This window comes from Pecten maximus, chromosome 17 (assembly GCF_902652985.1).
Source record: "Pecten maximus chromosome 17, xPecMax1.1, whole genome shotgun sequence".
NCBI classification, from domain to species: Eukaryota; Metazoa; Mollusca; class Bivalvia; order Pectinida; family Pectinidae; genus Pecten; species Pecten maximus.
The window spans coordinates 22,706,237-22,778,325 of NC_047031.1; the positions used below are offsets into that span (position 1 = coordinate 22,706,237).

At 36.1% G+C, this 72,089-nt stretch overlaps 2 protein-coding genes across 2 annotated transcripts; both read left to right on the plus strand.

The window, feature by feature from the left end:
* The first annotated feature begins 40,356 nt into the window (after nucleotides 1-40,356).
* LOC117315224 (mucin-12-like) lies at nucleotides 40,357-50,421 on the plus strand. The gene has a single exon (XM_033869369.1). The coding sequence runs from the start codon at nucleotides 40,357-40,359 to the stop codon at nucleotides 50,419-50,421; it is 10,065 nt and encodes a 3,354-aa protein (XP_033725260.1).
* Nucleotides 50,422-51,136: 715 nt separating this feature from the next.
* LOC117315225 (mucin-5AC-like) lies at nucleotides 51,137-59,733 on the plus strand. Its single transcript, XM_033869370.1, has 3 exons — nucleotides 51,137-51,777; nucleotides 51,969-52,181; nucleotides 52,321-59,733. The coding sequence occupies exons 1-3, from the start codon at nucleotides 51,137-51,139 to the stop codon at nucleotides 58,970-58,972; spliced, it is 7,506 nt and encodes a 2,501-aa protein (XP_033725261.1). The 3' UTR covers nucleotides 58,973-59,733.
* Nucleotides 59,734-72,089: the final 12,356 nt, after the last annotated feature.

Here is a 72,089-nt window from a genome sequence, read left to right on the forward strand (position 1 = left end):
CCTGAACTGACCTGGCACTGCACGTGCCACAGGTACCTCAAGTACCGCCACCTGGCGGTCAGACTGGCAGAGAAAGTAATTTCCCGCTAATTCCAGTGTCAACCGCGGGAAATATGATTGGTATTTTGGGGTTATGATAATACAAATTGAATATGTAAATGTCGTCTACGTTGAAGACACCAGGCCCCCGGTTCATCAATTTAATGATGCTTTCCCATGGACAGTTTTAAGTTGATGAAACCGGGCCATGTTGCTGGGGATCTGATCCCAGGGCTCCTCAACCCTCGCTGCCTCACCAATCAATTCGTTGAGGGAAGTAAAGTATTTTGGTACCTTAAACATTATATCTTATCTTTATTATCCTTATCATAGATTTAATATGCCCACAATATTATCACGTTAGTATACCATATTGGCCCGCATACCGCCATTTAGAGATATGAACATTGTGAGGTGTCTGAGAAAATATTACAAATCTCCTCTTCTTCATAAGCATTAGCCCAGATTTTGAAATAAGTACATTGTATCAATGGGATAGTTCAATATCTGACTGAAGAAGATAGAAGTTACGTATTTTTTTGTTTCTCGCTGTGTATTCCATGGTGCCAATGGAAAGTACATTACCGGATATGCTTTTATTTTGGATTTTTAGATTTTCTAGTGTTATAAGCTAAAGCAGTATATGTTTAATTGTGGTGTTATGCTCCATATCAGATATACATCGCTATGATTTTTATGTCATTCAAAATTTTATAATTATTTTATCGACAAGGATACATATTTCATAATAATAGGGGATAATTCTACACGTTTTGAAATTGGCAGGTTCCTCGTCATGACGTCGCCAGACTACTGTAAACGTACTTATTTTAGCGCAGCCAAATTTTAGCGCAAACACGGAAAATTGTAAAATATGATTTATTAGCGTGGACGTGAATTAGCGCAGTCGTCCCGACTACGCTAAAAAAAATCTGGAAAATATTTCAGTTCTAAAATTAGGCACCGACAAAACAGGCAAGCACTGACAGACGACCCGTGTTCTAAAATTAGACATCGACTAAACATGCGACCACTGACAGATGTATGAATAGACGACCCGTGTTCTACAGGTAAGTCACTAGGGAACTGTTTTCATTAAAATTACATGTGAGTTGTAGTTGTTATGTTATTTATTAACTTCCCAAAGCCGATTTCAGTATTCTTACAATAATTGTCATATGATACCCGCTCAAAAATTTTGTTTCTAATTTGTAAATGTAAATTTAGACCTCATTAAAACAATAGCTGAAACAGGCCTATTTACATATATTTAATCTAATTATATCAAATAATTATAATGGCTATGTTCATGTTTATTGAAATATTATAAACTATTATATCAGAATTTGATTAATTATTTACCTTCTAGTATGTTGATATTTTGCGGTTGCATTAATTAAAATATTCATCTTGTTTTAGATTATGTACAACGTTAGTTTATCAATTTAAAAGTCAATTAAATGTTTTCCAGCTTATTTATTTATTTGTTTATTTATTATTATTTATTTATTTATTTATTAGCTAAACGAATTTGCAAATGAACATGGTCGTGTCTAAGATACGCTCGAAACGAAATATTTAAATGAGATATGAAATATTTTGTGTTTCTCTATAGGAAACAGACACAGCTGTTCTCAAGTCTAAAATCCAAAATACACTGTCCAAAGAGTGGTACAACCCGAGGATAATTATATCGAAATTAAATCAATGTAGGATACAGAGCCTGAGGTCGTTTTGCATAAAACCAAGAGATGTGTTCCCTTATTGTATACGGTAATACACTTGCCTTTCATCTAAGCGGTCGGAGTTCGATTCCCTAACCAGAAGTTAGAAGGCATGACTTCACCTGACCGGTCACGTAGCCTTTCATCGGTTCCAGTAAGAACCTTCGCTTGTGCCCATCTGAACCAACTAGAGTGATTTGAATAGGTTGGTGAAAATGATTACAATTGTTTTAAACTGAAATTTACATATTCAGATATATCTAACTGATTATATAATAACAGCCAGTGTATTGTTTATTAAAATATTATTCATGTATAATGATAAAATTTTCATAGGACAATATACACCTGAACAATCATTTGTAGAATTCTTAATCCATTGACATATCAAACTTCGTTGTCATTTTAAATCTAAATGCGCAATTGGTCCTAGTAGATGAATTTTAAAGGAAATAACGCGACTTTTAATAAAAATAAATTCAAAGGATGGGCAACAATGAGTCGCCCGACATGCCAGTTTTCGACAATGTATGACCTTGAATTTTAAAGAAATCCATACATGCAAATTCATTTAAATTGTAAAACGTCAGATAAGTGCTATTGTTCTTTTTTGATAATTAATCACTAGGATTTTCATCATTTTCCTTCATATAAGATTACAATCAATCATTCGATTTAAATTAAACATGCATTTAAGTTCTCTAAAATCCCATTAGGCCAATAGATTGCCTTTGTATTAAATATATATCACCGTGAATAATGCTATCTCATTAACAAAGTTATGACATCGTTACATATTACAAAACAGCAGTCTAATTAACATTTATCATATCAATTAATCTAGAAGGCTCAGATCTAAGGTTATCGCACAATGTTAAAGATAAGTCGATTAATACTGATCAATTAGTTTAATTGAAATTCGATGCATACACTATATCCATATATGCAACGTTGTACCGAGAACTGGAACAATTCGGTACGTGTCAACGGGAATAAACTACATTGTACGTACCTACAGGCGTTTTAAATACTGTGTGAAAACTGATCACTACGTCTCATCTTTTATGACTTTTAAATAAAGACAGGCAAAATTGCGATGTGGAAACCTGAAATTAAAAATTGAAACGGGTCGGTATTCCCGTACACCGCTAGAGGAACGACTATGTACAATATGTATAATAATGTGATGAGAATGCAATCGAAGATGAGACGGGTATCGGTTCGTAATATGTACCGATTTTACTGTACTCTTTTATAAATAATTCTTTAATGATGTAAACACATACAGTTTTATATAATATGCCATGAACTTTGATACGTGACACTATAATAAAACAAATTGTATTGTATTGTGTTGAATTGTCTTGTATAATTGTCCCCCTAAAATCCCATTAGGCCAATAGACTGCCTTTATATTAAATATATATCACCGTGAATAATGCTAACTCATTAACACAGTTATGGCATCGTTACATATTACAAAACAGCAGTCTACTTCAAATTTATCATATTAATTAATCTACAAGGCTCAGATCTAAGGCCATTGCACAATGTTGAATATCCCGCATATACTATTAAAACACTTGTACTGACATCATTTAATCTAAATATATTCATACCATGTACAGCGGCATAGACTTTCTTTAATTCACTCCATGTGTACCAATGGCAAAACAAATGTATACCGCATTTACAATGTATAAGACTAAGCTCAAAATAAGAGTAGTACGGTGATTTTAATTAGTGACAGTAACATGTCTGATATCAACTTCAACGTTTAAAAAAAATTACTTATGAAGATGAGTTAATTAATATTAATCAATTAATTTAATTGAAATGTGATGCATACACACTATACATATATTCAAAACAATATATCTATTCCATTAGCGGCGTCGAAATAAATGTTCTGTAGAGCTTATATTGCTTGTTAACCTTGTAAACGACGATAAATAAAGGTTATTTTCATTTTTTAAATATTTATGTGTATTCTCTATGTTGTGGTTTGCACACAATTTCTAGTTTACCATCATATCTTATGGGCAAATTCCGTGTAATAAATCTGTGTTTTATATTAATGGTGAAATAGATGAATAGATAAATTGGTTGATATTAAATATTGAAATATATGGAAATCGAAAGAAGCTTATGCGTTGTTTTTGTTTAGACAGTATTTGCTACCAAAATATTTTCAATACATGTGTAAATATATACAACAATTAAATGATAGGATTTGGCAACAAGAGTTCTCTCATGTTTTATTTCTCCCTGCAGTAAAAGATTTGAAATTGTACCATACAAATTAGTTAGGCTATTACATAAAAATACAATAAACATTAAGATCATATTACAAGACCGACTCGAATCATTATGGTAATATTGATATGTCTAATTAAAGAGAGAGAAATTGATATTTGTAGTTAAAGAGAGAAAAAGTATTTCATTCATAAAGATACGTATTAATTCCAAAGTCATAGTCTTCCATAACATTACAGTCTCACATATCACATGTGTTATGTGACACCCATATAGACTGTGACCTTGTTGCCTTCAAACATCACTTTAAATCAACTTTTTTTTTTTTAAAGCAATATAACAGCGTGTCCAACAAACAGCTTTCATGTTAAACATATTCACCAAGCTCTGTTAAAATAGAGGTTTACTCACCTTGAAAACTACATTTGGTAGTAATTCAACCTTTGAAACTTAGCAGGTTCTATAATCATGATTTGTATTTTGCATCCGTGGCAATTTTATTAGCTAATTTTGCGAAAGATGTTTCCTTCCTTTATTTCGCTGTTGAAGTCGTTTTACAAAAAATGCCCCAACAAGTTTTGGACTGATACTTTTTTTCATATTTAACAGTGTTTCGTCACATTGATATTAAGATGATCACGTAAATTTGGTAGGTAATACTGTAAATACACTTTAAATTAAAAGTTTATTGTCAATGTGTTAAACTATTAAGTTATGTGTCAGATCATTTTTTTTATTCTACAATGCTCTGATTTGTCCATCCCGTCAATGATGTGTATATATGTTCATGTAAATTGTCATGACTTTTAATAGGGGAGAAGGGTTTGAAATAAGTTTTGGGCTTATTTCCTTATTATCAATACACTGTACATGTATTACATGACTGCAGTGTGTAAATGAGGTATTGTTTAAAAACAGTATCTAAGTTCCGACCAAATCAGATTATGTTGTCATTGTGATAGTTTTGGAAATAACTAATATGTCAAATTATATGCTTTGTTAATTTACATCATTTGACCAAAGATGAATAAAATCCGCCTAAAACAGTTGCATGCACATCTACACATGGTCCTTATATTTGTACGTGAAGATTCAATGGAATCGGATCACCAATGAAGGGGTAGTGGTCCGGACATTTTTTACTACGGACAGACAGAGAGACAGACATCTAAACAGACAGACGGACAAGCTGATTCCAGTACACCCCAACTTCGTTGCCCACTGGGTTGATGAAATAAGAATTTATCAGGAAAATGCGTGTTTTGCTGAAATTTAAAGATTGAATGTTGCTTTGGTCGATTTCATGGGATGGTGAATTGAGGTGCTCTGGAGACAAAATTCAACATGAAGATCGGAAACCGAAGTAGCATTCAATCCTTTTAATTAAATGACCAAAGTAGTGAGTATAGTTTTATCGTGATGACCGATCTGTGTGACCACTGTAGGGTCCATTAACATATGCACATCTTCTTCAGACGATTCTATTTGTTATAGCTACATATATTAGCGAGTGATGGAAGGGAAGTAACACATACATTAGTATGTAATGCATACAGCTATACATAAAGCACTAATACCAATATCATATCAGTGTCTACATGTAAATATTTTTTTACATGTTTTTCATGGTAACAAATCATTAAGATTGAAGAAAAACATTGTTCGAACATTTCTTTAAAAAGTTTTTTTCTACGTGTATCTCTATTCGAAGACACGTTGTACTATGCATATATGTATTGCTATTTTAAAGTAAATGGAATTCCACATGCATTTCGTGTTAATAAATCATTAAGATTGAAAAAGCAATAAGTTAATATGAATATGTATACGTATACATTGATATTTTTTCGTATAAATTAGAAGTTGAAATTTTAATTGATTTTTTTTCATAACAGGCTGTTTTCCTAAAAGAGATTTTTCAATAAAACACACAGCACGATAGAAAATATAGTTCGACAGTTATCTCCCCTGAACTGTAAAATTATCAAAGAAAATCAAACAAAAAAACAACAACAAACAAACAAACAAAATCAAAATATTAAAAACAAAAACATTAAAATATTGTATTAAGAGGAAATATTATACCACTACTGTGTGTTTGTAACAAGAACTGCGGTACATGTACATGTATTAATACTGTACATAATCATAAACGTTCACGTCTTGTGTTATATAGTTCTCACATAAACCGGTCAATTCTTCAAACTCCGTTTTCTCTAACATGTATAAGAATACCAAACATTCCAAATGACCTTAAAACCTCGGCATAACGATTGATGTAAGGAGGAATCCTCTAATTATCAAGAAACATCTAAACAGTATTTCAGAATTATATTAATCTTTTTTTTTTTTTTTTTGCGAAAATGGGCGAGACCTATGGCACCTGAACAAAGTATGAACTTTTGGAAGTCTACTTAAAAGTACAATTTATTATATATCATGCAGATACCTGAAAGCCTTTATCCAACAACATATCACCAACATCATTGCTTACGCGATTCATGGAATATGTCCAGAAGCCAATGTTGTTATGATCTCATGAATGTTGAAAAAATAAATTTCATTCCTTAAATATATGAGTCAGTTCAATCTCTCCCAGAATTCATTGCGGTCATCTGTCAACGGCTCACAAATGTACGCCAAATCGTGACGTTATGTATTAAATCTTGCATTATGACGTCATATAACATGACGGAGAGCTATAGGCAAATCTTAATTTTCCCAATTGTCGTTTGTAAGCAGTGCTATTTGATTGGTCAAATCAGAAAAAAATGAAATTTTTTACTAGTGAAAAACATCTCAAATTTTCACTAGTGAAAATATCAGAAATAGTTAAAATTTCAATGGCGAAAAATATCCCTGTTATAGAATGAATATTTTCTATATTTCACCGGAAAAAATGTAACAAAGAGGCATACTAATCCCAGTGAAAGAATTATATACCTTTGTCTTTCCGAGATTAACCTGAGTCCTTGACCAATCAAAAGCTGTAGATGTATGACGGAGGTCACATTGGCAGCGCAATGGCCTGAAGGGCCAATTAAAAAGACAGTTGATTAGCATTTGACTTTTAAAGATTTATGATAAGTTATAATGATAAATTAGAAAAAAAATATGAGAACCATAATGATACAACATGTCTATTAATGGACTTGTTTATCTGGATGCAATGTTGATAATCCTTAGCGTAAACATCACATACATGACTGTCTTAGGCCCGTAAACAACCAGAACAGGACAGTAACTCTCACGCATAAATCAGCCAATAAATCAATGAAGTATTAATCAATCAATTAATCAATCAATCAATTGGTTGATCAACCAATTATCAATCGATTTATCAATTAAATAATCAATTATTAAATCAACATGTCATAATCACAGACACAAACGTGTTATTTTATTTTGATCGGTTGCATATTAATTATCATCGTTTCCCTGATAAAATTACGAAGGAATGTCAAAATCAATTAGTTTATTATCTTTAATGGGGGATATAAATTACAGGGTTGATTTATTCATTGTATGTATTTCTTCCTGATCGCCATATCACTTCCAAATATCCGGCTTAAGTCGACGCACTGTACACGTCACAGGTAAAGTCATGCATGTAGGCATCGATTACAGGACGTCGTCACTGTCACTCACATAGTGCTGTTGTGATGACGAGCTAATGAGTTAAAGATCCAATTAAATCTGGGGGTTACACTGTGGTTGATTAACCTGCGTAAATATAATAAATATCTAGCAATAAATAGACTTCATTTAGATTATGTAAATCAGGTCTGGTGCCCCATCTAGAAAAAAAAGAAAGAAAGAAAACAGTGATAAAAAATATGAACAACATCCAGTCACAAATCACACATACAGACTTTCACATTTTAAGATTACCAACAACTATAGCATTTAGATAATATCATGTTGATATTATAGATGCTTATAAACATTACTTTTAGTTAATATGAGTAAGTCACATGGTCGGTTCTGGTAGATATAACAAATCAAGTTCAAACACTCGAGGTCATGACCATGAAATGTAAGAAAAGACTAAGAACAGCTTCCTATTGAATACAGCTATTACAGATACCTTTGAAAGTAAGTTTAAGCATGGAGTTCATGAACAGTTTAAGCACAAAACATCATTTTAAAGAGAAATAAAAGCTTTTATGATGAAGTACATTGTTTTCTGACTGACAGTCAATGGATAGTAAATAATATAGATAATCAAGAATGTAATCGGAATACATCAGTATGACCGTCTGTGTTCGCGTACTCCGTTCTCCGTTACCTTGTGTTATTGGAGACGCGATAGCTCCGGGAGTTTGGTTTGTTTTTGTTTAACGTCCTATTAACAGCCAGGGTCATTTAAGGACGTGCCAGGTTTTGGAGATGGAGGAAAGCCGGAGTACCCGGAGAAAAATCACCAGTACCTGGCAACTGCCCCACGTAGGTTTCGAATTCGCAACCCAGAGGTGAAGGGCTAGTGATAAAGTGTCGGGACATCTTAACCACTCGACCACCGCGGCCCCCGGGAGAATATAAACTGCTTTAAAATGGCATTCTTGGTATAGAAGCATAGCTTATTAACACCAACAGATATACACGTCCTAAAATGCTTTTATTTATTTATTTATTTGTGCAAACAAATTTTAACCTATTTTATGCATTTCTACAATACACATTTGCAACACTTTTTATGCATTTTCATCCACTTTGTTGCATTTTTACCCATTTTATGCATCTACACACTTACGAGAAACAACTCAACAGCTGTATTGAATTAATAAGGCCACCCTCACAGAGTGTGACAAAACATTTAAGTTGTTTTTTTTTTTTATAAAAGTTTGACACTCAAAAGCTGATACCAATTTTAAAGATGGCTGTCTAATGATGAGGATTAATGCGGGGTATTGGGATCCACTTAGGACAATTGACCAATTCGTGTGTCGTAAAAATCCTACAAAAAACTCATTTGTGTGAGAGTTTTGTATAACAAATGGGTTGAAACACATTTGTCAATAGGACAACCCATGATTGCCTTTGTTTTTCAATGTCATGAAACGCCATATCTCCTTGATCATCTTAAATTGATTGTCTTTGTGTTGTTTAACGTTCTGTCAACAGTAATGGTCTCTTAAGAACGACATTTCTTGTGTGCACATTTATGTATTGTGTGTTTGTGTGATTTCTGAGGCTGCGTTATGCTCGTGCCTTACTCCTTTTGATATCACGGAACTGATGTACACTTTATAGTGCTACAACAGGGAACCAAACTACCAAATGGCTGACCAATCGTACCACACCAAGACATGATGTGCGCTAAGGATATGTACCGGCCTTAACAACTATTCAATAGTGCTTTAGTTTGATTTATCGTCGCTGACGTTCTATCAACAACTACGGTAATTTAATGAAGGCCTCCCATGCATTCGACATGCTTGAGTACATTTGTTTTGGAAGTCTCGTGAATGCTTGTGTTAAGTCTCTTTCAGACAGTCAACTTTTACCGATTCGCAGTGCTATCTCACTGAAGAGAGCCAGCAGAACGCCCCACCCAGTCATATTATACTAACAACGGGCGAACGAGTCGTCCAACTCCTAATACGTTGAGCGCTTAGCAAGAGAAGCGATTGTCATCTTTATAGACTCTGACATGTCTCGACTTTGTGACAAAACCCAAAAGCCTTCCACATGGGGGCGAGTGTTCAACTATAGTCAATGTCAAGGGAAACATAAGGAAGAAGAAAGTGGTTTAGAGATATAAGATTCCACATTAAGTCGCCTCTTACGATCATGCAATCGGGGCAGCAAATAAGAATCTTACAATCTACCTGTAGAGAACTATTCAAGAACGATTGTTATTGTAAACTATGATAGTATACCACCTATGATGCTAGCGATAGGTGTTTATGACTTGCTTAAATTAATTTTAATTATATCTATTCTTTAACCACAGACAGAAAAGTTTATTTTGCATATGCTCGTCAACGTCCAAATGTGCTTATCGGCAGAGGTGGCAAAATTGATATATCAGGCGAGTCTTCCAAATATATCTTTCCTTCCCTGTGAACCATTGTAAAATCAATAAAGATCATTTCTTAATCACATTAATGTCACAAATCACTGCGCCTCACCCTTGTCAAAACAATCTGTACAAATAACTGCACATCAGCACGCCCTAAATAATGATTGATCAGGAAAATTTTACTTAATTTGATTTCTGCCACTTTATTAAATTTCACACATTATGCAATCGACTTTAAATAAAAACACCTGACAAAGCCACATACGCCGGTTCTTATTCCCAGTACACTCGTACTCCCGCGGTTTACCTGCTACACATTGGTTAGATTCTGAATTTTCGAGGACATTTTGACGATTAAGTAAAAGAAGAGACGCTAGCAATTCCAGAACAAAATTGTTCTAATCATTCGGACACTTTTCTGCCTTTCCAAGGTTTTTGTGTAAATAAGTCTTTGTTTTAGTTTGTTCGTTAATATTTTCTTCACAACAGTTAATGTAACTGTCCATTTGTTTTATCAATCTCCATTAAAAAAACAATTTTGTTTTACATGTATATACTTGATATTATTTCTTAAATACAATTTTATTTATCATATGAAGATCATTTAATTTTGGGGCTAGTTTGATACCGATTTATATAATTCCTTTTTTCTACTATGCACAGGAATTATAAGACTACATGCAGTATTTCTCTATTCATTGCTTTGTGCAGTGTACCAAGTTACCTCCCCTAATTTTGGAGTTATCCCCCTTTGCACAGTATATCCGGTAGATATATTTGGAAAGAAAAGCTACTGAGAAAGGCAAATCCTCACCCTCCCTCCCCATTTTTACACCTTTTCTGCTTTTGGTTTCTCTGTTGTATATTGCAGGCACGTTCTCCAATTCGTCAAGACTTCGACCACGACATGCATAGGTGCTGGCGGTATTTTCTGGTAGACGACATATTTCTCTGCTTTTTTGAAAGTCTATATCGTTTTACATCACATTATAGTATCGGCTTTTGAGTCTGGCCAAAATAAAAGACATCAGTAGTGAAGAAATGCTATCTTTGTTGTTTGTTCAGAGTGTCTTCTATCTGATAATAATTATTTTCTTACTGGTATAGTTTTCAATGTCAAATGTAAAACTCTTACTCTTTTAATTTAAACACCTGTTAAATACATATAAAGTCAATATAACCAGCAATACCTATACAGCGGTGTGATGCCTTTCTACCGTGTACAGGTATATCATTTCAGTGTGATTACACTATAAAAGCGGCCGACAGTGGCAATTATTTTAACATACTAGCGATTCACACCTGTTCATAGGATTCTATAAACAAATTTAAAGGAAAGAAGTTTTTATGCCATGATTGTGATTATGACATATATATCAATTGAAGACAGGTTCGAATCACACCGCCTGTGCATTGTTTTTAGATAGATGATGATGCATTATATTCTTTTAAAAAAATTTAATTTCAGATGACACAACATTATGCATGACTGATTTAATTCAGACGGATTACATAGCTTATGATGGATATATAGTTTTTGTTTCATTTTATTGCCATTACATTCGGCTTTAGTTGACGAAATGATATATTATTTGAAAAAATGAAAATCGGCTGAATGTATTTAACATAAATAAAAACTGTTTGATCAGCATTATCACTAATTAATTCCTGTCCGCATTGACAGTAGAATATTGAATAAAATCTAATCCTAAAACGTTAGTTTGGTTTGGCCTCGATTTTAATGTTTGTTCGTTGTTTATGTATAACATACTGTTCTGAGAAAACACTACAGCAATTCCTTACAAGTCCTAGAGTTATAATTGATTTTGTTTTGTATAGCATCGTATCAACAGCTAAGACCATGTAAGTACTAACTGCGCGAGTGATGCATGTGTGTCATGCGTGTATATGTGTTTTGGGAGGATGTGTTATGTCCGTGTTTTCCTACTTGCGATAGCTTGGAACTGATGCCGACACTATATAGTGCTACCTCAATGAAGTAACCTGCCGAAGACATCTAGCTGGATACCCCAACCTGTCACACTATAATGACAAACAAGCCGTCCCACTCAATAACTACCTGTTTTATGGATCCCTGGTATGTCCCGGCAAAGGGACAGAAGCCAAGGCCTTTTTCACATGGGTGAACCCTCAACTGACGACAAGAACTGAGGAAGTGCCAGTGCAATTTTGAGGAAGAATGTTTTAGACAGAAGATAAAAGATAAGAAAACAAATTTTGATCATGTAATGGAGGTAGCCGAAATCATTTTCTCTACGCCGTTCCTGCAGGGCATCATTTTATTTATTAAACAGAGATTCGCAAGATGTTCATGAAATAGTAAATATAACTAAAATCGATTAAATGACAGCAAAAATGAACGAAATAATTATTTAAACGGAGACAATAAACACTGCAAACAATAAATATCCAAATGCTAAGCAACTGCGCCTGTATACGAGCCTCTTTCTCACAGCCTTTATTTGCTACCAAATTAATTTACAAGATCGACCAAAAGCATACAAATTAAAGAATGTAGGAACTCGTATTTGTGAAAGAAATGAAAACAAACAAAAAAACAAAAACAAAAACAAAATACGTTTTGCGTAAATAAGCAATTATTTAAGTAATCAGAAAAAAAACATGTTTAAATGAAACCTTCTTGCAGTAAATCATTGTCGATTTTTCATTTGTAATTCTTTTAGCCAAGAAACAATATTAACTGAAGCATAGCTTCTTTGATGCTCGAGAATCCGGGTCTCTAGCGTATTCCTTCAATATAAAAATAGAGAGTTGAATGACAGATCGTTGTAAGCAGTATATACTAGCTACACCTACCTTTTCCTATTTACAATATGTACAAATTTGCCTTAACCTTTAACCTTGTCCGAGGTCTATTTCCAGGTAATGACATATCAGACCTTGTACACATACCAGTGTTGACAGGTTATGACCAATGTCAGTTTTACCTGATGATTGACATCTGGAGCTTGTTAGATAGCATCCAGGCGACGTATTCATTATAATATTCATATATTACTGGGCTCAAAAGGCATCAACTTAAAAGTAAGCAACACCTACAGGACGATAAATTCTGATCGAAGGTCCGGGTATACATGCTATCTGAAAAAGGACGTTAATCCTCATTAATCAATTAATTAGTCAATCTATAATTACAAAATTGTCTTTTAATGATCGAATATATTAAAAAAAAAAAATCATATTTGACGAGAAACTTAAATAAACCGAATAATTTTTTTTATAAATGTTTCATATCGTGATCATGTTGATCATGATAGTTCATTTTATCAAAATGAAAGAAAATACCATAAAACAACTCTCAAAATTAATTAAGATATGATATTACTGATATAAGTCCAGTGTGTATTTATTCATTCTATATATTGTTCCTGGTCGTGATAGCGATGAAACATCCGGCTTCAATCGACACACTGTACCAGTCACAGGTAAAGGCATGCATGTAGGCAAAAACATCGATCACAGGCCGCCAGCACTGACACTTACATAGTCTCGTTGTGAAGGCGAGTTTATGACCAATCAAATTACTATGGATTTAATTGTGGTTCATTTCCCTTCGTGAATCTCGTAATGAAAACAATGTAATTATTTTGAACGCTGCGCTTGAATAGCTTTCTAACGTTATTAATTTTAATTTTCCATCTGATCATTATTTATTTCTAAAGAGATTTATAAAACATAATGCACTGTCCACAGCATATCAATACAAAAGTGCCAAAAGATATACACTTGTTATAGAGATATATCATTAACACCTACATGTGAGACACTTTCTACGAAATGTAATGAACTATAAATCATTTTTTAAAGCCTATATGACACTGGTTCATACAAGGAGGTTAACTATTGTAATCATCTCAAGAGTATTGTTTTTTCCACTTTTCAGAAAAAACCATCATCCACCGGCTTGATCTACATTACTGTTAAAGCTCTTTAAGATCATACAATTAGGAATATTATCTTGTATTTCTTAAACACCCGTTAAAGGGGTTTTCTTACGTTCAGGCCCTGCTTGGTTTTTATTTTAAAATATCAAATTAGTCTCTATGACGTGACCAATTCTACCAAAGTTAGGCTTTAATTGCTATGGTATGTTGGTTAATAGGAAACCTTACCAGGAAATATATTCTCCATATCAAAAATACAAATGGGAAAGGCAAACATGCATTCTACACAATATCACTTTAATGAATTATTATGTAATATCGTTAATTATTAACGGAAGTGAAAGCCTCTGTAGTAGATCCCTGAATATTCATTGCCATTACGTCAGACATATTTAACTGTAAATACGCATTGTTATTATATGTTTATGTTATTAACACATTCCTCTAGCTTAGTCAGCTTAATTCAAAATTATATGTTATCAACAGATTACTTTAGCATAGTCAGCTTAATTCAAAACTCATTGTGTTATTAACAGATACCTCTAGCTCAGTTAGCTTAATTCAAATCTAATTATGTTATTAACAGACCTCTAGCTAAGCTTAATTCAAAACTATATATGTTGATAACATATCCCACTAGCTTTGACACCTAAATTCAAAACTACACATGTTATTAACAGACCCTCTAACGTAGACAGCTTAATTCAAAACGGAAAAAAATAACGAAACACAAGCATACACTGTATACATAGATTTTTTACCTGCATGAATCGTCATTTTTTTGGTGTTCCCCTTAAATTGTTTGATTTGGTGACGTTTAACGTTCTATTCACAGTTATGGTGCATTTAGGACCACCTCACCTGTGTTCGAGATACAGATTCGTTTTTTGAAGGGCTGCGTCATGCTCGTGGTTGTCTCCTTGTAATACCGTTGAACTGTTACCGACTTTATAGTAATACCACTCTGAATCAAACTCGAAATCAGTAGTCCAATTTCGCAGAATGCTGAGTGCTAAGCAGCAGTACCTACCCGGTCAACTATGAAAGTCTAATTAAACATTGAACTGCTATCAGTTGACAGTTATGAGCTGATAATGCCAACCGGATAAAGGAAACTTTAATGAGGTGCGCAAGCGCTTCATGTTAAATTTGCCTTCGTCCACGTCGCAGTATCAGCCCATAACTGTCAACTGAAGGCAGTTCTATGCTTATTTTTACCACTTAAAAAAATCACTATAATTAACGGAATTCAAGTTTCCACGCCATTCTTAGTTGTAAACATGTTGATAGCTCTACCGTATTCTTCCGCGTAAAAAATTGTCCGTAAGATAATAGAAAACCACAAAAGAATAATACATGTAGTAATAATGTTTAATACATATAAACATGAGAATAATAGATATTACACCTGTTAAATTTAATTTTCTACTACACAATGTTTATTTTCCATTCTTTTATATTGTCGGGGCCGCAGATGTGTTAATGTTATATTCATATGCCAGCTGCCAGTTATGAGCTAGTGACACCCACCTACAGGTTGTAACATCATATATAATACATTAAGTTTCAAGAACGATACATACACATGTAGATACAGTAAAACGGTATATTACTTAACCCATGATGTTAGTCATCGTGCTTATGAATTGTTTAAAGTACATTTGAGTTGAATATATTCTACAAGCACAGATAGAAATCATTTTTGCATATTCTCATCAAAATTTAATCCTGTTCATGAGTACAGGTAACAAAGTAACAATATATATTAGACGAGTCTTCAAAATAGCCTCTTCCCTTTCCTGTGATCTATTGTTATATCAATGACAATTTAATCATTTCTAAATCAAATTGATAGCGCTATTCATTATGCCACACATTTGTCAATCTTCATACATATATTATATATAACTGCACTTCTTCTATACGTCCCTTGATAATGATTGATCAGGAAAATTTGACTTTCATTCCATTTAACCACTTTATTTTTGACACATTGTGCAATCGACTTTGATAAAAACGTGACAACGCTATATACAATGAAGTTATAATTCACAGTACATGATTATTACCGCAGTTTACCTTCTATCGAGATATTGGTTAAAGTAAACCCGATTGATTTTTGTGGTGACTTTTTGACGAAGAAAAAATAGAGATGCTTACAATTCCCGACCAAAAATGCTGCGTGTAATTTTTTATTTTTATTTTTTTATTTGTTACTCAGATTTTTCTTTACCACCTTATCAACAGCTATTGTTGTTATTTAAGAACGGCAACTAGGTGTGCGACAGCATGACGAGTGTGTTTTGGGTGGCTGCGGTGTATTCGTGTTTGCTTCCTTGTGATAGCATGGAACTGACTCCGACATAATAGTGCTACCTCACTGAAGTGTACAGCCAAAGACACCAAGCTGGACAACCCAGCCTGTCACATTGTATTGACAACGTGCAAACAAGAGTCACAATCAAAAACTGCCTGTTTTATAGACTCTGGTTGCTCGGCTAAGGGCCAGAAGTCAAAGCTGTCATCACAGTGGCAAACCCTCGACTAAAACCAAAAATATGGCAATGTTACGGGAGATATTATGAAACAAAAAGTGGAAAAAGAGAGGATTTCAAACTATGTCATCTTCTGAGAACCCGCGTTTGGGTGTAGCAGGTACAATTATTACGTCCTACTTCTCAGAGCATCATAGTCTTGATTAAATATTGATTAGCAAGATTAAAACGAAATAGTACATGTGTAAATATAGTTAAAATCGATCAAAGGACATTATAATATTAAGAAAATACATATTTAAACGGAGACAAACGTCGCAAATAATGAGTTTTTAAATGCTGAGTAACTGCGCATGCGTGCTCGCCTTTTTGGCACAGCCTTTAGTTGCTGTCATATTGATTTGCGAAATGGACAAAGGTATACGTATACAGTACGCAGATCTTACGGAAGAAGTGAAATTATTGTGTTAAACGATTATTACGTATTATTTAAGTTACCTGAAAAGAAATATCTAAATGAACATTTTTATTCAACCTTATGCGATTTTACAATTTTTAAATCTTTCAGGTTAGAACCAATATTACTGAATAATAACTGCCGTGTTGCTCGACAAGAATCGAATCGAGATCTCTGGCTTATTTAGGAGAAACAGGCTCTGTCAGTTGAGTAACAGACTGTATTAAACTCAATACAATAGCTGAATCTTTCTGCTCCTATTTACAATATGTACGAACCTTTAAACTTGTCCGTGGTCGATTCCCGATAAATGACGTATCAGACCTTGTATACATACCAGTGCAACGAGGTTATGACCACTGTTAGTTTTACCTGATGATATTGATATCTGGAGCGTGTTACTCCAAGCGGCGACGCATTCATTATAGAAAAGTATTCATATATTACCGGGTTCATAAAGTATCATAAAGTATAAAGCAACACCTCCAGGGATTTTAGTTCTGATCTTAGGTCCGGATATACGTGTAATCGGAATATGGACATTAATCCTGATCACTCAATCAATCATTCCAAAATGGTATGTTAATGATGGAATAAAGAAAAAAAGTACATAGAGGACGAGAAACTCGAATACGTCGAATTAATGTTTGCATATGTTGCATGCAGTGAACATCTTGATACTGAAAGTTCATTTTATAAAAACATAAACCAAGAACACAAGTGTCAAAATTGATTAAGATGTTATATTAATTGAGAACATTAATCAGGTGTTTATTTATTCAGTCTATATATTGTTTCCTTATCGCCATATCACTCCGAAATCTCGGGCTTCAATCGACACACTGTACACGTCACAGGTAGAGACATGCAAGTAGACAAAAACATCGATCACAGACCGCCATCACTGACACTTACATAGTTCTGTTGGGAAGGTGAGTTAATTAGATTACGATCCAATCAAATTCCTATGGATTTCCTTGTGGGTGATTTTCCTTCGTAAATATCGCAGTTACAACAATGTTATGGTTTTGAGCGCCGCTTACCGTGTCAGCTTTTAAGTACAGTCAAACCTGCTCTAACGGCCACCTTGAATAAGCGGCCGTCTCCGTTAGGCGGCCAGTCTGTGGCCCGCCCGATGGAAAACACTATATAATGAACCTTGAACAAGTGGTCACCTGTCTTACGCGGCCAACGGCCACACAAATCTGTCCCAAGTCGTTGTATCGTCCTGTATTCAGCGGTCATTTTGTCCGGGAGTAGACATCCGCGATGATCACATGACTAGATATTTTTATCAAATGCATCAAAACTTTTATCTTTGTTGGTATTCATTTCAAAATACACTGTACATGGTATATTGTTATCAAAATCAATAAGTGCATTCTAATATGATAACTTCTATAAATTTTTGAAAAAGAATTTGGCAACAGGCGGTTTCTGGCCAACCTGGTTTAAGCGGCCACCTGTCTTAACCAATATCTGTCGGTCCCTTGGGTGGCCGCTTAATACAGGTTTGACTGTATTATCAAAGATACCAAAACTCTTACAGGGTATACATTTCTTCTCACAAAAATGCGGAAAGTGACACTCTCGGCATATAGAAATATGTCTCGTCAACGCATACAACTGAGAAAATTTCTACGGGAGGTAAATAATTATCTACCGAACATATGAAAGGTAAAACAAAAGCTCATATAACACTAGCCCATAACTGGAGGTTTAACCCGGTCAAACGATCACACTTAACTAATTATACTGAATATTGCTATCCTCAAAAATGCTCCTACTTTTCAGAAATAGCACCATCCACCTGTTAAATCAACAATATAATATATACATTATACATAAGAAGTTCTAGATCGCGTGATAGTGATTTCCCATTTTTATATTTTTAATCATTCTTTTTTTATTTCGTCGATTTTCTTTACCCAAAATGGTATGGTTCAAACTCCATAAAAATCAAACAGTTAGAAATGTGTTCTTTTCTTTCCTAAAACCTGTGATAAGGGCAATAGTAGGTACAAACACTGCTTGAATTTATCTTTAAATATCATATCTGTTTTCTATAATATGTCTACTTCCACAAAACAAGGATTTTATTGTCTGTGTATGTTGTTTAATAGGGAAACTTACCAGGAAATGTATTTGACATATCAATAGAACATGTTCTCATCTTCACTGTGATAAATTGTTATGTATTTTTGATAATTATTTACCGCAGGAAAAGACTCTGTATCAGATTCCTTAATATTTATGTCCAGTACGTCAGGCATTTGGCATATGTAACTGCAATTTTGCGCTATGATTATGTAATTGTATAGGTTATAAGCAAAGTTCTCTAGCTAAGTCGGCTTAATCAAAACAACAGATATTATAAAAGTATTTAATTAAAGTTATATATATGCTTAATTGACCAATTTCAACATTTTTTTGTCATAAAACATATATCATAAGGCTAGCGTCGATACATCAATGTTTAGCATTGAATATTTTACCCAGGATAGAACATAATGATTCATTATTATGCTCATAAGTCTGGGTACAGGAACACTTAAACAGATTTAACCATAATATCAACCTTAGAAAAATCCTCGACAAATCTCTCGGCAATATAATTTACATTTTTTCCTGATCAGAGAAACAGTCTATGCCAGATGTTTAGACTAAAGAAACTGTTTAAAAAAAGTTGTTTCGGCTAATTTACAAAAGAATTTTCCTATTGGCTACTAAGTGTTAAATACTATCTGTTAGTCCTTTGCAATCCATCTGTGTTAGTTTTCAAAGGTCACCAAAATCTTCAAGCCACTGTAATTTCCACTACTCTGATTAATAATGTACTACTCTGATTAATAATGTACTACTTTGATTAACAATGTACTACTTTGATTAATAATGTACTACTCTGATTAATAATGTACTACTCTGATTAATAATGTACTACTCTGATTAATAATGTACTACTCTGATTAATAATGTACTACTCTGATTAATAATGTGATCATCGAGGATATTTTACATTCATAGTTTAGAAGGAACATCCCCAAAGTAACAAGACCTACAACTACGTTCCGAACGTCCAGTTTTAAAGTTAGCTTCAATAACTGAATTGTCAATAGACTGCGAGCTGAAGATGGGTTGGGGTGTCACTCTGCCTGGACAAGAGTTCTGGTAATGCGTTCATGGCGTTCAGCTTTGTATTTTAGTATCGAGGACTTATTGATCCATTTTGATGTGAGCAGGGAGATAGTGGTCAAGCTTACGTGTTAAGTTGTGAAATTTCAGCGTGATTGCATTAAAAAGGCGTCTGTCAGTGGCCACATAATCGTTGACCTCGATCTTAAGTGTCCTTATTTCATTCAGATTTATTGTTGACATGATTTAAAAATTTGAGTATGCCGACCAGATGTATCGATGAGATATGCCTCCACTGGAATATTGTACGAATACAGAAATGTACTCTTTACTGTAAACGACGAATGCAACTGAAACAAAAACAGTCCTTTTAGGATCGATCAGTTTCCCTAGGGACCAGAAAATGTGGCATAAACACTAGACCTAAGATATGTTTTAATAAGGTAACGGTAATTTCGATTTAATTTTAGTCGTTTTTTTGCGATATTTTTTATTTAATAATTAATCTTCTTTTTCTTTTTTTGGTTTACATCTGTACAAAGCGCTATATTTCTCTTTTCTTTTTTAAATGCTTTGGTTATGGTCATTTCAGTACGGCTTCTCTTTGGGTGAGTTTGGTTTGGTTCGCGTTAGTCTCCTGTGGTGCCACATAATTGACGCCGACTTTATAGTGCTACCTCACTGAAGCATGCAGCCAAAGACATCTAGCAGAACACCCCACCTGGACAAACTGTGAGGCCAATGGGCGAACGATTCGTCCAATTCCCAGAAATACTGAGCACTAAGCAGCAGTACATGTATTGACAACAATTAAAGGCGGAACTGAATTTGAAATTAATCACTTGTGTAACCTTAGATGGAGCAGATGTTTGCATATACTCGTGAAAGTTAAGTTGAATCTTTCAAAATATGTTTTGTAACCTGTTCATTTTAATAAAACGAATTATCTATTACATGTCGTCATTGTAGTAAAGTACGTAACTGTTTATCGATAAAAAGTTCCGTTGTATTAATAACTTTCATTTCTGAATCAAATTAATGTCACTAAATATTGGGCCTCACCCTTTTCAAATTACCTAAATATAAACAACTGCACATCAGTATGGCATGCATATTGATTGATCGAGGAATTTGATTTCAATTCAATTTTACAACAATATTTAATTTGATACAGTCTACAGTCAACCGTGATGAAGCTGTAAGGAGTAACGTTCCAATTCCCAGTATATTAGACCTGGATTTTTGTGCTGGCTTTGACGATGGACGACAGCACTAACAATTCCAGGGTAACAAACTGCAATGATCATGACAATTTCTCCCTTTCCAAGATATTCCTCGTAAGATAAGCTCCAGTATTGCATCTTTGTTTACTTTTCTTTACCACAGCTAATGTACCTCCGCATGGGTGTTAATGCTGTATTCGTAAATGAATCTAAACTATTTCTTTATTTTCGCTTAAAATGCGAAAAAGGCTTAAAAGTAAAAACCTTGAAAATTGAAAACAATCTCACTGAAGTCTTTCCGAAATTCCGTCAAATCATTGAAAAAATGTGTTAATAAAGATATCACATTAAGCCATACACTTATTTGAGTCTGGGCACAAAATGTGTTTTTGAGCATGAGTAAGATTTCTTGAATACTGGCCCTGGTTTTCATTCGTGGGCATTGTCTATATCAAGAATACGGAAGCAATCCAGCTTCTACAGTGTCATAAAGGACTTACAGTTACATTAACTTGTTTTTGTACAATGATATGACATTTTCTTATTGTTATAAAACAGATTCGAGACACAAAGCTGGTGTATTGTTTGTACATATATTATGATACAATTATGTAATATAAAAGTTTAATTTTTTTTAATGACACAACATTATTCATACATTTGTATATTAACTGTTTGATTTAATTCAGACGGATTACATAGTTTATGATGGATATATATGATTTTTATTCTTTTTATTACCATAAAATTCAGCATTATTTGACAAAATGACACATTATTGTTTCGTACGATGCATATTTTTTAAAACAAATCAGTTAAATAAAACCTGTTTGATGTACGAAAGGATTATCAATCATTAATTCTTGTACAGGTTGACATTAAAATATTAAATTAAATCTAATCTTGAACCGTCGGTTTGTACTTAACTCGATTTATACAGTGCCTAATCACGGTCTATCGTATGTCCATATCATACTACATCATAGTATTGTAAAACAATAGCATAGCCGAAATCGACATTGATCTTTTAATTTCGAGGACAACTCGTGCACGTTTAACACCTTTACGTACACATGTTGTCTGATGAATGAAACAGTGTACATACCGTAATAGTCATCGAATCGTCGCATAACATTGCCGTTGGGCGTGTAACAAAACATAAACCTTACTTTCCAACCCGAAGACAGTGTTTGGAAATTATTTAAGGATTAACATCAATTATTTTTTTCTGTTATACAGTCATAACAGAAAAAACTGGTGTGTACTCTAAATAAACCGCGAAGCGGTTTATGAAGAGAGTACACTCCAGTTTTTTATGTTATGACTGTATAACAGAAAAAAATTAATTAATGTTAATTCTTATAATTTAATTTCGTCTTATACACACCAAGATATTTCACTTTCTTTGGCGAACTCTTTTCTGTGATAAATTATTACACAACGTCATCAGCCAATCAAAAATGACGTTACATTTCGCAACGTCAAAAAATTTGTTATGGAGGTATAACAAAATTATTTCAGCCAATGAAAATGCGCGTTTCATACAAAATTAAATTATAACAGTTATAAGTAATTGCGCTTGACACAATGTGTACATCATTCCTTGGTTTTCATTCATCTGACCTCTTTTTTTAATTGAAGAATTCATCTAAATACGCAAGAACTAAATTACATCTTGATATCCTACATGTCTTGTGAAAGAAATGAAAGCATTGTGTTAACCTACAATTGGCTATTGTTTATGTGGTCAGGAAAATAAACATGTACTTTAGATATGTTAATATGTCCATACCGTACCATACAGTCTGAAAACATTATCATAACCACATCCATCAACTTCCTATCATAGTGTGTTGCATAGTGCATCGAATGTAATTGTCTCCAGTTTGAATTTTCTTATTTTTCGTTTTCCCCTTTACACCCCTGGCGTCACTGTCGATTTCTAAGAAGACGGAGCAGCTGTATGATATACCTTAAATACGCTATCAATATATATTAATACAATTCTACCTTGGGCGACCCTGCATTAAATGGTATTAGTTTCCGCCCTTATATAACCCATTTGAGGAATGCAACTAACGGAACACTAACAGTCAACACAGAAAGAAGAAGGAAATATCTTTATTAGTAATATTATGGTATTTACTTTGCTATGGTTTGCATCACATTTTGTCAAGTTCCTATGTTTAATTAAATGTTTACCTATATCATTTATTTGTGACGAAACTAAACCTACTTCACTCGGACCTTGGTGACCTCTAGATTCTTCGTTACCGAATATGTAAATATTTTGTTCCGGTGTGACACCTTTATGCCTCATTTGACGTTACGCCCAGATAGACCGCCACTCAAGAATGGCGTTTGTTACATTTTAATATCAGAGGAATTTGCGATGATATCTAGAAATTTAGTGCACTGCCCTGATTTCGGATGATATTTTGGTTTCGTACGATGCCCGGATATAATTAGACATTTTGGTTTAGTATGCTAGGATGTTGGTTGACATTGCTTAAAAGACCTTAGATGTTAATAGGACGTTATGGTTATACCATCATGTCGGTAGGCAATTTGGTTTGTACGCTACCGGTATCGGGAGATATTTTGTAAAATAAAAATAAAATAAAAACAAAATGTAATCTTTAATTATTCTACAAAAGTTACGAAACAAGTTATACCACCTCATATTAATCGCACTTTGTGGCCTGGATTGAAGCGTACATGGGGTCTTACTGTGGGAGAAAACCATAGTACTCAGGGGAAACCCACGTGGTCGGGCAAGTGGCCCCATACCATTCACGTCCGATCTAGTAATGAATTCCGTCCGCCTACATGTAGGCGAAAGGAACGTGAGTTAGTTTATATTTAGTTTGGTTTAGTTTTGTCCGATGCCTGGATGTAGGTAGACATTTTAGGTAATGCAATAAACACTTATTGGTAGACATGTTGGTATAGTACGAAGCTCGGTTTCCAGGAGATATTTTGTGAAAATTTTATTTTAATTTATTTTACAAAAATTGTAAGACAAGTTATATAAGCTTATATCAATAAAGATTGTTTGCCTGGATTGAAGCTTTCAACTGTGGGGGAGGCTGTTGGGTGGAAAACCAACGTGGTCGGGCATGTGAACCCATAACTTTCCCGTCCCGGTTGCTTAGATGTAGATGAAAGGCATATGTGCTACCAATGTGTCAGCAAACAACCTGAAGATCCCGGATGTTGGTAGTTAATTGGATACGTAAGATGACCCTTATGTCGGTAGAAATTTTGGTTTAGTACGGTGCCCGGATGTTGGTAGACATATTTAATTTGGTACCCGGATGACAGTAAAGCTATCGGTCTGGACAGTATTTCGTCACATCCCTTTCGTAACCTTGAAGTATAACCTGTCCGTTAAATGTCTGTTAAGAAGTCCGATCTTGGATCAATCGGTACTCATTCATATAGTCAGACTGTATGTGTTTTGACAATAGGCGATCGCACTATCACTGTCAGCTCCACTCGTTAAAGTTACAGTGTTACAACTTCATGTCATTGACATTAACGGGGGTTCTTACACGCGTTCTGTTTCACGAGGTCGATCAAGCGAGTCTTCATGTCAGAGCGAATTTTACAAAATATTATATGACTATAGGAAGTGGTATTCCGTTTTAAAGATTAACGTTTATATTCACATATAGTTCCTGTATAATCCTTTAAACAACTTTTTCTTGACAGGGAAAGGGGTTATTGTTTGTTTTCATTAATGACGTCAACATGCAGGTGACTCCATACAGCTTTGATATCATAATTAAAATTATTGAAAACACTTGGCTTTAGTTTAATTTTTTAATTGATTTTTTTCCGATAACATATCAGAAGAAAGTGTCTTTCTGCCAGATGTTACAATATATATACATGTTTAATTTTTACGTAATTCTAAAAGGATATACAATCCTTTAAAAAAATATTCTGAAGCGATTCCATTATTGGTAAGAATTTAAACATGATATGTAGATAAATGCAAATAACTTCTTCTTCTTTGAGGCCAATCATCACAGAAACGTGTCATAACTTTGGGTAAAGCAGGAATCCTCAGATCAGATAATATAAACTAACGCAGGGGAAAGATTCATGAATCTTTCACCCCCTTTAGGATAAAACAACGGAATCACAACAAGAAGGGAATATTCTTAAGTTGCCAAGCAAGTGGCTTGCCGAGTGTTTGGCAGCTTCAGTATCTTACCCCGAGTGTAAGATTCCCCTGTCTCACCCCCATGAGGGTGAATGATTATTTTTATCTTATCCTGTTTATCCTCTTATGAATCTAATGATGTGATTGAATTGTCGCCATGACGTCATGAAATTGTTGACATGAAGAGATGCAACTGTTTTAGCTTGTCTCAACCTAGGGTAAGTCAAAACAAATCTCACACCAGTAAAACCGAGATATCTCTGTCCAGGGTAAGAAAAACATGCATCTGCACGCGTAATACAGTTAAAACAAGATGATTGAATAAATTTAAGAGGAATATGACTTATGTACAGTATGTTAATTCGGGTCGTGTAATATGATAGATATGTTTGTAAATGGATGGATACATTATTATTGTCCCTTGTCAATATTAATCGACACAGATTGATAAGAAGACCAACATTTGTATTACTTGCTGTATAAATGGTATTTATCATCTTTAACGATCAATTATTATTTAATATTCATTTGAATAAAATTGAATTTTCAGTTTTCCATTTAAATGATAGATCGATAATTTTCACCTTTTTTTGAAAGCTTATATATCGATCGCATGACAGGCACATTGCCCCCTTTGTTATATAGTGTTATAAAAATATCTTGTAAGTAACTTTCATATAAGACGTAAGAATTGAACTTGATGATCCCGTTTAGAGAGCACCAGAAGCAGCATGATTGAATAATTGTCTAGGGTATTGACATCCTCATAGAGATTTCTTCGACTTGTTTTATGTATTCTCTCGCCCCTTTGCTATCAGCATTATATAATCCCAACAGATAAAACATTGATGTGATTTTGCATTTTGATCTTCTGTATCTAAAAATAAATTGATTGTTGTGAAATAACTTCAATCACAGGTACAAGAGGCCTTTTATGAATCCCGAAATTAAATTGCTGCGAAAAACTCGTAAGGCATGAAAACTCGAAATCAAGTCGTCGCATTTCTTGATCATTTGCATCCCGTTCAGTCCCCCATATTTTCGAAATCATTACAATATTATAATTGATTTCAAAGAATAAACAAAATACTGATTTACTTGTGCCATTTAATATTGCAAATTTGATGTCGCTATTTGGACAGGAAGGCAGACTCTTCTGATGAACATCTAGGGTGATCAATCCTTGTTTAATTTGGATACACGACTCATATTTGATGTGGTCGACGTTCGTGTATGAAGATTAATATGAAGACCTAATTAAAGGTGCTGTTGAAAATGTTTTCCCGCTCGGAAGCTGTCAAATGTAACTGCGTATTTATCAAACTAGGTTTGACTGTAGGTTGATAAATCGCTTTATTAGTGATTGGTCGTGATAACAAAATTGGCATAAGTATTGGATATTAAAATGATAAATTTGTCTCCTTTACAATCTCGTGCGATCGGCACATTAACAATACTTCATATTTTTGCAAATTATTTAATTAACTTAATTAACCAACCCATCTTTCTTTCTTTGATTTGATAAGGCATTCATTGTGATTGACGAATTTTAATGATATATACATAAATATACTTGATGATATACAAGAATAGAAGCAAACTACAAACTAAGTGTACTTAAATCATGTATCGATAATTGTCCCAACTATTAGATATTAAAATTTGATTCAACCACAATAAAGATTTTCATTATTACATTAAGTTATTGTTTCCATTTCCGCATCTTCTATTCCATTGTTACGTAATTGCTGAAGGTATTTGACAGCAAAGATAAATTATCATATATCACTCAAAACAACAATCATTGCTTTTAACCCTTATTAAATCAATTCTTATTTAAAAGTGAATCTTTAATATCAAGGTTAATGTCTGCTTTGGATAACACAAAATCCCTGATCAATCGAAGACTTTTCAGGTATATTAATCATGTATAATAGTAATCGTAACAGTCTCGTCAGCTTAGTTCTCACTTTGCCCTTAACCCTTCTTATTGCAGGTTCGATTTCGAGGAAGAATTATTGTTTGCGTTTCATTGAAAGTGTTGTTGTTGTTGTTGTTGTTGTTGTTGTTGTAGTAGTTGTTGTTGTTGTGCGATTTCATGGAATGCACACTTCTGCGCAAATGTCTTTATTCCTAGATAATGACCTATCTAGCTGTGACGTCACAAGTGTGTAATGTCCATCAATACTGTGTATAAACATATGGGACAGACAAAGCATGGGATCAATTATATCTATAATAAAATGCGATATTTCTGTTTTTTTAATATTTGACATTGAACTATTGGTTATACTGGAAGAGCTTGGTTATTGGATCAATATTATGTTAACACAAAACAACTTAAGTAATTTTCATCTTCCATTATCAATAAAAAACAGACAGGTACTATTTCTCGCATGCTTATGAGTGATGTTAGACATATTCTCGCCTACTGGCTCAAGGGGGCTCTCACACATGTGACGTCACAGCTCGGAATCTATATATAGCGACGAACAGCTCCAATGCCGATTGGCTACTGATATACAGGTAAAAAAAAATAGGCGGCTGATGTTTCGTAATAGAGAAGGCTGTTTTGGATGCTGTTTTCGAAAGCTTCAAATGTTCAAGAAAACTTATTGACAAGTCAAATATCAAAAATCATTCAGGGTACACTTTATGTTCAAAATACGTTTCCATGGTTATTTGGTACTATCCGATGTTATGATCTGATTTTCATGTCGATAGTCGTCGATGAAGCTTACATATAATAAAATAAATTTTCTAGCAATGTCATTCTACAAATCATTATATTTATGGGTAGCTTTTGACCACTATCTGGTGGCCTTCTTCAGCCCTAACTGTGGTCAGTCAGGGGCTACAGACTAATCTGGTGTGGGATTCAGTCACGTGACCCAGGGATTAACCCCAGGTCATGTGACTGAAACTTACTTAACCTTGATTTTTTAAAAAGAATTTAAGTGTTCACATTTATATGTATAAACGCTATATTAAGCCATTGCTGGATATATTGCCTTAAAGGCAAATGATGTCGCCATTATAACGAAACCACAACTTTAACTCATATCTATAAACCGATGACTTAATATGAAAAAAAACAAGGAAATTAAATAACAGATTTGTGTAAGTGTGGGAATGCACTCGTGGTTGCTGTTTGTACATATAAGAATGCAAATACCATATATATTTGATATCTAGACTCATTAACATTAAATATTGCCATCTTCTTCATGTCTTTGGAACAAAATAAATGTCATTTCAAACAACAAAAACGTCATAACAGAAAGACTTGCGGCTTTTAAATATATGAAATATATGTATGTATAGAGATATCGGCTAATTAAAAATCAACAAAAAACGCCTTCTCTATCAGGAACAGTTTTATTCATATAGGTCAATGTTATATGAATATTCATTATCATTCATTGAATAGATTTGCATATCTTACCGATATTAGACTTGCGACAACAGGCAAATAATTATGTAGATGAAACATTTCATACATTCTTTTACGGTGTAATGTAAATATTTGACATGTTAGACGTAATCAAAATAAACTATGACGGAAAATGTCTCAAATATATCTAACATATCAAGAAGTGCGACGTTAAGTGTAGACGGACTGGGGAAACCATTTGTATCAAATGTACTTACAAGCGGAAGTTAAATATTTACGCTGTTAAAAAGTCATCGAAGCGGGAAATCGTTTACTGTATAGTTATTCAATTTCTCGGGATCGATAACCCGCAGAGTCTCAGTCGAACATAGTTCATGATTTTAAATTTCACGCAACTGCGCTTGTAACATTCTGCTTCAAGCACTTCCTTATACACCTGTTTTTATAGTACATATATTCACTGGGTATTTATGTTCATGATACATTTAATGAATATAGTAACATTACAAAATACACTGAGTGTATAAACTAAAGAAACATCAAACCAATAACCAAACAAAACCATGCAAAATAAGGAACATACGGCCATGTCTTCCGGACAGATTTCCGTTTCGTCTAATTCATTGTATAACGACGCCATCCTCTTAGATGTTATCAAAGCCTGGTAGCGCTACATTCATAAAGAGTTTCTTGACCAGTGACAAAGAAACAATCAAAAACACATCAATCAGCGTTCATCGTTAATTATTATCGCTCAAGGAATTACAGTGTGATAATGCTTTATACAGCTAATATGGTACCAACAATACGAATCTTCGTAAACTCTGTGATGTATGTATGATGCTATTGCCCCACTATAGTGAAATGTGATGAGTTGAATAAGCTATATTTAGAGAAACATAAAATCTTCATAATTATATATTTTTTTTTTTTATTCTTGTTTTTTGAATTTTTGGTGTATTTTTTTGCTGTTTTTCTTTATCAATTTCTCTTTTTAAGATTTTGATTATATTTTGACTGATAAGTGGATGTATTTAAAGAATAAGTAATGAAAGTGACAACCGAATTAAGATAGGGCTTTTACGATTATCATCAGTTGCAGACCTTTCCCAGATATTAATCAAGGGACAAATACATTCACTTTAAACTACATCCATTACACGAACGTTGTGTTTGTCATACTATCGCAAACATTACGTCCATATATAATGCAAGCATTTCCTAGAATGATATGAATCTTCGAAACATGAAATTGACATCATCACTTACATCTAGATACTAAAGCTCAAATTACAGGTGCAAACAGGTAAATATTAAAAAAAAACAAACAAACAAACAAACAAAAAAAAACAAACAAAAAAACAGTTGTCTGGCGGATATAGTCATGCCTTCTGATGACATCAAATATGATGAACACGAAAAAAAGCTTATTAAGTAGGAAAAAATGATACAATTAATAGCTCTTCAAGATTTATGAGTTTGGGTTCTGATATGATTTACCGAACCTGACATTGGAAAGTAGCCACTCGCTATAGACCTGATTATAAATGTCATTCAGACAATAGATATACGTTACTGTTCCCATACTAAGGATAGACTCAACGTATATCAGTGCTTGTATACTAGCGGGAAATTTATTTTTTTTATTTCGATAGTAATTATTTTACATACCATAGCAGTCCTGTATCCAGTATCTGTCCCTTTCAGATTATCGCTCACCACGATAAGCACGTAGTCGTCGATCTGGCCTAAATAGCATAAAGCGAGACTTGTCAGGGATCAATGCACTGTGCTCTCCAAAGGGCCAGGCGAAACCGATTAGGTGCATGAGTTACCAGCCACTGCAATCGACGTTGACGTCGCCTCGCCACGTGGAATCTGCCATCCAGGGCGATACCCAACCGTTTTCCAAACTTGGTCAATGATGTCTTCTCGGTACAATAAGCTAGCTCAGTTTGAAATTGCCTTCATTTACAGCTTTAATGCTATCGGCCCTAACTAAAAACGGTGGAAGTTTTCTTCTTTTGTATTCTTCAATGCTAGGCTGACCTTCTAACACTCCATGCGGTTCTAAATAGAGATTATTCTGTGTATCTAAAACGCTTCCTTCTCCATTTTGTAAACATGTTGTAAAGGGAGGTAACTAAACTTTATTTACTGCGGTATATGTTGATCCGTGCTGCAGTGTTAGTTGCGTGCCATTTTTTGTTTAGCTTCATTGACATTATTTTTATTATTACTACACTATTATTGATGTTATTATACTATTTATGTATGCAGTCCATTATACCAACAAAGGGAGAGGGCTTATATAGGCTTTTCCCTGTTGCCAAACATCCATTGAATTAGATTCAATCAAATCTTTGTGAAATGAAAACTCATTAGCATGTACAAAATGTACATCAGATAGAAGCAACTTTCGAAACACCAAAGTAAGATACAGTAGAGACAAAAAAAAAAGTTATACTTAGACATATCTATTCGTCCTTCTAGCACTCAGTGATGCTAAGGACCTTAAGTGTTGATGATAGAAGACTACTAATAACAAAACCGAAATAGATCAAAATATGTTCTAAAATCAGGATAGAGGGGTGCAAAAGACTCTTAATTTGTTTGTTTGTTTTTGTTTAACGTCCTATTAACAGCCAGGGTCATTTAAGGACGTGCCAGGTTTTGGAGGTGGAGGAAAGCCGGAGTACCGGAGAAAAACCACCGGCCTACAGTCAGTACCTGGCAACTGCCCCACGTAGGTTTCGAACTCACAACCCAGAAGTGGAGGGCTAGCGATAAAGTGTCGGGACACCTTAACCACTCGGCCACCGCAGCCCCTACAAAAACTCTTAATTAAATTGATTCTATAATTATCTATACATCTAAAGTTTCAGATGAACATGTGTATATTCTGAAATGAGTCACTATTTAAAAAAGGAAATCCTGACAAGAATGTAACAAAAACATTGGGGACAGAAATCTCTACCAGTAGTGTTTACAGTGTCCGCTTGCAAACTAAACGTTTCGGAAGGGAAAGCGTCATGTCGACCATTCAAGAAGAACGAAACTAGTTTGCTGCCTTTAAACCAGAGAAACGTACACAATCTTTCAGGGTTTTTTTTTGTTTGGCATGTTGTTAAATATTAACACGATGTCGAAGTAGAGCTGAATAAAGCGATTGTTTTAACTGCAATTTGTCAATAATGCTCGTGTATGGTAATAACGAACGCTCATTAGTAAACGTTGACATACTGTAATGCACTTACAAGGACAAGGTTTTACTTATTTATCAGTAATTGTCATTATGTTTATTTTATATTAATCGATTTGACGTCCTCGGAAAAAACTTGATATGATGAAGGGCGTAAAGGATAATATCAACATAAATCAATAACAAAAAGTCGCAGGCATATGAAAATGTCGCAATTTCTCTCAAAAATCTTTCATTAAAGATATTTCATAAAATGACGTAAGGAAATATAAGAAATATACCTATGAATTTCGGCGTTATAGTCTAATTAAAACATATGACAGCAAATGATATATAAAACAAGCCAGCTGTGATTGCCAGAACGAGAGTTTAATTGACAACTGTGACAGCTGCATGATATATGTCGCGAGAATAAACTAGGACCATTGTCATATCCCATTGCAATGAAGCGTTTACGTACACGACCTTCAGCGCCTCGCTAAGATTGATGAATACTGTAATCTTATTTAAATCAGGTCTCTCTGCTGAGGTATATAAACATTTACACTATCGTCGGAGACAACATTAAATAAGGAACATCACGGCATGGATATAAGACACTAATCATTATCGCCTACATATAACAACTGTAGGAAGGATGCGTTTCAGGAATATAGTCACGTGGTACCTGATCGCACTTATTGCACCTTTGGCGATTTCAGTTTCGTTTTCGGTAAGAATAATTTATTTTTATTGTGAGCTACAACTTTCGCTTTTCAAATTGAACCTCTCATTTTAAAGTACCGTTTTCGGTTAATTAGGTTTTTTTTCGCGTTCTGAATATTGCGCTATTTAGCTTTAAAATAGTTAGACGTTCTAAATTTTGTTTCAAATTTATGCAATATTGATTTGCTTTCCAAATGCTGGAAGATTGAGTGCCGTCTTTAAAGGCACAAGTTCTACGATATTTCCTCCATTTTCTAAAATCAATGTTTTTATTAATTGGTATAAGTATATAGTGAAAATGAAAAACAAATACATGGAAAACGTTACTTTGCCTTGAGTTTTGCACAAGAAATGCGATTTCTATATTGATAAACGGTAGGTAACTATTATCGGTGCGACAAAAATGATTTTGCAGTATTCAATCGAAAATATCTCCATATTTACGATTAATACTGTTAAAAACAAACGATACAATGTATCTCTTATAAAATTATTTATTCAAATTAAGAATATTTTCCCAGAAAGCTGGACATAAATTACTCATGTCAATATCGTCCATGCTGTTAATACTTTAACATATGTTTATTTATTTTCTTATTTCTTAAATTCTTTCGGGATTTCTATTTTTAGAACCTTGTGAACACATTGATGCTGTTTTCAGTACTCGGTTAATTTGTACTGCATACCTAGTCAAATGTCCGTTATAAATCGGTCTTTATCTCAAATTTGTCTTGTTGATGAAATGCATGGTAGATTTGAGGGTAGCCATATCCGGTGTAAACTTATTAACTGTTTAATTAGTTTGTACGTGTTTCCTTAACCCAAATACACATCAATCAATATTTAAGTGGAGTGATAATGTGGGAAGTTTTAAAACTGTGCTTCGTGACAGCAAATATATCATGCCTGTCATGTTTAGGTTCTTTCCAAATACAAGATCAGGTAGTTAATTTCCCGTTAAAATATTTCTAAATGTATTTTGACGTCACAAACAGAAACAAATCAAATTGTTGTAATATAATGCGACGTCATTATAAGAAAGAAAGAGATGTGTTCGTTATATATTTAAACCATACTCAAATTTACAATGCAATACGATGAGTTAGTTGCCAACAATGCATTTTTTAATCTTGTTTTGTGGTTGTAGTATTTTTGTAAGAAATACTGTAAGCATACTCAACTTGATGCGCTTAAGTTTTTACATTTAAAAAAAGGCACTCTCAAATTGTTCACTATAGAAATAGTTGATATGAATATGCTTTTAGCGCATTTAAAAATTTACCACAATGATTCTAGCACGAAAATCGCTAAAATAAGGTTACCGCCAAAATATGAACTTTTACAGTACATTAAGGCTTGATATACGACAAATAGTTTTATTTATAATTTTTTTAATTTTATTTTTTTAAATTATTATTATTTTTGATATTGAACAAATGCGAAATAAAATATCAATATTTAACGTCTGTTCTATATGAAATAGCAATTTAACACAAATATACGCCGTTATTAATTGATGTATTCCTACAAAAAGCAGGCTTGCCTTAGATGGCCATAGTTCTTTTGTTAAGCCATTACATAATACAATACAAAACCTACTAAAACACACAATATATGCATGTTTCAGGGGTTGTCGTCCTTGAATGATGTAAGGACGCAAAAAATACAGACCAAACTTGATTTATTTGAATATTTTTTAAATGAAATTAGTTATTCCTCTATCATATGTTAAACGTTTTATATTCTAATATCGTAGGTATTTTGCTAAATGCATGGACGTGTTTGCCAACAAAAGAGAGGTATCAATATATCAATATGTGTGCGAATACATTTACTATATATGGATCAGAACCTGTAAGTGTGTAAAAAGCAAATTAGTATGAGTAAGAAATGTTAAACCACAGCTTTATTGCTTTAGATTGATAAAATATATATAAATGGTTATTGCTTCCCCATTTCGATATTTTCCCATCCAGATTTGGCATTTCATTTGATCTATTCCTAGCTTTAATTCGCGTCCTATCATCAAAGTTTAGGCCCTTAGCTTCATTATCTGTATGGTGCTATCTGATTATTTTGTGCTCTACGGTTGCTAACTCTCAATTTGGTTTGAAAACTGTCATTATCTTGTGTGACTTATATAAATTACTTTTCCACATCTAATACGATTAATCTTAATTTCAACATTTCATTTTTGAATTTCTGAACGTTTGCCCTTACGAATGTACACCTCTGCGATGTTCCTGTATGAAACTTTTTTGCTCATATACATTTTCGGAAATGGACGTTTATGGCATAGAAGAAAATGCAAGAATAATTATGTCCGTGTCTTCGATTTCGTGTTATGATCGGTCAAAGAAACCGGTTTGACAAATTATGGGATATAAATCGAATTTTGCAGTTTTGACGAAAGAATTGTTTCTTTCAAATTGTGGACATTTCTTTAACCTGATCATTTTACTCAGCAGGCAATTTCGGTTTTCCATAGTCATTTTTGTCAATGAAGATAAAAGTTTGCAGATTTGACGCTTTATAAAGAGTTCTCCTATTTATCTTGTTCAAATATTTAACAAATCAAATGAAAATACGTTTGTTTCTAAAACAGACACAGAAGTGGGAGGTCCGCGTGCTTCCTGTTTTGCTCTTTATCATGTGTTGTTTTTTACCATTTTGTGATCAGCAATCCAAATCGCTTAAGTTACATCAGAAACGTAAAACATATACATATTAAAAATATATAATTTTCCACAATGTTGCAAATTTATTGTATTATATTGAACATTATAAAGTTGTACAACAAACATGGACAAAAATGATAAATGACTGCACACTGATGATTTTAGTGATCAACCTAGAGTCAAAAAAGGTGAAATTTTGGCTTATCCTGAAGCGCGAGAAATACACATTTTCATAATGGCGGCTGAATTAGCCATCTTTTAAAATTCTTGTGAAAGGAGTTCTACAAACACCAGATATCTAGATTGTTGATGCAATTTTTCGGAATCATGTGTGCTATTAAGATTGACCTTCTTTGCTAAATTGAAAAAAAATCACCCTTCCGAAAGATCAAAACGTGTCCTGAACGTGATTGAAACCACAGAAGAGTGCATCCTTGACATAAGTGATGATTTATTGAATGACATAGTAAGCTAAACGATACAGATTTACATTCTTTATTGTTATATATACAGGTTTGTATTTATCACAGAATTAAATATATATCATATTTCAGAAGGGTATTAATAAGTTATTCACTTGCATGACTTTTGTCATTTTCTTTTCATATTTCAACATTTGTGATTAAGTCCATTTATTTCTGTTTTATTTCGCTTTTGGATTTCCGCATCGTAGCATCACCGATGACTAATGAAATGATGTAGTCAGTTGTAAGGTGCATTTTTAGGTAATTTATAGAGCATATACTGTGCACTGTATTAATACTGAATTAGCATTTTAACCTGTCATTCACGTATGTATAATATGTAATCGTTATATTAAAGGCTACAAATAAATCAAGATATCTTTGTCTTCAAAGTCCCAATGTATTCACAAGTCTTAATAATGCATGTAATATTGTAATTCGGAGATATTTACATTTTTCCCTTTAATCTGATATTTCGTATGTTCAATAAGTCAATTAAAATAAGATCAAACAGTATACATTTGGAACAATGATTCGATTTATATTGATTTATTGATTGCTATATGCATTATCAATATATCGTTGTCACCAACCAGGTGGCAAGCTAATTTTTTATCTGCGATCAATCAATATTAATGTGTTGTATTTCCGTATAGACTGCATCGGATTACTGTAAACGTACTTATTTTAGCGCAATCAAATTTTAGCGCATTTGCAGATTTTAGCCAGTTAGCGAAATGATGAATTAGCGCATCCACAGAACTTTCTATAGAAATAGAATGTACAAAAAGTAATTAGCGCAATCATAATTTAGCACAAGGCTTCCAGCGCGAAAAGCGCTAAAATAAAATTACCGCTAAAATATGTACGTTTACAGTATATGTTATATATTACCTTTTGATAGTGACTAGGGTAAAAAAAAGTTTGTATCATGTAAACTGTCTCTTTAACCATGCAATACGCCCATGTAAAAAAATCTTATGACAAAAGTGACAAAATCATGTCACACAAATGTTTTATCTTATAATTGATTTAATGTAAAAATGTTTGTATTTTAGGTATATCATATAGGAAGTACAGAAAGGTTTAAAATCAAATATTGTTTTACTCTGTAAAATTGGTCAAATATGAAGAAAAGATATAATGCCCTGATGATCCTTGAAAGTGTTTATTTCAGTTCAATGTTTAAATAGTGGGTATCTTATTTTAAAATATATTGGCTCGCATATAAAACGCATTTGTATAAAATCCCCAAACTGATATATTTTAATTTCTACCCGAGTTGGACTGAATGTAACCACTATAGTTGATCTGTTTCATTTCCCCATGAATTTGACCAGATTAACGTCAATCAGTGCGTATGAAACAATTATAGTGCACCAGCCGCCAGCATCTGTCCGATCGTGTAGGCCTACTGGTCACAATGTGGACATTAGGCCTTGGGATGGGACATATCAAGATAGGCTATAGTTCTGGGTCAGAAATAATATAATATGAGATTAGCAGGACTTTAGAGTAAGTGAATGAGACTTTTATGTTTGATGGACAAAGGGCGCTGAGATTTTGAGAATTTCAATGAGATTTTCAACACAAACACGGGTCTCGGATACAAATCCCTGATTCCCGTCCATTAGTGATGCCTGATTTTGTGTATATTTAAAATTAGCTCATAATGTAAGTGAACCAATTTACAATCACAATAAATGCATAATCGTCACTTAAACGGTCCGATACTTATCTGTACAGTAGACTGGTTATCAAGCATTCGGGTAAAATCTCTGTGTGTTAGGTGGTCAAAAGAATGCCTCAATTAGGAACCATGTATTGAAAGGAAGTTCAGTCAATCAAACGGATTTACCAGTAAACATTTAATGAATAAAGATTTACCTTTTAATCAGTTACTTTAGAGCAGGTATCAAGGTCACACCCTACCCCGTAACATATTTCGAAAAGATGGCTGTTCAGTTCGAATCAAAGCCGGAGACAATCGGATACAAATCTTGACATTGTTCTCCCGTGTAGCTTGCGAAATGTTTTCAGATCATTTTTTCGGATTAAACGACAAAATTAATGTCTAATCAAATCATACCATTTTTATATTGTTTTATGGTAATTATGTTGCATAATCGTACTTTTGTCTTAATAAGACTGTTTCGACGGACTACGTTTTCTCATCATTAAATATCTATATCTTACTACACAGTTTGGATAACATATTGTGTTTTAGGAATCGATGAACACGAACTGGTGGTGATAAGTGTCTTTAATTATTTTTGATATGTTTCAAAATGTAGAACTATATTTTGTAGCGTATCAATATTTTTAAATGCGCACTTATCCCGACCAACTGACTCGATCGGTTGTCATTTCGATGGATTGGCCAAGCTACGAGGGCTGATTGATATGTTGTGAGCCTCATATTGAAGGATTTGAATTTTGCCGGACATATTGTATTGTTTTTTTAACATAATACCCTTCAGTATGTATACACTTTTGCCAGCTGTGTTTAAGGGCCTCAATGCTACTTTTATAGAACTCCTTTCCTTGGATGTTCAGAAGTCATCCATCGCATGTATGACGTCATCATCGGACTGAAAGTAGCCGTCTTAAATAGCTGCTTTCAGTTTGGGAAATAAATGAATGTCTGATTGAGCGAGATCAGGTGAATAAGGCGGATAGTCAATCAATGTAAAGCCACAATCACATATCAATCACACCTCGTACTTTTCAGAAGGCAGGTCAAGGACAAATCAATAAAAGCATTGTAATGCCTTATTCCAAATGTAACAAAACTTCATGGTTTGCCGTTTAGTATCAAACATATTTCTCTCGTATGGCAGGTTTTTTATACCTTCTCTTGTGCTATTCACTCCTTAAAATATCAGGAAGTATCTGCTATACTCGTGATGTATATTTGTTATTAAACGGCAAACCATTGAATATCCTCTATATATTTTAAATGTTGATTAACATGTTTGATAGGAAGATTCAGAGAGAATAAACAGAATAAAGATATAATAAATAAAATGTATTAACGTTTTTATACGCACCTTTTATACCTGCTAAGGAGATGTACTAACGTCGTTTTGTTATCATTTTGGGTTGGTCCATACGTGAATGGTAACAAATAAAACATAACTTTTATCGGGTTTTTTCACTGAAAGGTTAAGTCTCCGACACATTGGCATGACATCTCGAGGTATTAAACTGATGAAATAATTACTATGCTATGCTGTTTTTATTTATCCACAGTATGTTTAATTGATATCTTTAATAGTCTTGTCCAAATGAATACTGTAAAAGTATATATTTTGGCGAACTCAAACTTCAGGGCATTATGTCAATGTACAGAAATGTCAACTAGCACAACCGTTATGTAACGGTAGACTTTCAATGCGAAAAGTGCTAAACTAAAATCACAGCAAAGACATATACGTTTGCAGTTAAATATGAATATAAAAATACAAAATAAAATGTAGTTAAGTTTATTTTAACAAAAGCTCTTAACTAAAGATAGTGTAAATACACTTAAGATTGATTTATGCGGATCGATATATGAAGTTTGAAATATCCTTAACGCAAATCTTATTACCCTATCATCACTATTAAATCTAAATGAGACTAGCTGCCGTGTTATGATTTATATTATTATGTGACGTGTGATGTAATTATTACTATTTATGTGTAAAGATATTTCTCTTATGTCTATCGTACAAATATATGATTAATTTATTGATTCTAGATGCTTAGATAATGATTTATATTCATAAGGAAGGCAGAAAACAAAAAACAATCTAAATCAGTTACTGACGTAGAGATATAAATCAGCTGGTATGTCAATATATGTTAAGGCGTAGTCATGAAAAATACTTGATATATCTAACATAAGTATAAAAGGAAGCACGGACTATAATGAATAGAGACATTAATACATGTTGAATGTGAGTATTTATACTTCAAATGAATCACCTGTACATGTAACAAAATGGAACACGCTACAATAAATTACAAATTAAGTTTTAATTAAATTGTTAATGCCATCAGGCATGAAATTATCAATCATTAAAATACTCGTAATTTATGTATTGAGTGCAGTAGGCAAAGAACGTTGACCTGTCTCATTATTTTTAAAAGGAACAGTCCGCCCTCTTTGTCCATTTCTATTTGTTTCGTTATTGTGATCATTCATTGATTATAAATATCATTATTATTTCATTATTATCTTAATTAATTTGTTTGCCTGATTTGTCATCCGTTCAAGTGTATGTATATCAATACATTATAAAAAGCGGCTTGACTGATTATGTCTATGCATCATGATATTTCCTTGTCTGATGCAATACTGTTATCTTCAGGATATCATTACACTATTTCTTCAACAGTTTTATGTATGTTTCTGTTTTCCTTTATTCAGACAGATACCCAGGCATCAGGAAGGAACCCCGTTGTTGATAATACAGAATACATGGGCGATGTCAGCTTCCAGACACACGGAGGAGAACGACAAACTCGATCCGTAGCCAGCGGTGCTACAGGAAATTCTGCAACCGAAAGTGAAACAAACGTGATGCAGATTCATGTTCCCACAAAACGGCAACAGATATTTGCAGCTTCATTACCTAATCAAGCTAACCCTGGAATGGCATTTGTGAAAAAAGACAATTTGATTACAGTAAGTGATCCCGGATTTAAAGCAAGTTCTAACAAAGCGTTTAACTATCCGATTGCCGGTGAAACACCATCACCTGTCGCACTGCATCACAGATCTTTCAACTTCCCTGGAATTGAACCACAGCCAGAACTTGGGAGTAATACAGCTGCAACGACCGGTCAAAATGGAGGTAGCTCTGCTAGAGTTGGGGGAACATCTAATCTTGACGTTTTAACGGGATTGTCGGCTCCTGTCAGTGAACAATCGCAGGGGGCAAATTCTGAGATGGCATCATTTCAAGAATTACACAAAGCTATACTTACACACCATGCCAGACAGCTTTTGAAATCAGCGATCGAATATACCCCTGTAGTACTTAATTCCCAAGCTTCTAACTCTGAGCAGTTTGAACCGCGAACTCCAGGCACAATGTCAGCAGGTCATATCAATCACTTACAAATCCGAAACAGACCAGCACATTTTGATAGACCACGTTACAAGACAGAGACGACCCATTCGTTTAGCGACCAATTAGCGCAGCAAAGACAAGACAATCGAGATGTCTTGCTAGGAATAAGCCCCTCTAACAATAGACCCATGAGAATGATTGTATCCGATATAAACCACGGCATATCAGATGTTCCCCCAAGCGAACCTCAGCTACCTGGCCACCAGGAAACATTTCTGCACAGTCACCGCGACAACATCCCAACGTCTATATCGGGGATGCCGCTGAATCATCCAATTTCCGAAGGTCATGACGCTTTTCGAATTTCAACAATCAGAGTTTCCTCTCCAGTTGAAGGACAGCAGACGGCAAATGTTGAAAGACAATTTGGAAGTGGAATTTCAGGTCAACCCTCAGTGCGGCATGCTACTACAATAAATAGTCACTCGAGAAACCAGCATTTCGGTCCTTCTAATGGGCATCAAATTCACAAAACAGAAACACATAACATGGTCAACGGAGTCCATAAACCAAATGCTGAACTTGTTATGATATCACCTATAATCTCTCAAACCACAACAAGAACGAACCCGCAATCACTTCCTTCTACAACAAATCCTAGCATAACCGAAACGGCCAAGGCTCCGAAAATAGGTACCATCACCATCAACGGAAAAGGAAACAACCCAACGGTCATGATAAATGACACTGCAGTTACCCATTCTTCCTCGTCGCAATCAGCAATTGCACCTGGTATGAATGTCTACACGTCGGCTGGTAAACGTATATCGCCTGTACAATCACCTGCTGTCGGAAACACCAATGAGACAATATCGGGTAAAGGTAACAAGCAAATCACCCCTCCTCACCACCCTATTATCAATTTGCACATCAATTTCCATCAACCAAATAATCAACAACCTAGCCGTGAATCGGTTTCACAACAACATCCTGTATCGCCGCCTGCGGGTAACCGTTTCGTAGCATCTGGCCAAAACAATCCACCAAAACAAATCGGTTTATCAAGAATGATGCCTCATCCAAATCAGCCTATGTTGGATATGAACGTAATCCATAACATCACACAGGCTGTGATCGCCTCTTTGATTCGTAGAAACCAAGCTGTTCCTGTGATACATCCACAGCAGATTCCATCAACCAATATTAACACTTCCCCAGCAGCTCAACGGCAACAGCCGATACAAAGCCATAATGGTGTTAGTTCTGGAACAGCTAATCAGAAGCCAGCTATGACTCTCAGTACGTCATCCGGCCACACAGCTGTTGGTCAAGCAATACCGACAATGCAACTGGATGTCCAACAACAGCAGGTTAGAGGTCATATGGTGGCCGACAGTCAACCGCTTACTTCGGCCAGCACCAGATCCCAGTCCGGATTGCAAGGTCAGGTAATCCAGAATATTGCTCAGCAGCAAAGCGGACCTACTTCAAACTCAAGAGGGAAAGTTCATCACGTTGATCCACGTCCTACAGGTATACAAACAAATACAATAGGACAGCATATTGGAGGTATGCAACAACAGAGTATGATGCAAAATTCGCCATCAACAATAAACTCGAATACCGCATCTACGCCTATTATAAATCAACAAACAGCTGACAAAGTAAACCCTGTTACAGGACCTCAACTTATATCTGGAAACCAGAAAACAACTCATTCACAGAGGGTAAGCCAGTCGACGACAGCAAATGTTCCCAAGGTCCCCGGCACTCTCAAAATGGTTAGTACTCAGGTCACAAATATGAATTCAAGACATCAACAACAACCAGTACAACATTCAACAAGTAGTCAAACTGTTGTCAGTAATCAACAGTTTGCTACTCCGCTACAGACAGACGTCATTACCAAGCCGAAAGTACAGGATCCTACCACGATATTGACAAGTCAATCAGCGGCAGGCAGACACATACATATGCCTGAAATGTTACAAGGGATTGATGCCATTCCTAATTTACAACATTTGGCATTACCTAATATGCCGTTAAACCACCCAGTGCAACAGCAGCAAATCTTCCAAAACAATGTTGGCCCACATGCGACATCTCAACAAGGTCATCATATACAAACGGCAAACTTAAAGCAAGGGATTTCTAGAGTTCCACAAACTGTGAACATGAAGCAGCAACAGCAACACCAACAACCGCATATCGGGATCGTACCGCACCAGTCTGTTAACAACCAACAAATCGGAAACGTACCGAACCAGTCTGGAAATACACCCAAAATTTCGAATCCAGGTTTCTCTTCAACAAATACACAGCCATTTCATCAACACATGGGAAGCCAAGTTCGGATGAATAGCTTACCAAACCAATCTAGTAATATGGCCCGACAACTTAATACCATTACATCTTCTACGAGTGCACACACATCACGGAATTCTCATACTTCCCCACAAAACACAAGGAGCCGGGCTGGAAATAATAACTTACCCCAACAAACGATCAATTCGGCCCAGCAATTCAATTCCATTTCCTCTTCACCCAGAACACAAACATCACAAATCATGGGAAGTCCGAATGGAATAAATAGCTTACCACACCAGAACAGTAATACTGCCCAGCAGTTCAATACCATTTCATCTCCAACAAATGGACGAACGTCTTCGCAAAATACCGGAAGCCAGAACGGAATGAACAGCTTACCACAACAAACTAGTAATACTGCCCAGCAGTTCAATACCATTTCATCTTCAACAAATGGACGAACGTCCGAGCAAAATACCGGAAGCCAGAACGGAATAAACAGCTTACCACAACACTCAAGTAATACTGCACATCAGTTTAATGTCATTTCATCTTCAACAAATGGACGAACGTCCGCGCAAAATACCGGAAGCCAGAACGGAATGAACACCTTACCACAACAATCAAGTAATACTGCCCAGCAGTTCGAGACCATTTCATCTTCAACAAATGGACGAACGTCCGCGCAAAATACCGGAAGCCAGAACGGAATGAACACCTTACCACAACAATCAAGTAATACTGCCCAGCAGTTCAATACTATTTCATCTTCAACAAATGGACGAACGTCCGAGCAAAATACCGGAAGCCAGAACGGAATAAACAGCTTACCACAACACTCAAGTAATACTGCCCATCCGTTTAATGTCATTTCATCTTCAACAAATGGACAAACTTCCTCACAAAATACCGGAAGCCAGAACGGAATAAACAGCTTACCACAACAATCAAGTAATACTGCCCAGCAGTTCAATACTATTTCATCTTCAACAAATGGACGAACGTCCGAGCAAAATACCGGAAGCCAGAATGGAATAAATAGCTTACCACACCAGAACAGTAATACTGCCCAGCAGTTCAATACCATTTCATCTTCAACAAATGGACGAACGTCTGCGCAAAATACCGGAAGCCAGAACGGAATAAACAGCTTTCCACAACACTCAAGTAATACTGCCCATCTGTTTAATGTCATTTCATCTTCAACAAATGGACAAACTTCCTCACAAAATACCGGAAGCCAGAACGGAATAAACAGCTTACCACAACACTCAAGTAATACTGCACATCAGTTTAATGTCATTTCATCTTCAACAAATGGACAAACATCCTCACAAAATACCGGAAGCCAGAACGGAATAAACAGCTTACCACAACAATCAAGTAATACTGCCCAGCAGTTCAATGTCATTTCATCTTCAACAAATGGACAAACTTCCTCACAAAACACCGGAAGCCAGAACGGAATGAACACCTTACCACAACAATCAAGTAATACTGCCAAGCAGTTCAATACTATTTCATCTTCAACAAATGGACGAACGTCCGCGCAAAATACCGGAAGCCAGAACGGAATAAACAGCTTACCACAACAAACCAGTGATACTACCAAGCAGTTCAATAGCGTTTCCTCTTCAACAAATGGACGAACGTCCGCGCAAAATACCGGAAGCCAGAACGGAATAAACAGATTACCACAACAAACTAGTAATACTGTCCATCAGTTCGATACCATTTCATCTTCAACAAATGGAGGAACGTCCGCACAAAATTCCGGAAGCCAGAACGGAATGAACAGCTTACCACAACAATCAAGTAATACTGTCCAGCAGTTCAAGACCATTTCCTCTTCAACAAATGGACGAACGTCCGCGCAAAATACCGGAAGCCAGAACGGAATAAACAGATTACCACAACAATCAGGTAATACTGCCCATAAGTTTAATGTCATTTCATCTTCAACAAATGGACAAACTTCCTCACAAAATACCGGAAGCCAGAACGGAATGAACAGCTTACCACAACAATCAAGTAATAATGTCCAGCAGTTCGAGACCATTTCATCTTCAACAAATGGACAAACATCCTCACAAAATACCGGAAGCCAGAACGGAATAAACAGCTTACCACAACAATCAAGTAATACTGCCAAGCAGTTCAATACTATTTCATCTTCAACAAATGGACGAACGTCCGCGCAAAATACCGGAAGCCAGAACGGAATAAACAGCTTACCACAACAAACCAGTGATACTACCCAGCAGTTCAATAGCGTTTCCTCTTCAACAAATGGACGAACGTCCGCACAAAATTCCGGAAGCCAGAACGGAATGAACAGCTTACCACAACAATCAAGTAATAATGTCCAGCAGTTCAAGACCATTTCCTCTTCAACAAATGGACGAACGTCCGCGCAAAATACCGGAAGCCAGAACGGAATAAACAGCTTACCACAACAATCCAGTAATACCGCCCGACAGTTCAATGTCATTTCGTCTTCAACAAATGGACGAACGTCCGCACAAACTTCCGGAAGACAGAACGGAATAAACAGCTTACCACAACAATCAGGTAATACTGCCCGACAGTTCAATATCATTTCATCTTCAACAAATGGACAAACTTCCTCACAAAATACCGGAAGCCAGAACGGAATGAACACCTTACCACAACAATCAGGTAATACTGCCAGACAGTTCAATATCATTTCATCTTCAACAAATGGACAAACTTCCTCACAAAATACCGGAAGCCAGAACGGAATGAACACCTTACCACAACAATCAGGTAATACTGCCAGACAGTTCAATATCATTTCATCTTCAACAAATGGACAAACTTCCTCACAAAACACCGGAAGCCAGAACCTGAAGAACAGCTTACCACAACAATCCAGTCATACCGCCAGACAGTTCAATACCATACCATCTTCAACAAATGGACAAACCACCTCAAAAAATACCAGAAGCATGACTGAAAGGAATGGCTTACCACAGCAGTCTCGACGTGTTACAGGTCAGACTGTCAATTTTCATTCACCGCCGATAACTCAACACAAAGCTCGTACTACAATGAGTCAGCATAGCACACAATCAAGCCAACCACAGATCAAAGCTAAGGACTTATTAGGAATTAATAATAATCAGAGATCGGGTACCGTCAACAAGCAGCAACTACAACAAAACCGTCAACATATCAAGTCATTTGGAAATCAGATTGCTACAAGTCAACATGGACATCAATCAATAATACAATCCGCTACCAAAGACGCCCAACAAACCGAAACACGAAGTTCGTCTCTTGGAAAATCTGTAACACAAGCTAGCCAACATGTTAACACTCAATCACTAAATCCTTCCCATCCAGTGAATAAAAAACCTCAGTCAATTAAGACTTCAACAAGTCAGCAAGGAGGACAATCGCCAGTAAATATAAATATCCAACCAAATGGAGTTCTCGTTCCTCGGCAAATGAATCTTGCAAATGTGCGGCTGCCGCCGCCGATGAACCATCATCAGACGTCAGTAAATCAAGCACCAACAGCACAAAATCCCAACACCCAAACACAATTGCATCCTCAACAAAGTAGTCAGAATGTCCCATTACCGGTCAATCAAGCAACGGCGACAAATCAACAAGGACATGCGCAGTCAGTGCAACATTTAACCTTTAGCTCGCAAACCGCAGGAAGCCAAAGTCAACACGGACATACAGCTAATTTACAATCATCCCAATTAAAACCATCTACTCCAGTTGCCAGGAGGCAGCCTTCGACTGTTGCACAGAGAAAAACACTAGCATCAGAGACGACAGGTCAACAGGCAATGTTACGTCCAATATTAATTGAAAATACGGTATTCGCTAATCACATGGGACAACAAATGAATACAAACCCGAGACAAACAATCAATCAACAACGAAATGCTCACTTTACACAGGTGCCTCAATATGAGCCTGTTGTCGGCCAATCGACAATCACTCAATCAGCTAGTTCAATAGCAAGTCACGGAAACACAATATCAAATCAACCAATCGATCAGCAGAACAGCATCAAAGAACAGATCCAGAGTCAGGTCAGTCAGAATGGAAAAACTACCAAATCAACCTTATTCCAGCCAACAACGGGAAACAAGGTTAATCAACCAATTAATCAGGGTAGTAAGATGACGTCACAAACTTCAAATCACGGAAGCCTAACAAACACTCAACAGACAAGTTTCCAGGCCAAATCAACTGGTCGTCAATCGCAACAAGTTGACCTGGGAAACACAATATCATCAAAGCCGACAAATCAGCAAAATAATCATCAGCATACACAACTTTCAAACAACAAAGGAAATGTAGTAAATATGCATGAACAATTGACTGGAAATCAAGGAAATACGATATCATCACAATCTTCTAGTCAAGAAAGACCCGTCTTCGGTCAATCAGTCATCAAACTTGATCAGCCTCATGATCATCCTATCGGCAGTCAGAAGTCAAATCAAGGTAATCAACTGAATACTATTACATTACCTGCGAATGAGCATTTGAATACATTTGGAGGTCAGGTTTCCGTGAACAATCAAATAATACAGAAACATAATCCTTATGTGCAATCTGTCGAAAAGCAAATCGGACAGAAAGATAAGTTGGGACAGACAATATCAGTACATTCACCCAATCAGAAAAATAGTCTTCGCGTGCAATCAACAGGAAGTCAAATCAGCCAACAGGGTAGCCAAGGAAATACAGTTACAACAAAAACGACAAACCAAAATACGCTGCAGACACAATCAACAAAACAACAACCTAGTCAACAAGGAAATACAAAATCAGCGAAGCCTGCTAATCTACAGAACAGTGTCAATATTGAAACAGGCGGTCAACCAGCCATCCAGCTCAATACAGCAAATACAAATAGATTCGATGTATCTAGAGGTCATAACTCAATCATAACCTCTAATACACATTCTCAAAAAAATGGTCAACTTCCAGCAAGTGAAAAAATGATACCTCCGCCAAGCAACACTTTGATACAGTCGTCACGAGTTACCTTGCCATTTGGTCAAGGAAACACTATAACAACGAATAAGAGCAGTAACAAGGCAATGGCCCCTACACATTCGTCAGGTAGTCAGACGAAACCAGTAACACAACAACTCCCGATAAGCCAATCAATATCAATGGCTTCGAAACGAGGACAGCTGCACATCAACCAGGCAACCGCACAACATAAAACAGGACATGCCACGAGTCAAGTAGAACAGCAATCCGCGAGCCAATCACAGGGCCAGACTGTAAAACAGATTCAAAGTCCGTCACAAGGTTCAATCGGTCAACAATCGCTAAGTCAGATTACAGACCCCACTGGACAACATATATCATCAGCGTCGCGAGGTCAAGTTGGACAACAATCAGTAAGCAAATCAAACGTTAAACAGATGTCTGGCCCACCTCAAGGTCAGCAACCACAAGGACAGTCTACAGGTTCCAGCGGTCAACATGTGACAGGGCAGTCTCCACCTCAGAACCGACAAACTGGACATCAGATATCTGGACATACTATAGGTCAACAAAGCAAACATATTTCGGGACAGGCAACGAGTCAAACTGCACAACAGACATCTGGAGGCCAAGGTACGTCTTCATCTTCAACAAAATCGAGACAAGTTGTGGGTCTTCAACTGTCAAACCAAGAAACTAAATCACAATCGGCCTCACCGAGCAAACCTCAAACAGGACACCCTAAGCCAGAAGGTCAGCATGCAACTGTTAATCCTAATCATATTGACAGAGCTGCTAATTTGAACTCGAATAGTCATTCATCTGGAAGCTCAAGTCTGAGCCATTTGCCATCATCAAGTATTCAAGACAATATATTGGCTTCACAGAATATACAGCACAGCAGTCCAATTGGATGGGTTTCCCCAATCGTGTCAAGCATAAATCGAAATCAACCACATGGACATAGCAAACTCGGTCAGCAAAATGGACATCCTGAGACATTTCAGCCTACCTCGATAATTTCTACTGCACAAATGGAAAAATCGACACAGAAGAATAGTCACACAACTAGTAACATAGCAAAGACAAGTACCCCGAGACAGAAAACGGATGTCATTCAGACCATGCAAACGAGAGGCCTTTTTAAACAAGCATTTGCTGATCCAGTCCAGGTTCAAACGAATTCTAATACTAATCAACAAGATATTAAACCGGTTGTAAGTGAACACTCAATGATTCCAAAGCAACATAAAATGGCGAACAGTAAAAAGTTTGCATCAACTCCAGGTCAAAAGCTAGGCACCCAGCCAGAAATTGTTTCCTCTGTTCCTAGTCGCAGATCTTTTAATCATAATCAAGCTACGGCACAAGGAGGAGGTGGTTCACCTGCGTTATCGAGTGGGAATACAGTACTATCTGATATTCGGAATAGTGAGAAGACAGCCGGAAAATCTGTGTTACGAATCGGAACTATCAATCCTATCCACAGTCCAATAGCGTCTGCAAGTCCTGGTAGTACGAAGGGTCAGCATCATACTCACGCCAGCAATACAGCAACAGTTGGGCGACAGGTAAATACGCTAAGTATTACACAGGACACACACCTTCCACTTAACAGCGCTTCGTCGAGTACAATACCTCATGTCAGTCAACATAATAGTCATATACCTTCAAACGGAATAATCACGCCGCAACACAGTCCTAAAAATAATGTATTGCCAGCTCAAATGGGGACGCCTCAAAGTGGTAAACAAAACAGCCCGGTGACACCGCAAATGAAATCGACTCAGAAAGTTCAACAAAGCAATCAAGTTACATCGCAAACTAGGGCGCCTCAGAATGGACAACACAATAGTCCCAAGCTTGCTCTGAATGGACAACAAAACACTCCTGTGAATTCTAAAATGAAGGCGTCTCAGAATGGACAACAAAATAGCCCCGAGACGGCTCTAAATGGACAACAAAATAGCCCTGTGAATTCGCAATCGAGAGTGTCTCCACATAATCAGCAGAGCGGCCCTGTTACTTCTCAAGTGATGATATCTCAGAATCGACAAGGTAAGCCACCCATGTTACTACTCAGAATGGACAACGAAACAGTCCTGTTTCTTCTCAAGTTATGGCTTCTCCGACAGGTCTTGGGCAACAAAACAGCCTTGTTACCTCTCAAATGACGACGTCTCAGATTGGTCAACAGAGTAACCGTTTAACGTCGCCAATAGGAATTCACCAAACTAGTAAACAGCGAAAAACTAGTGTGAACTCTCAACAGAAAATCAATCCTCAAACGTCTCAAAATGGTCAACAGAACAATCGCATTACATCTCAAATGGGAATGTTTCAAAACAACCAACAAAGCAACCATATAGCTTCTATAATTGGATCATCTCATAACAGTCAACAGAACAAGCGTACTATTTCTCCATCGGGTGTGTCTCAAAATAGTCCACAGGTCAACCACCAAACTTCTCAAACGGCGATGTCTCAAAATAACCACCAGAATAAGCGCGTAACGTCTCAAGTAAGAATGTCTCCGAACGGCAAACACAACAGTTTTGTTTCTTCTCAAGTGAGGACACCTGAGAAAAGTCGAAAGCAGAACAGCCCAGTAACTTCTCTCCAAACGGGAAAGACTCACAAGAAGCAACGGAGAAAACACGTGACTTTCCACATGGGGACCCCTCAGAAACATTCACGGCAGAATAAGCCACAAATTGTGATGTCTCAAAATAGCCAACATGGCAACCAGGCAACGTCTCAGAAAGGTCAAACACAGAACAGCCCTACGACTATTAAGAGAAACAAATCTCAAAGCAGCGTTGTAAATTCTCAAATGGGACGTCTCTGAATACTCAAAATAACAGCCCTGTATCGCATACTAAAGTTGAGATGTCAAAACATGGTCGTCAGAGTAACCCTGCATCAAAGAATAGCCAACAGCGGAACAGCCCTGTAACTTCTCAAATAGGGACGTCTCACAGTGGTCAACATCAGAACAGCCTTATACCCTCTTCTGAAATTGTGACCGCTGTGAATGGTCACCATAGCAGTCATGTGACTTCATCCAAAAAGACGCCGGCAAAGAATAATTTGCTACAGCACAACGCTAAAACTTTACAAATAGTGGCATCTCCGAAAAGTCAACAACAGAATAGCCATAAAGCTTCGCCTAAAATTGAATCATTTCAAAACAGTCAACAGAATAGCATGGCTTCTGCTCAAATGGGAACACATCATAATGCTCAACAGAACAGCCCTGTAACCTTAACTCAAATGGGCAATCCTACCTCAGGTCAACAGAATAACCGTGCAGCATCTACTCAGGTTGGTTTAAGTCAGCCTGGTCATCAGAACAATCTAGCAACGTCTACAAAACCAGTAACGTTATCGAATTCTATGACGAGAAATGTCATTGTAAATGGTAATAAGCCAGGTTCTACACTGCAACGTACAGCTTCTGCTGGTGTACCAACTGGAAATCAGCAAAACATTATTCCTACAATCGACCAAACTGGCAGGCCAGGGACAAGGTACGATAAGGCATTGTTTCGGCCCTAAGAATACATGTCGCTGCTTTTCTTTTATCTAAAATACTATAGTATTTTAACAATACCCAGGGAAATTTATTAATGTTTCATATCCAATTTATTATTATAGCATATATAATTGTTATAAAACATCTAGTATGTTTAACTGTTCTTTTTGTTTCTTTAATATATAGTAGTTTGTTGTGTTCAGTTAAATTTTGTTTGGGCCCAATTCGAGACTTATACTACCTTGTTTCTTCACTTCCTAGTCGGCAGCTTAGTCAGTCGGATGTGTTATCAACTGCGTCAGCATTAACTTCGAACAGTCTTGATGCACATTCAAAAACCAACCCACCAATAGCACCAAAAAGCCAGAGCGTTACCTCGATTAACAACCAGTCAACAGAGTACAAAATCAAAGATCACCCCGTCAAGCCATGGCATTACAAATACAGCATACAGCACAGTGGATTTCGGTCGCCTTTCACCAAATTTACACCTTCAAGATGTTGCATCTACCAATTTTGCCTTTCTGCATCCTGGTAGTGTTAGTGGATATAACAACGCTGCTACTCCACAAGAAAACGTTTCGGCCATGCCAGCTTCAGCTGCTGTCAGTGACTTGGCTTTTGGAGGAATAACTGAAAAGCCGTCAATTAATCAAAAATCAGAGTCTGCCCCGGTACAGCAAAATTTTCCCAAAACAACTATAAAGTCATTGGCGTCAACATCTAACCGTACATCAGCTACAACAATGGCAGAGACGATATCATCAGCTGTCAACGTCACTACAAATTCAAATCCACCTGGGGCTATGACATCAGCTAAGAATAACGAATCAACTCCAGCGGAAGCTAGTTATGGTTCAGCATCAGCGCCTGTCAACATCTTCACATCAACCTTAAATGCTCAACCTAGTACTCTTCCGTTTGTGGTGAAAACACGTACAATTGCCACTACAACAGCTGCTACAGTTACGACAATCACTCGTTTATCGGCGGCAACACAACCGACGAGGGCTAATTTATCAATTGGTGCAGCTTCATCAACGGTGCAAGTTCGAGCAACAACCAATTCAAAACCGGTTCCAGCTCCGGCAACAACCAGTTCATCAGTTGGTAGAGATCAAACAACCACTAGTTCATCAGCAGTACCAGCTCCAACAGCAACCAGTTCATCCGCGGGTACATTTTCGGCACAAACTAGTTCATCAGCAGGTCTAGCTCGGACAACTACTGGTTCATCAACGGGTACAGCTCGGTCAGCTGCTGTTCGATCAGTCTTTCAAGTTCCAGCAACAACTGGTTCATCGACTGGTCTAGCTTCGGCTTCAACTAGTTCATCAGCCGAATCAGCTCTAGCAACAAATAGTTCATCAACCGGTTCAACTCCGGAAACAACTAGTTCATCGGCGGGTCAAAATCTGGCAACAACAAGCTTATCAGCTAGTCCAGCTACGGCTCCAACTAGTTCACCAACTGGTTCAGTTCGGACAACTGCTGGTTCGCCAATGAGCACAGCTCAGTCACCTGTAGCTTCATCAGTCCTTCCGGGTCCGGCAACAACTAGTTCATCAGCTATTCCAGCTACGGCTCCAACTAGTTCACCAACCGTTCCAACTCGGACAACTAATGGTTCTTCATCGGGTACAGCTCAGTCAGCTGCTGGGTTATCAGCCTTTCAAGCTCCAGCAACAACTAGTTCATCAGCGGGTCCATCTTCAACTGTAACTAGTGTATCATCCAGTCTAACTCAGGCAAGCCCTTATTCCTCGGTTGGTAAAGTTCAAACAACAAAAGGTGCATCAGCCAATACAAATGTTACAACTCAAGCAAACACTAATTCATCTCCTCAGATAACTTCTGGTTTATCAGCCCTACCAGCTCCATCAACAACTAGTTCATCAGCCGGTCCAGCTCCAGCAATAACTATCTTATCAGCGGATCCAAAGCCGGCAACACCTAGTTCAAACGCGGGTACAGCTCAGTCGACTGTTGCTTCATCAGCCGCTCCAGCTCAAGCAGCAACCAGTTCACCTGCGGGCTCAGTTGCCAGTTTATCATTAAAATCAGTTCTTGGAACAGCGACATCCACCAGATTATCAGTCGCTACAGATCCCGCAACCAATAATTCATCTGAAAGTACAATTTTGGCTACAACAAGTTCCTCAGTGCAAACAGCTCAGGCAACTAACAGCTCATCAGGTGGACCAGCTCAGACCATATCTAATTCATCACCAAATAATAGTTCGAAGGGTACGGCTCCGCTTAAAAGTAATCCAATAGCTACCGCTGTATTTAACTCCCCGGGAAATGTTGTTCCATTTGAAGTTACCGCAAGGATTATTCCAACATCTGTTGATCTTTTTCAAACTACAATTCCAGCAAAAGCTCATGAAAGTAATAATTCCTCGTCTGGAACCCTTCGTAAAAGTACGAATTCATCAGGGTATATGGTTGCGGTAATTTCTAATACATCAAATTCTATAAATACTTCAAGTAGTATTCCATCAGCGTCTACAGTTGCAGTAAATCATACCGGAGTAGAAGGTACAGCTCCGAAAGTCATCAGCCCAGATGTTCAAACCTCTTCTACGGGAAAAGTTAGCCAGGGAAGATTGGTTATCAACCGTTTGTATCCTCAAGCTGTCAAATATGCAGATGTGAAATCACAAACAGGGTCATCGAGGCCTGGACACAGGCTTCGAGGGGGATTGCAAAGGACACTTAAAATTCCAAGTAACGAAAGAGCCAGTGTGTCGAACATCGGCAAACAAATTGTCTCCGACATCAAATCCTCCCCAACACAAGGTCCTCGAAAGAAACAAGATATTACTCAAACAAGTGAAAATCTACTTTTGTCTAAAATGACACAAAATGCAATGCACGCTTATCCCATCATATCAATAGTCACACCTGACAAAGCAACTAGATCTGGAAAAGATGTATTCAGAACTTCCGCAGTGTCGACGAATAATGAAACAACACAGGTTTCTCACAAAGTATCGGCTAGTCGACCTGTTCAGGGTAGAGCTACTATCAGTAATAATACATCATCATCTACAGAAATGGTGACGGCATCATCGGCAGGTCAAAATGATAACGCTAAGATCACTCAAAATAACGCTATCAGTTCACTTGATCAGAAATCGATTAATGCTATTGCATCTCAAATACTGGCATCGTTGTTGACGATAGTTTCACAACAGACCGCTAAGAAAGGGCATCAAAACGGGGTTGGCATCCTTTCATCTGATATGAATCGACCTCATGGAAGAAGTGTGACGTTACAGCATGCAGTACACTCTCAAGTGTCTACAGAAATTACGAAAAGACTGTCGAACGCCCTTGGTCAATCGCCAGTGACAAGTGGGGATAAACATCGCCAACTACTTTTGGCAGTTCAAGCGACAGAAGGTCCTCCACCCCCAGGTATAACTACGCATTCGTCATCCATTCAGAAAAGTGCTGTGGTTGTAAAGGAATCTCCAGCTAATCTCGCGTATTCTCATCCATCTATAGTGAACCGGGACGAAACGCCTTATCGTTCTTCAACTCCATCTCCGCCAGATAGCAGCACAGCTAAGTCACAAACTAATACCGTAAATGAGGTTACCTCAGTGCAACGAGAGAGATTTAACAATTCAGTATCAACGAAGCTGCAACCTCCTCAGGGCACTGAACTAAACAAAGCAGGTCAAAGAAATACGACTTTACAGACAAATAAATCCAATCCAACTATAGCAAGCCAAAATATACCACATGAACAATCTGTTATAATCAGGAAGATGTCTTCTCCACGGTCAGTGCTTAACAGTAGTGTATCTTCATATCAACACGTTGGTAGCACTCAAACGTCTATATCTCAGCAAGGACAAACTACAACACAACAACAACGAACTGGTGCAAGAAGTCAAACTACGCCACAACCAATTGTTGATAACAGGGGGACTCAATCTCAACAAAATGATGTATTAGGTCCAACTACACCACCGCAAGTAACAGGACATCAGGCGGCGCAACAACAACAAAATGTCGCCATAAGTCTCGCAACACCGTTACCGCAAAGTGTAACCTTTCCTACAACTCAGCGTCCGTCATCATCCACCAGTCATCTAACATCTTCTAAGGCAGCTGAACAAAAGTCAGTCACTCCATCTCCTCTATCTGATTTGACAACACCAGTTCAATCAATTATTGCAAACCAGGTCTTCAATCAACCTCAGCCCGCTATACCACAGACAGCTAAGTCTGGTCAGTTATATACGGTTCCACAAAATCAGGCAAGACAAGGTCAGACGACAACTCAACAAAATCCAACCCAGGCAAACACACCTCCGCCACCCCAACCAATTGTACCTAAGCAAGAAGTTCCCCAACATACATCTCAACCAACAATTTCGGAAAAGACAATTCAAAAACACCCAAATGAGCTTAAACAGATAATTAAACAGCAAATCAATCCAACTGCTACGGAACAATCATCTACTCACCCATCAGGTGTTATTCCGACATCTTCGGCTCAGCCTATTGTATCAAGCCAGGACATAAAATCGCAGAAAAGTTTTTCCCGCCATTCTAGATTAAACCACTTCGATCATGGTAGCCAGGCACAATCTTATCACGGACAGGGTGTTTACAAGGAACTCCAATACCATTCAGACGTAACCAGCAACATTAAAACATCACCTGCACCTGCCAGCGATGTTGCAATGCATCATCCGCGTCCCTTAGGAAATACAAACCCCACTGTTATCACTTACGTAGTGCCGTCGCAACATACATCGAGTCAAGCCAGCACTGAAATAATCAAGACAGCTTCTTCACGTCCAGCAGCTCAACTACTCCAGAGTAACAGTACATCACAATTTACTATTGTTACTCAGTCAGCTTCAAATCACCTAATGCTAATTACCCACCAGGCTACAGTGACTCCCCCTCAGCCTCTTTCATACAACAAGGCCGACCAATCCACAGCAACGGATTTAAATAGCATGAATTCTCCAGTTAAACCACCATCTAGTAATAGTGCGGGGATAATCAGCTCATCGCCGTCTGGTCATAGCGCGGGAATAACAAGCTCACCGTCATCTCGTAATAGTGCGGGAATAACCAGCTCACCGCCATCTCGTCATAGCGCTGGAATAACCAGCTCACCGCCATCTCGTCATAGCGCGGGAATAACAAGCTCACCGCCATCTCGTAATAGTGCGGGAATAACCAGCACTGCGCCATCTCGACATAATTCGGGAGTAACCAGCTCAACGCCATCTCGTAATAGTGCGGGGATAACCAGCTCACCGCAAGCTCGTCATAGCGCGGGAATAACAAGCTCACCGCCATCTCGTAATAGTGCGGGAATAACAAGCACTGCGCCATCTCGACATAATTCGGGAGTAACCAGCTCACCACTTCTTAAAAATGAGGGAATATCCAGCTCACCGCCATTTCGTAATAGTGCGGGAATAACCAGCACTGCGCCATCTCGACATAATTCGGGAGTAACCAGCTCAACGCCATCTCGTAATAGTGCGGGGATAACCAGCTCACCGCCATCTCGTCATAGCGCGGGAATAACAAGCTCACCGCCATCTCGTAATAGTGCGGGAATAACCAGCACTGCGCCATCTCGACATAATTCGGGAGTAACCAGCTCAACGCCATCTCGTAATAGTGCGGGGATAACCAGCTCACTGCAAGCTCGTCATAGCGCGGGAATAACAAGCTCACCGCCATCTCGTAATAGTGCGGGAATAACAAGCACTGCGCCATCTCGACATAATTCGGGAGTAACCAGCTCACCATTTCTTAAAAATGAGGGAATATCCAGCTCACCGCCATTTCGTAATAGTGCGGGGATAACAAGCTCACCGCCACCTCGTAATAATGCGGGAACAGCCAGAACCGCGCCATCTCGACATAGTTCAGGAGTAACCAGCTCACCACTGCTTCATAAAAATGCGAGAATAACTAGCTCGTCGCATTCTCACCATAGTGTGGAAATGACTAGCACACTGCAATTTCATCATGGTTCAGGAATTACTAGCAAACCGCCATCTCATCAAAGTGTAGTAATAACCGGCCCATCGACGCCTCCTCTCAGCGCTGGATCGATAACTAAACCGAAGTCTACCAAAGAGAGTGCTAAACGAACGCAAGCAACACGGACAATGGTCACACAAGACCAACACCTACCTGTGCATAATACGATAAGTGAAACTCAGTCAAGCCAGCCCGGTTCAAGAGCCGATACTATACATTCACGTCGAAATCAATTATCAAATAATATAATCTATGGACATGGAATTGACAAGCCACATTCCAGCCTAAAGGATTGGGAGTTTGCTGCGATTGCCGCTGGTATTATCGGCTCCCCTCCACCCCCTATACCCGCTCAGCCAGTGTCTCAGAGCTTTTCTGCTATACCTGATGTTCCTAAAGGTCTGGAATTTCTTTCCAAAAATCAAAGAAAGGAACGTACACATTCCAAAAGTCTTTTAAGGAAACTTATTTCAAATAGCCTGAAACCTGAAAACCCCGTTCAAAGAGGAGGCCAGGGTTTGTCAGTGTCACATGATGCAGTAATAACCAATGAGCAGGTGAGAATGAAGAAGATGCCAGAAGGTCTGAAAAACAATACTGAACAGTCAACCTCTCATGGAAAACGTGTCAGAGAAATGAATAAAGTACAGTCAAGTATAGTTCAGTCAAACTTTCAGGATCCACTTTTATTAGAACAATTAGTGTCTTCAGGAGGAGTTAACACTGAACCGGTTGCTCAATCACCGGCTTTCCAAGTGTCACCAACATCTATAACAAGTGTCGAACATGATCATTCTATTACGACAAATGTTCCAAAACGTAGCCTCCCACAGAAAACATTCACTGCACCAGAACAGTTTGGTACAAAAGATATCGTTAACGGTATTTCAAGCAATGCCGACATTTTTAAAGTGTTGAAAAATGCCGTTAATAAACAGCGCATGTCTGTTGATACCGGAACCAGAAATACGGTTACTAATAGTAAACAACCATCGGATGTAACTAATACTGTTGACAATAAGCCGTACAGTGTGAACCAGATCATGTATCCAATTGATATTTCACTGTCTGCCTTGGAGATGATGGTAGATGTAACACACGGACGGTTAAATCCGATTAAACCAGTTAAGCAAGGTCATACAGAGAGGGTTATATGAGATGTACTGTTATAGGAAGATAGTTTAATATGAACACGTAAGGATACTCAGCCATGTTTTTATGTTATTCGATACGACGTCGCCACGTGTGCTTACATATTGTTTATGGAGCAGGTGGTAACATTCTACGAGAGTCATTAATATGTAAATAGGTCAGCGTTAAGCAGGCGGGTCCGTTCATCCTATTACAATCCATTGTTTGTGGTTGATTTTTATGGTAATTTCGTATCGAGAATTACAAAAGTACATATGTAATATTAATACATATTGTACCATAATCTTATGTTGCATAGATGGTGACAAATAATGGGACATGGGCTTCTGATGTCAAGACTATAAACCACAAACTGTGAAAAGGATGTTTATCAATTCTCTTTGACAATTTCGATTGTTTTGTACGATGTTACGTTTTGACGCACGGAAATCGTTAAAGAACGTCAAAGAGAGATAATTGAACAGACTGGAGTGATTTGCATACAAATGATACATACAGTGAACTCCATTATCCCGAACTCTGTTAACTCGAAGACCCTGCTTAACCCGAAGTGAACATACAGCTCAAACAATAAAAACACTTTATGTAAAATATTCTCCGTTAAGTCGCATACTCAAACAACATTTCGAAGTTTTTATCTTGACACCATTGACTTTTAGATAATGAGCTTTGACTTTATATAAAACACCACTATCGACAATCAGTTGGTGTATGCTGTGTCGTTGGTACTACTTTTGTTTACGTACCATTAAACTATAAACATCAATGACATTTGTCTCGTTTTAAATGAGTAGAGGTTCTTACAAAATAACGAAATCCACTATTTCGACTGTATTTATTTTGCCACTTTTCTTCTGTATTTGTGTCTGTGTTTGTTTCAAATACAACAATTAAATGTGTATTGCCTTCATTTATTTATTTATTCCTTTAATCAAATTCTATAAAATGATGTCAAACAACATATAAGAATGCAAGGATAGATTCCGCTCTACCCCATGTTGATGTTGCCTTTGTGTTTTCTTAGGAGATATTGGTGAGCCCAAATTAGACCTGCCGCTTAATTTGGACACAAGAACAGAAACTGTTATTCTTTCTCTAGTTCTTCTTTCTCTATACCTTTATTTATTTCATTTAGCTTCTATTTATTCTGTATAAAATTAAAATACAATTATTTATTTCACTTTCTACTTAAACTCGTGAACCGGTTTAAGACTAGAATCAAGTATATATTAATAATGTAGCGTTTGTTACAAAAATCGGTCACAGAATAATATTTTGAAACGTTGTTAAACACACGGAAGAAATTTAGCCAATATCATTATCAGTCAAATTTCAATATTCTGTTTTTCCTCAATGTATAACACGAAGAAATTATTCAGAGAGAGAGAGAGAGAGAGAGAGAGAGAGACCCACTGAATTAGGTTTGGCCAATTTTGGAAGGTTCCACATCACGTGTACGCGAAATTCATCTAATACTATAGTTGAACATTTTAAAGGTTCTTTGGTATCTTAACATATTGTGCAGGTATCTCCCAACAATTGAGGTTTGGTGTAGAAGCGTGACCCTTCCTATTTGTTTTCGATTGTTTGCTGGAGGTATCCTTATAGATCACGCTAAAGTTACCATTGTTATTCAGGCCAATACAATTTGTGACTCATCGAAATTCAAAGCTAAAGCAAAATAAGATAAAAAAAATTGTAATATGAAAATTCGAAAAAAAATTATATATGCATTACATAATCATATGTTCTTGGGAACAAATACACATGCATTTTTATACGATGTGAAATAACTTCGGTTAATACATTAATACATGTAGGTTATAATATATATATATATATATGTGTGTGTGTCGGCAACCAGCATTCCTTTTCAATACAACATTTAGATACCTGGATTAAGGGGTTGGCACTCTTCTTTTTATTTTGTTATAATATATGTGTGTGTGCGTGTGTGTGCTATTAAGATAGATTTTACAGGGCTGAATATATAACTCTCTCTAAAATACTCGATTGTCAATGGGTCTGCAATTATATTCAACATTTGTTTATTTTATAAACATGATATTGGACAAATACTACCCAGCCAATGAAATTCTTTCCTTTTTAAGCAATACTTTTTCTATTACGTTTAGAACCATCACAAAACAGGTAATGGAAAGAAAACATTTTCGAAGATGAATGTTTGTTTAAGATACTCTACATTTAGTTAAATGGCTGTATCGAGGTAGAATACCACAGCTCGGCGAAACTGCCGCGCCCCTGATAGTTTGACACGGAAACAGGGTCATGACGACAGTCATGTGATCATCTCTCGTTCGTGGTACATACGTCACGTGACATGTCAAACTGTCTTATTGATACAATCAACACAGTTGATATGTTGCCAAAATGTTTTAGTTATTACCTTATTTACATATGTAATATCTTTTTCTCTGTCAAATTCAAAATGAGAGCAATCGTGTATTTCAATTTGTGTGGCGTGATCAAAGTGACAGTGATGAAAAACGGTATTCATTTCAATATAAGTACCAGATCGAACGATCGTGTCCCTATATACAGTAAAATATGTCGGTACAAAAATTATCAGATATATCAAACTGTATAACGCGTGGTGTTCAACACATAAAAAGAAAAATATATTAATATAAAATCAATGTTCTTATTCAACCTGTTTCTATATCTTAAACTGTATTTGATCCTATCATATATTTCCTTTCTCCTTATCGTCACTGACGATTTCTTTACTGAACGGAGGAAACATTTCATCATTGTTTATCTATCTACTGATTGTACGTATTACTGGATATATATTGAATATTATTTTACCTCGCTGTTATTTCTGCAATATATCGTAAAGAACGCGGTGTAGCGAGTTTCTTTTAACTTTATGACTGTCCAATATATACATAGACAATATGTTCAAAAATGCCTCGTCATACACAAACCTTAATATCATGTAAAAAAAAAGAGTAGTTTACAAAATAAACAAATAACATTAGTTTCAGTAAATAACTGCTTACTAGCGTTTTACTAATAATTATGTAACTGTTCAATACATATAGGCAATATCTTTAAAAAAAAAAAATACATATCCATAAAAATATCTTGATATCATGTAAAAACGAGTACACAGAGTTTAAAGAGAAGTACGGTATTGAATGTTTAGTAGTGGTGATATTAACATTGTAAAATAGAACCGTAATAAAACACAAAAGATCAGCTTTTAATTTGAATTGACACCATGTCGATATCAACACAGAATGTATATCATATACAAATGCTGGTGTGGTCATTGACAAGCGCACTGCAAAGACATCAATGTTCATCCGCGTTATCTTGAAATAATACAAATGATGATATTTATTGAATAATGAGGCTGTTGGCCAATCAGACATTTGACAGCATTTCCTAAGTAGCCTTCTAGTAACGTGTTTTGGCTTGACATCACTGGCGAGTTCTGGAATGAAGAAATAGCAGTAGGATGCAGTTTGTGTGATATTTACTCTAAGTTGTCTCTCAATTTTATTGATAGGAACTTTTTGCTTGTACGAATTTTGTTTGATGCAAGTAGACAAGACACAATTATTTTTGGACAGATTAAACGTATAGAGGAGTGGTATGTTTATGTCAAATTCTACCTTAATCATCCATTACTGATGTAGCATATAACAAAAATAGCCCGCAAAATTCAATAAAATATGTTAATCAGGACAAATCGTTGGTTTTGGGGGTTAATTGATGTAGGTCGTATGAATGATTGACTGTAAAAATAGCTATGTTTTTAGTATTAGACTGTCAATCATAACTGAGGAATAGGCTACAAAGATCGTATAACTGGCATAACAAACACCTGCCCAAACGATAAATATCATAATATCCCATTAATCGTTATGTCTTTATTTGTTACCAAAAGGCTGACGAAGAAAAAAGACATGCGGATGAAATCTGCTACAACGTTCGTTATTGTATAATATAGTAATTAAACGGTTGGTTTTCAATCTGTTTATGCATACCGGGAAGGTTTGGTCACCTTCATATCCTGGCGAAAAACTTCCGCCATTTTCGCCCAATAAGAAGAGAGTGATGTGATGATATAGCGAATTCTTTAATACTGCATACTATAAACATTTAACACAAATTAATCTCAGAAAGGCTTTCAATTGACATGACATACTTCTACTTCAGCAAATATGTATACTCCTAACAGGAAATGCTTAGTCATAACCGAGTCATCCCTACAGGTATATAATGTTTAATATAAGTTAGTAACCATGGAAAAAAATGTTTCCAAGACAACGTCTTGTTATTTATCACAAGGATTGTACACATTACCCTTAAGATATTATCATCTTTCTAAACATGTATGTATTTGGATAAAGTGGAACCAAAACCAAATTGATCAACATTATTCAGCTATTATGTTCTTCTAAACCTCGTCAGTGATAATAAAGGTATACAGCCCCTAGAAGACTGTACATAAACTCACTTGTGCTAATGGTAGCCAAAATATTAGCATCTTTCAAAAAATGTTTAGAATTTGATACAATAGAGCAAAAAAATGAATTAAACTGCATCATGCATCTAATTGTGCTTCAGGACTTGTCAGTGATTGTAAATACCTAAAGTGTTGATTATAGGAGGCGACAAATAACCTCGAGATAGGCCAAACATTAGATTCGTGATGGAGAGGTGCAAAATACTTATAATTCATTTAATTTGTTAATTTCCAATGTTTTATTTTAAAAAACCGTATAGTTCATGTTGATATGTGCATACTGAACCGTGTCAATCTTAAAGAACTATACACAAGGCACACAGCAGAGTATCATCTTTTAAAATAAAAAAAAAGAATTGGTCCGATGACCATTTCAATAACAATCAAATCAAGTTAAACGTCAATTATTTATAGTTTTTTTATACAACCACAAGTAATTACAGTAGTGACTTTTTATCAGTATTTTTAAGGACAAAGTACGGTTTGCATTTTTTTTTCATTTTAAGCAGTCACAACTCCCCGTATAGGAATCGTAAGATTAAAACACAAAACTATATATATCATCCATTCTACCTGTCTTTGATGCCTGACATTTATCGCCGCCTACATCCTTTATCCTCAGGAATTGCTCTATAAAAATCTTTTGATGTCGATTGGCTTTTCAATACAATCGATCATTAATATAGATTTTTCCAGGTGTCCGTCATCCTCCCCCGACAATTGTCAGTGGTAGTATCCCCCGCATGTGTCAATCATAATCTCACCTTCAATAAGTCTAACATGTCAATGCTAGTTGTGATAAATGATGCGATAATTAGTCATAATTCTAATCTTAAAGTAAAACTTGATAGGCAGCATTTTCGAAGATTTCATTTTCAAAAAAGGTTGTTTGAAAGCTGTTTAGCACTTGCCTGAAAATGCTTTAATCAACATAGACCATTACGACGGGGATAATTGCTTATATAAAATAATTTAATAGATAAGATAATTTTTTTTACAAAGTTCTTAATTATACGGAATTATTACCATGTCAGCTAACGATGACAACTATAGTATTCGAGGTAAATAGTTACCATGGTCACATCTAAATAGTCGTGATAAAGACCATTATATAAAGTAACCATGAAAACCGTTATCTAAATTGACACCATTGTAAAAAAATAATAGACTACTTTCTATGGTTAACGTTTTCTAAATAGCCACAATGAAAATAACAATACAAATATTCGTCATGAAAACTGTAATTTAAATATTCAAATACTATTTGACATGAATATCATTATCTAAATATTCGACATGAAAACATTGATTCAAATACTCGATAGGAAAACCATAATTCAAAAATGCGACATGAGAGCCATATTCAAAATATTTAAAGAAAAGTAATTATTCAAATATTCGACGTGGAAACCATCATTTAAATATTCGACATGAAACATTGATTCAAATATTCGACATGAAAATCATGGTTCAAAAATGAAACATGCAAACCACATTTAATATATTTAAAGAAAAGTCAGTATTCAAATATTCGATGTGGAAACCATAATTTTAAAAGAAATCGATGAAAACATTGATTCAAATATTCGACATGAAAATCATAATTAAAAGATGCGACATAAATACCACAATTCAAACAATTTACATGGAAACCGTTATCTAACTATTCAAGAAGAAGTATTCAACATAAAAACCATGATTCGAATAATCATCATGATACTATCACGTAAATTGATTGTTCTCAATATCGATGTCATTGCAGGACTAAATTGTCAATTGTATAAAAAAAAACATGGTCACCTACATATATTACACTTACATACACATACATCCGACCCGGTCATATTATACTGACAACGAGCAAACTACTTGCTATTCTCCCAAAATGATCAGGTTTGGCAGAAGTAGTAACTAATATGATGGCTGGATTTTCAAATCGACCTTCGTCCGCCCTCTATCCATCCGTCTGTCCTCTTACAATTATTATTATCGCTATTTCCGGGGAAACCCTGTGTTTATCATTGTCAAGTAGGTTTTTGTTAGGTCTGGACCCTGATGGTACATAGTCAATTTTAGGCCTGATCATCAAGGCTGACAGGCAGCCATTTTGCATTTTTACAGTTGAAACTTGTTATTCCTTTTTTCAGAAAGTTCATATCGATCTTTCTCAAATTTCATCGTAGGCTGCCCCTAGTCCCTTGTTGTTCATGTTCCATTTTGATACTCATTTTCATTTCTTGTATCTTGTATTAGTTCAAATTATTCCTTGGATAGCTTTCGATAGATCTTTTCAGATTTATTATTTGGGTTTTTCTTATTTTCAAATGATAAAGGGGAAGAAGAGAAACAACAGACAATAACAGTCTTGCGGAGATCCATATTGCCCCGTCGATAGTGGACCCCATCATCCTTTTGGTATCTCTTCATTAATACCCTGGTATGTCTCGGCAAGGACACAGAACCCAAAGCCTTCCTCACGGTGAGGCATTGTCGAAGGACCCATTAGGAGGAAGGATGTTGTTCAGAAACAGAAAAGAGAAGATCCCGGAATTATTTGCTTTTAACAATCGTACAATTGGACCAGCAGGTAAACCTCTAACGCACTACCTGCATGGCATCAGACAACTCAAACCACCTGTATATTTGTTGGGAAATGATACTTTATATATAGGTTATGTAAAAGATGACAGAATAAAATGAGCATTTGATGTGTTCCAGTCGAATTTAATCAAATGATTACAAATATAACCCTGTCTTTGCTCATACGTTTTGAATATGAAAGAGGGGTAACTCTTCTCTACATATCATGTAAGAAGATACCAGGTCATATAAAAAGCCAGAATGGTGAGTGTATACGAATTTAGTTTTATACAGCAGTGCCTTTTTATACAATATTAATTATCACTTTGTTTGCTTTTGTTTTGAAAATAATCATACATATATACAAAATTGAGTTTTAAGATTGTTCCCAGAAAACGTAAAAATCCCACATTAAATCGATGTGAAAGAACAAGAAGAATAACTCGTCTTACCTTAATAACGATGCATTTCCTTATCCATGCTCTTATGTACAATCTTATTATACCGCATTTTACTGACATATTGCAATACAACATTTCAGTGGAATTTGGATTTTTATATCTGATTAATCACCATATTCATCATATCTTGAGAAGAATGAAGAACAAAGTTCTTGAAATCTCTTTGCAGCTTCGATTTCCAACACCTTGAACTATTCATTCTGTGGGATCTTTTTTGTAATATAGGTGTCAGAATTATGTGTGAATTTGTATGATATTTGCGTCTCATTTCCCAGAATGGCTAGTGGATTGATCAAACTTAGAAAAACTGATTCTAAATAGCATTCTAGAACCTCGTTTGAATTTCAGATGAATTAAAGTCCTTCCCTCGAGTGGTATAGTGATACATTGGTAGAAATAAGATTAAATGAATAACTTAAAAAAATAAGGCATTCTATCAAACTAACCATAACGTGAGCGTTTGCTTAGAAAATGGGCCACTGAAGAAATAAATGTTCAGAGATATTAAGATTTAAATTATTTTTCATCAAAATAAGAAAGTTAAAATGACTCTTCTAGTTGAAACTATAGGAATCATAAACAAGGTATTTCCCCGACTGTGCCGACTGTATAAATTCGGAAAAAGAAGGAATGTCCATTGCAACCATTATTTGGGACAAAGCCATTACCAAAATGCATCTCTTTTTGGAGCCAATCCGAATATCTTAGACTGAGCTTCTCATAACATTTGGGAGACCAGTCCTTAGCAGATACCCAAACTTAGTATCATATGGCCCTCACTACCAATGAATAAGTACAACAAACTCAGGAATTAGGCTTGCTACATTGATAACTCCTTAGTGTGACGTCATTTATACATTATGTGACGTTATTTTACAGGAAGTGACGTCATGATCATGTTATTAAAACTGTCCTCGTATTCGTTGCTATGAGGAGACGTTAAACTGGTAGTAGATAGATGATATACAGAAGCAAGCACTTGTGTTTATGTAATATTAAATTCATTAAACTCGTTTAGGTCATTTATATGACATCCGTCGACATCAATTCAAATCAACATCTCAATCAATCAATTTGTGCATAAACATTAGTAAAGATCAATTGCCTAAAACGCGTAGTTCCTTTATTAACTGCTCTCAGAGCACATTTAAGGATTGTTTTTTTAGTCTGTGGTTTGTGGCTTCATAACGAACAATGAAGTAACAGTGGTACCAGCTGCATTCACACTGTTGATTCCGGAAAGTTAATTAGGTGGTTAGTTATCACAGTTTACTTGTCACAAATCATTGTCAGTTATCCTGTCTATTTCACTAATTAGCATTTGTGATGCAGTTGTCTCCCCTCATAAACATAACAAATAGGTGCTAAATTAGGTTGAATGAGGTAACTTGGTCAGTCAAGACTGTTGTCAAGCCATTGTCTGGAATCTACACTGCAGGTGAGAGGTACAATGTACGATGTATGTCCATTATAAAATGTACCAGGTTATAACTCATAATAAATACTAAGAGGTAATAATGATGTGTGTCGAATTAATATCCTCGTACGTGAGAACACTATAATTTTGTTTATTTCTTGAGCATTAAACATATTTCAATATGAAAACAAGAGGCCCATGTGCCTAATCGGTCATCCGACAAATACTTACAACAGGGACACACACCTTAATTCGAAGGGCTGAAAAAGCATGATTACCAATGTTTCAGATCAAATTCGACTTCCTATCTTTTTATGCTTAAAGGAGGAGGAGGAGGAGCATCTTAAAGAAAAATTTCAGCGCTTTTTTTTGGCTTTCTGTCTCTAGGGGTGAGAGAGCCTAATTTATATAAATCATGATTACCGTCCCCAATGATATTTCAGACTAAATTTGGGTGTAGTGCATGAAGGCAATTAGAAGGAGTAACGTTTTAAAGCAACATTTCCCCTAAGTTCTCATTTCTGGGGGTCCGCCCTTCCTTTTCTAGGTATCGGCCTCTCCCATTGATATAAATTATGATTGCCGTCCCCAATGATGTTTCACTTTTCATTTTGCTTTTGCCCTGTATGGCAACCCCACCCACTTGGATCAGACCAGCCTTATTTTTAACAATGTTTCACACTAAATTTGATAGTAGTCCGCTTTAGGCTTAATGAGGAATAGCATTTTGAATGTAAAATTATAACAGTGTACAGCGGACCACGATGGACGGAGCACGACGGCTATATGATCAGATGACTTCAAACGGTTCTCAATTGGGGTAAAAAAACATTCCACACACATTTACCTTCTGAATGCTTTGCCTAATACATGATTCAGACAATCGGAGCACGAAGGGAATTGCAGTTCCATGGCTTATTATGAACGAGAATACATATTGATATAGTTAAACAATATAAAATCAACCCTTTATCTTCATATTCCACCAACAAAATCATACATTAATGAGACGCGTAGGTTGTTTAACAACTTGTCGGTTTAAGATGACCGGCTGGGATGTCATGTTACCAAGTCAGTCAGTCCTAATTTGTGAAAACCATTGTTAAAATAATGTACTGTGTCGATAGTAATCCTTAAAAACAGCACGGATGGTCTTATTACATATCCATTGATGAACTGACTGACGTCTTTGTAATCAAGTTCGTGTGGGATATACACTATTAATATTGGTTGACAGATACAGTTGTCTTTACAGTACAACTCATTTATATTTGATATCTAATTTGCTGTATGTCAATGATAGAACTACCTTCCCAAAAAGACTCTTTGCTTAATTAAACCTCTTAGAAGCCAGCCTAGCTACTCTCACATTGGCTGTGTATTAATCACATAAATTTACATGTTACGTGTCGTCTTCTGTGTCATTGAAATCGACATTTTATTGTCAGGTAGTTTGTAATGAGATTTCTCTGGCGTCAAACGGACCCTGAACAGGCTGATTTAAAGTTTCGTGTGTGATTATTTACGTCTTCGATTTTTTTTTCTTCTTTTTTTTTGGGGGGGGGGGGAGGGGGGTTGTTGTTGTTGTTGTTGTTTTTTATCTTACAGAGGATTTTTTATAATTTGGAATAAGCATGACATACCTAACGCTGTGTGATTTATTACACGAATAATATTCAATATTTGAATTTGTTATATAGCCTTTATTATTGGATAAAATCTTGTTTGCAACAAGTTATTACCTACGACTGATTTTTACATTTTATTCTTTTATTTTAAATTTTGTATTTTTCTTGTGATCCTCTTTTTCCTGTGATGTTTGTTTCTTACTATTATTGCCAAGGGACCTTGAAACAATACCATAGTCAAAAGTCTCAAATTAAATAACACTGTTAAGAAGACAAGTGTGCTTCAAAGGTGTGTATGCCGATATTATGATGGACAGTCCCGCCACTGAATGCAATATGTTTTTAATGGTATTACCTAAGAAGGTGTCCCTTTAATATATATATTATAAGATGACGATGGTTAACGTTACATTCGGTCGCAGTTGGATTATTTGTGGTGACATTATTAACTTGAAAATGAGCAACGTGTTTCAAAAGTTCAACTGCATGTTCCATTTATTATTCTTCATTTCAATATTTCTTGGAATGATTCGTGAGGAAAATATTGCTCTCGTTTTAAAGAGACACATACAGTTAAGAATAGTTCGAATACGTAGGCGTTGATTGAACTCGTGGGATGTAAAGTTGAACTATGGGCTTTCTCTGTACGGTCGTATTTAAAAAGCGAAGGATGAAATTCAGCATCTGTATCGGCTTGAATATAACGAAATCGATGATGATGTTGTTTTACCATGCATTGAACATTTTAATGACTATTACCTAATGGATGACTAAATCGCCAACAGCCAATACTTCTAAAAAAAACATAAAATATACATGAGTATCTAAATAAACAGTGCCGTAAATGATCGCTTAAAAGACCGAAAGTAACATGAAAATATAGAAATGAGTTTCTTCTGGATGCAATTAATTTTTGTTTTTCACTTCAAATTTCAAAAGGTAGAATTAGAAGCTCAAACTTTCTGGTGTTTGTAAAAACGTAAAGTATGTGTTTTTATGCAATGTGCAAAAATATACAACAGCCCATTAATGTTTTTCATCGAACATACTACTTACGTAGCACCTTTTATGACGCATCGCGGTATACAACTCAGTGATAGGTCTAGATATAAACTCTGATTCCAGCAATAATATATAAGGATTTGTAATGACATGTGAGGTTTCAACAAAATCAGAGTATTAAGGAATAATACTCAAATATGACAATTCCTTTCTTATTTGTAGTTTATCATACTGACACAATATTTGATGGGGCTAGTTTTCGCTTTGTTAAATCATGTTTCTCCCGTTTTAGATCCCATATCCGTCATGACTTGTGAAGAATCGTTTATGATACGTCGGGATGTAAGATCATATGGATGTCAGTACTAGGTGATAATTCATAGCTAATTTGAATAGTTATCCTCCATGTAATATATAAAAGATCAATTGTATAATATTGGGTTGATTAATTACTCTGTATATGCATGGTCAGTCTGAACAGAAACATATGTTTAATTTCAGATACCATACTTTGGCATTTTTATGCATGAAACTGCCTTCTTTGGAAAGTTATTAAATTTATCCTCAGTGTATTGATAATTATGGGACAACAACCCTCCAAAAAGGACTTTAGGTTAAACAATTTTTATTGAATTTTCTTAGCAAGGGAGTTGGGCAAAAGTTCTACAACTTATGCAAAGCATTTCCCCAACAACAATATAAGATTATTATATTAATACACACAAAGGAAGATGGCATAAAATACATTATCACACAATCGCATACAGCCACACTTATAAATCATGATAAAGAGAACGGAGAAAGAGGAGAGAGATTCGTTAATACATATGCATATTTTACATTATGTGAGTGATCTTTTCGGCGCCGACGGTGGAAGACAGTACTAATTGCTATTATTAACCAACTGCTTGTACAATCGTCCATCATATCCTGTGCCTTTGTTAGCAGTCTCTAGGTCATTCTGTTCGTCCCTGAATATCTGTTTCTCTTGTGCCGTCGCGTATAAGAAACTATCAAATGCAACAATATTTAATTGTTTATATCATCTTTTCACAACATAATGCCTGAGGGGAGGAGGGAGGGTGGGGGGGGGGGGGGGGGCTCAAAATCCATTAGAATCCTGGATATGTTGCTGAATATGCATGAAAGTTATTTCATTTTCCTGTTCAGACATATCAGAGTCTCCAAAAAGAAGTAGGTTCTCGGTGAGAGGAATATATGAATAAAGTTCACAGAAGAGCGTTATTCTTTGTTTAGAGTTTTACAGTTAAAAAAGAAATGATAGGTATCTTTGATAGGAATGCAACAATCATATTGTTGATCAGCAACAAGGTTGGCTCTAAATTAGTGATTTCCTTATTAACTGACATGGTTTCTTAATCGTATATGTAGAATATCATTTTGTCACTCTCCGTAGAAAAGTGTGGTACCTTGGGTAAGTCTGTTTTATGAATGACATTTGAAAGCAGAAAAGAATGTACTGTGACTGATATATAGGGGTAATAGATCCCACTGTCTTATTGTAGAGGAAAAGAA

What these genes read in the sequence shown, in the direction of transcription:
- LOC117315224 (XM_033869369.1), top strand. Translation starts at nt 40,357, where the DNA reads ATGGGCGATGTCAGCTTCCAGACACACGGAGGAGAACGACAAACTCGA.
- LOC117315225 (XM_033869370.1), top strand. Translation starts at nt 51,137, where the DNA reads ATGTCAAAACATGGTCGTCAGAGTAACCCTGCATCAAAGAATAGCCAA. An exon ending in ACTGGCAGGCCAGGGACAAG is followed by an intron (nt 51,778 to 51,968) that starts GTACGATAAGGC and finishes TTTAATATATAG; the next exon opens with TAGTTTGTTGTGTTCAGTTA. An exon ending in ATTAACAACCAGTCAACAGA is followed by an intron (nt 52,182 to 52,320) that starts GTACAAAATCAA and finishes GCATCCTGGTAG; the next exon opens with TGTTAGTGGATATAACAACG.